Here is a 72089-nt window from a genome sequence, read left to right as displayed (position 1 = left end):
GCTATGTCCTTTTTAGGCAGTGGCTTAATTTGTCCCAGTTTCCAGGCCTCAGGGAAAACACTTGTGATTAATGAATCGTTGAAAATGTCTGTTATAGAGGGCAGTAGTTGGTCAATAATAAGTTTTACCATCTGGATAGTGATACCATCATGTCCAGTAGATGCTGATCTAATCCGCATTATGGCTTTCTTGACAGTACTGCAAGTGACGTGCTGTAGATAGAATTTCTCTTTGCTACAGTCGTTCAACCCTATGAAGTAATCAATGATTCTCTGTTTTTTTTTGCGGTACAATTTTGGTTGTAGGTAACGTGAAGAATCGGTTTAGTTCTTCAGCTGGGAGCATGTGATTTTCTGCAACTTTTATTTTGCCTAAACCGAGACTACGAAGATTTTTCCACAGGATAGCTGGTCTACATCTATTGTCAGCTAATGTACGGGCATGTCTGAGCTTAGCGTTTCTCACCGCTTGACTGACTTTGTTTCATTTCTGCTTGTATACAGCATGATTTTCAGATGTAGGGTGTATCTTGTATGCTCGATGTGCAGCATCTCTGAGATTCATGAGCTGTTTTAGTTCATCAGTCAGCCAGGGTGCAGGTTGCCTTTTTATTTTTCTGGTCTTTATTGGAGCATATTTGCCATAGAGTCGAGTAATTTTGTTAGTGAAATCCTGGAGTTTGTCGTTTATGTCCATGAGGGGAGTAGAGGTCATCTCCCAAACTATTTCTTGTGCCTCAGTTTCGAGTTCAGGCAAATTTATGCGTTTGAAGTCTCTGTATGTAGACAGCTTTTGTTTCTTTCTAGGACTTTATAGTGAATACGTCATGGAAAGGATGTCATGGGCAGACATGCCAGGCGCAGATATTTGAGAGGTGCGGATTATTCTGTTCGGAGATTTCGTAGCGAATATATCAATGAAAGTGTGAATGGTGGTCATGTGATGAGTAGGTGCCAGCTCAAGTAGCGTCATATTTGGGGAAGAAAGCATCCTCTTAGATTTCCCAGTGGAAGGACTATTGCACAGAAAATTAATGTTAGTGTCACCTGGTGTAATTACATGTTCATATGACGATTCGAGACTAGAGAGGGCAGTTTCGAAGCAGGCGAACCCACCTACTTTAGGAGGTTTGTAAAGGACACATATTAAGCACTTTCTGTTAAGCGATTTGATCTCTATGAACATATATTCCAGATGTTTATCTACATTGTTGTCGGATGAGTGTAGTACTGTAGGTAACAAATCAGAGCGTATGTACGCCCATACTCCGCCCCCCCTCGTCTGTTTATCTGTCGTGCCTGAGAAAGATATAGCCATCTAGGTTTACGGAAGTTGTAGGAATGCTTGGTTTGAGCCAAATCTCTGACAAAAGTATTACGTGTATATCAGCAGTTTGAAATATATATTTGAAACTCGTCGAAGTGAGCAGGCTGTTCTGAGTTTATCTGCAGTCCATTGTGTTCAGCCCATGTTCCAAGAGCATCCTTTCTGTAGTTCATTTGTATCGTGTGATCCAAGTCGTCTGCGTCTATATAGATCTTGATGGTCGGAGCCGAAGTCCTTATTGCTAGGACCACGTCGTGTGTCTACGTTGAACAGAAGGGACTGAGGGTGTCTCTTTGTAACACTCCATCTGTCTGTGTAATATATTTCCTTGTCTGATATTAAGATGGTGTTTTTTCTTAGGATGCTGTCTGTCAAGAGCTTAGTTCCTTGTTTTGTTCCACCATATGTGGCTCTTGTTACGGTCCTATTGAGATTGTCAAACGCCTTTGTGAAATCGACGAATACTGTGTGGAATTTTCCTTTCGGGAGTCTTATTTTCTCTTCTATGTCGTCTATGAGGTTTTTGACTGCGTGTAAGGTGCTTTGGCCTTACCTTAATCCAAATTGTTTCTCTGGACTCTTGTCGCCGATTTCTTCTCTTAGTCTTATCTTCAATAGGATCTTCGGTATTTTGAGGTGGTTGTCATCTAGTGCGAATCCCCGGTACGACTTTTGATCATGTGGTTTTCCTTTCCTCTTGTACAGCATTCTGGTTGTCGCGGTTGTCCATCTCTCCGGGAGACGTCCTGTGTGCAGAAATAACTTCATCATGTCCGTGACTGCTGGAATTAAAACTTCCGGCGCTGCCTTGATGTATTCGTTGAATAACCCGTTCGGCCCAAGTGCCTTCTTGGTCTCCAGCGCTTATTCAATGTTTTTAATTTCCTCTGCCGTGAATCTTCTGATGTCTTCGTACTGTATTTTGTTTCATGAGCTTCGTTGACTATCTGTTGATTTAGGATGTTGGTGAAGTGGTCCTGCCCCAGACTGGCGGCTCTATTTTCCACATTGTCTGTGACTGTCGTGGCTTTAGAGCTGTATAGGGGTTTCCTTCTGCTTCTTCCACCATTATTCTAGCCTCGACTTCTGTAAAATCCTCTCGTTTTTTCCTTAGGAAGTTCCTGTATTCTTTTCTGAGTCTACTATATATGATCAGGTAGTCCTGTTTTTGTGTGCATTTGGCCATGTGGAGGGCTAATAAGACTCTCTTTCTCTCTGTGTAGCATTGTTGATCGAACCATTTCTTTACCTGTCTCTCGTTGGTTGTGGTGGTTGCGGTTTTATTTATGTCTTCTAGTGCTGTTGCTGCAGCATCTACGTGTTTTCCTCTATTTTGTTTTCAAAGACGGTAAACTTGTCTCCATTTTCGCGTATTTTACTCTCTTCTATCTTTCTGGAGGTTTTTCTCATGTGCTTTCTTTTCTGTTGTGATGCATTTAGGTTCATTAATTTTGAAGGTAGCTGTCACTGAGCAGTGTTTCTTTATTGGTGTCTTCGCGGCGGAATATATCACCTTGTGGTCCGTTATTTCAACATCGTTGCCTTTGCAAAGGATTATGTCATGGTGCTGCTACCACTGTGTGTGAATTATTTGTTGTTTTCTCTCTTGTTAATCAGTATGAATCGCTCTTCAGCCATCATCTGTAGTAGTTCCCTAATTCTGCAGTTGTGTTATCTAGTCTGCAGTTTAGGTCTCCCACTACAATAATAATTTTTCAAGTGGCTGTATTTTCGATAGTGGTCATTACGCTTGCTATGACGTCCTCAATCGGGGTCAGGGGTTCGATGTAGAGACCTGTGAAAGTCACTCTCTCAGTCTCCATTATTATGGTGTCTTCTTGTTCGTAGACGTAAGATGCTATTCCTATCATTGGTTTGTAGAAGCAAGATATTCCTTTGGTTGGACTTACTCTCGGTCCTGTTTTCGCAGGAATGGGTTTTGATTAGAAACTGGGGATTTCTATATTGTCCGTCGCGAATATCTTTGTCGGGATGAGTATGCCATGGCTTCTTGAAAGCTCGCTTTCCGTCAAATCTAAGGCGCTTCTTAGCACTTCTACGTTTTAAAGAAGTAGGTTCACTTCGAGTTCGGCACCTCGGCTTTCGGGGAGAAAAAACACGTATCTTGTAATTAGGGCCGCTTCAGACCATTTTTTTTTTGTTTTGGGTCTGCGATTTTGTGAAGCTCGTTTAGTGGTAAGACTACTTTGTAGGCTTTTAGTGTTCCTCAGGATTTTATTTCATCACATTCAATTATTTCCATCAGCTTCACTTTTCCGAGGTGTCGGATAAGTTTTTCCGGCGTCCTAAGAAGAGCCTGGAGTGCGCCGTCTGTGGAGTGCGCTTCTTGTTGGGATTGTTGCTGTGAGCCCACTGCTATTGAGGTCATCGTCTGTTGACTCTTTTTTTTCTTTTTCTTTTCTTTTCGGCGTTTCCTTCGCGCGACATCAATCCATGCTTGACTGTTTTCGTCGCCGGTTGTTTCGACGCAGTCTGCTTTCCTTTTGTCGTTCCTTGGTGTGGTCTCCTCGTCTTTCTTGTCGTTGTTTGTTACTCCTTGTGTAGTTGGCGGGTTGGAGACTTTTCGCGTTCTTTTGGTTTGTTTCCGCTTGGTACTGTCTCAGCTGTCGCTTTTTCTGTGGCACCTGGTCCTGCTAAGTGTGTAATTTCGGTTCTGATGTTTTCACCTGTTAAACTTCTTAGATTGTTGGTGAGATGTTCCATCATGGCTTCCGTATTTTTTGTTAGTTTTTGTGAAATTTTTTCTTCTCATTAGTCGTCGTCTTCTCTTTCCAACTCGTTTGTTTTCGCGGGTTGTTGAGTATGACGTCATATCTTCTTGCTGTCTTCGCTGAATGGGTTACCCTGGTGGTCGCTAGGTGTTGGCACTGCTAGGTTTCTGCCCGACGGTTGGTGTGTGTGTGTGGCAACTTAGTGTCGCCTCTTGTTTGCTGTGAGTGCTCCGCTGTGTGGCATGTGTCGCTGTCGTCTGATTTCCGTACGCTGTTTCTTGCTTCGGGTCACTAGAAGCCGCTAGTTGTCCTTTTGAGTAACTGTTGATTTCCTCTATATCATTTTTTTTTTAATTTAGACGTCAAGTTCCTTAGGAACATATTTAGAAGCAAATCTCCAGGGTCATGGAAAGTGTCAGTACATGAAATTACAACATAAAAGTCATAACAGATAAAAATAAATGTTTATGAACATTTATTTTTTTGCGGAGCTAGTAAATGCAACAAAGCGATGACTAAATTCGGATTTTGCTCCTTCGCAGACTTAAAGAACAGGGAGGAGACTTGTAACGACTTTCCTCTGGGAGTCGGGAGGCTGTCGAGACCCCCAGATGAAGTTGAAAAGTACGATCACAGCTGCTTTTCTCTTAGGTTCATGAAATGTATTCGCAGTTGTGAAAGTAGACAGTCATCAACTGTATAATGCAATGACAATAACGAAAATTTGTCGTGGACCCGAACTCGAACCTCCAATTTAAAGCTTTTTCGAGAGCGGTCGCCTTAGATTTGGCTATCCATGCACGACTCACGGCCAAACCCAAAGTGCCATATGCCGTTAACCATGCCTCTACAATCTACACTCATTATGTATATTCCAGTACAGGGGACACATTCAAATCGAAAGTCGATTGCCCAGTTTCTACGGAGAAATATGATATTGCAGTGTCTGGACTGTCCAGAAGTACACTCCTGGAAATGGAAAAAAGAACACATTGACACCGGTGTGTCAGACCCACCATACTTGCTCCGGACACTGCGAGAGGGCTGTACAAGCAATGATCACACGCACGGCACAACGGACACACAAGGAACCGCGATGTTGGCCGTCGAATGGCGCTAGCTGCGCAGCATTTGTGCACCGCCGCCGTCAGTGTCAGCCAGTTTGCCGTGACATACGGAGCTCCATCGCAATCCTTAACACTGGTAGCATGCCGCGACAGAGTGGACGTGAACCATATGTGCAGTTGACGGACTTTGAGCGAGGGCGTATAGTGGGCATGTGGGAGGCCGTGTGGACGTACCGCCGAATTGCTCAACACGTGGGGCGTGAGGTCTCCACAGTACATCGATGTTGTCGCCAGTGGTCGGCGGAAGGTGCACGTGCCCGTCGACCTGGGACCGGACCGCAGCGACGCACGGATGCACGCCAAGACCGTAGGATCCTACGCAGTGCCGTAGGGGACCGCACCGCCACTTCCCAGCAAATTAGGGACACTGTTGCTCCTGGGGTATCGGCGAGGACCATTCGCAACCGTCTCCATGATGCTGGGCTACGGTCCCGCACACCGTTAGGCCGTCTTCCGCTCACGCCCCAACATCGTGCAGCCCGCCTCCAGTGGTGTCGCGACAGGCGTGAATGGAGGGACGAATGGAGACGTGTCGTCTTCAGCGATGAGAGTCGCTTCTGCCTTGATGCCAATGATGGTCGTATGCGTGTTTGGCGCCGTGCAGGTGAGCGCCACAATCAGGACTGCATACGACCGAGGCACACAGGGCCAACACCCGGCATCATGGTGTGGGGAGCGATCTCCTACACTGGCCGTACACCTCTGGTGATCGTCGAGAGGACACTGAATAGTGCACGGTACATCCAAACCGTAATCGAACCCATCGTCTACCATTCCTAGACCGGCAAGGGAACTTGCTGTTCCAACAGGACAATGCACGTCCGCATGTATCCCGTGCCACCAAACGTGCTCTAGAAGGTGTAAGTCAACTACCCTGGCCAGCAAGATCTCCGGATCTGTCCCCCATTGAGCATGTTTGGGACTGGATGAAGCGTCGTCTCATGCGGTCTGCACGTCCAGCACGAACGCTGGTCTAACTGAGGCGCCAGGTGGAAATGGCATGGCAAGCCGTTCCACAGGACTGCATCCAGCATCTCTACGATCGTCTCCATGGGAGAATAGCAGCCTGCATTGCAGCGAAAGGTGGATATACACTGTACTAGTGCCGACATTGTGCATGCTCTGTTGCCTGTGTCTATGTACCTGTGGTTCTGTCAGTGTGATCATGTGATGTATCTGACCCCAGGAATGTGTCAATAAAGTTTCCCCTTCCTGGGACAATGAATTCACGGTGTTCTTATTTCAATTTCCTGGAGTGTATAAAGCAAAATTCCTTCGGAGATGTATGCATGTCTTTTCTGGGCAAGCCTCATACAAGTACAGTGTGGCAAGTGGATCATGTGGTCCATGTTTAAAGCCAAGATCCCTGCTCCGCGCGAGGCTCAACGTTCCACCGCTGCCCCGTATGGTCGTCGCTTAAGCTTACGGTTTTGAGGACTGACAATATTCAACAATCTCTAACTCGTGAACGCCGGTTTCGCCGAACACCTGCCCAGTGCGCAGCGACAGAACCGCCTGAGGTATCCGCCAGTTGGCACGGCAAAGCAGCAAGCGTTGCTGTAGCATGTCACGGACGCGGTGAGCATCTAGGTCCTCAACAGTTACTTGTCACAGTATCACATTTGGTAGCGCCTAGGTCAACCTGTTAACGACATTTCTTGCCTTTCTCCCTCCTCTTTTCACTTCGTGGGTGATGGTAAACGGTAGACTGAGGGTCAGTTAGCTTTTGAGCTGCCTTTTCTACATTTGTTTCTTATATGTCTTTCCAGCGTTGTAGCAATCTAGATTTCTGTTGCTTCACGCTGTTTGCTTCTGCAGGTACACTTGCAGGTTCGTATGTTGGCGTTTATTTCTGCTAAGGTAACGGCAGCTTCGTCATCTTATTGTTGTTTAGGTGTTAATATTACCCAATGCGCCATTCGGTCTGCTGATCATGTAGATGAACTGGTCTTCTAAAAGCAGCAAGTTAATTAAGGACCCACACAGACAGGGTCCCACTTGCCTCGGTAATGCGGGGTTCCCACTGATATGATTTGATACGCTATGCGACTCGAAAGCGGTACGACACCGACACATACATCTACCGTTCGCCCGGGACAAGAGAACTTGCTGCGCTGCTCCAAGGACCTGTACCGTACGATACAAATTTCGAGTCATAAGAAGTAGGGAAGCTAGAACATCTGAAAAGGTATATGCAAAGGCTCTATCTAGATACAGTAGGACTCAATTAATGAAGTGGAAATAAGACAGGATTTCTTGTCAGTTGAGTATAGGGTAATATAAACAGAAGCAGAAAATGGTATAACGGCAGTAGGATTCGTTATGAATAGAAAGGTAGGGCGAAGTGTTTGTTACAATAAAACTTCAGTGATAGAGTTAACATTGTCATAATCGATAGAAAAGAACGATAGTTCAGGTATACATTTTGACGTGAAGCAAATCTAATTGCCATCAGGGACTAGAATTCAGATGTAGGGGAAGGAGAAGAAAAAAGGGTTACAGCAGACTATGGGCTTGGGACAAGGAATGAGAGAGGAGAAAGACTAATTGAGTTCTGTAATAAATTTCCGCTAGTAGAAGCCAATATTCTATTTAAGAATCGCAAGAGAAGGAGGTACACTTGGAAAAGACCGGATGATACGGAAATATTTCAGTTAGATTACACCATGCTCGCCGGCCAGTGTGGCCGAGCGGTTCTAGGCGCTTAGAGTCTGGAACTGCGCGACCGTTACGGTCGAAATGTCCTTAGGTTAGTTAGGTGTAAGTAGTTCTAAGTTCTAGGGGACTGATGACCACAGATGTTAAGTCCCATAGTGCTCAGAGCCATTTGAACCAAGCCATTACATCATGCTCAGACATTAGGCTGAAGAGTAGGCTGAAGTGCAAGAGATTAGTCAGAAAGTATCAATACGCAAAGAAGTGGGATACAGAAATATTAAGGGATGACGAGACATGCTTGAAGTTCTTTAAGGCTGTAGAAACATCAGTATGGAATAGCTCAGTAGGCAGTCCAGTTGAAGACGAATGGACATGTCTAAAAAGGGCAATCACAGAAATTGGAAAGAAAAACATAGGTAAAAAGAAGGTAACTGCGAAGTAATCATGGGTAGTGGAAGAAATACTTCAGTCGATCAATGAAAGAAGGAAGTACAAAAATGTTCAGGGAAATTGAGTAATGCAGAAATATAAATCGCTGGAGAATGAAATAAATAGGAAGTGCAGGGAAGCTAAAACGGAATGACTGCATGAAAAATGCGAAGAAATCGAAAAAAGAAATGATTGTCGGAAGGACTGATTCAGCGTACAGGACAGCCGAAACAACCTTCGGTGACATTAAAAGAAAGGGTGGTAAAATTAAGAGTCCAACCAAAACTCCACTGGTAAATGCAGAGGAGAGGGTGGATAGATGGAAAGAGTATATTGAAGGCCTTTATGCAGAGGAAGATTTTTCGAATTTGATAGAAAAAGAAAAAGGTCTCGTATTAGAGGAGATAGGGATCCAGTATTAGAATCGGATTTTAAGAGAGCTTTGGAGGACATAAGACCAAATAAGGCAGAAGGGTAGATAACGTTCCATCAGAATTTGTAATATCATTGGGAGACATAGCAACGAAACGACTATTCATGTTGGGTCCTAGTATGAATGAATCTGGCGACATACCGTCCCACTTTCGGAAAAATATCATCCACACAGTTCCGAAGACCGCGAGAGCTGACATGTGCGAGAATTGTCTTACAATCAGCTAAATATCTCACGCATTCAAGTTTTCACAAGAATAATATACAGAGGAATGGAAAAGAAAATTTATGATGTGCTAGATGACGATCATTTTGGGTTTAGAAAAGGTAAAGGCAGCACAGAGGCAATTCTGACGCTGCGGTTGATAATAGAAGCAAGACTGAAGAAAAATCAAGACACGTTCGTACGATCTGTCGACCTGGAAAAAACGTTCGACAGTGCAAAATGGTGCAAGATGTTCGTAATTCTGAAAAAAATAGAAGAAATCTATAGGGAGGGACGCGTAATATACAATATGTACAAGAGCGAAGAGGGAAAAACGAGTGTGGACCATCAAGAACAAAGCGCTCCGGTTAAAAAGGGTGTAAGGCAATGAGGTAGTCTTTCCCCCTACTGTTCAATCCGTACATCGAAGAAGCAATGATGGGATTACAAGAAGGATTCAAGAGTGGATTTAAAAATCAAGCTGAAAGGATATCAATGATGAGACTCGCTGATGAGATTGCTATCCTGACTGAAAGCGAAGAAGAATTTTTTGATCTGCTGAAGGGCATGAATAGTCGAATGATACTGATTATGGACTGGGAGTAAATCGTAGAAAGACGAAAGTATTGAGAAGTAGCGGAAAAGAGAAAAGCGGGAAACTTAACATCAGAACTGATGGTCACGAAGTACCTGAAGCTAAGGAATACTGCTACCTAGGCAGCAAAATAATCAATGACGGACGGAACAAAGTGGACATCAAAAGCAAACTACCACTGGAAAAAGAGATTTCCTGGCCAGGAGAAATCTGCTAGTATCAAACTAGGCCTTAATTTGAGGAAGAAATATCTGAGAAAGTACATCTGCAGCACAGTATGGTTAGGCAGTGAAACATGGACTGTGGGGAAACCGGAACAGAAGAGAATCGAAACATTTAAGATGTGGTGCTACAGATGAATGTTGAATATTAGGTGGACGGATATGGTGAGGAACGAGGAGGTTCTGCACAGAATCGGAGAGGAAAGGAATATGTGTAAAACCACCGACAAGGAGAAAGGACAGGATGACTGGACATCCGTCAAGACATCAGGAAATGACTTCCATGGTACTAGATGAAGCCATAGAAAGTAAAGACTATAGAGAAAGGGAGAGACTGAAATACTGCCAGCAAATAATTGATGACGAAGGTTCCAATTGCTGCTCTGAGATGAAGAGGTTGCCACAGGAGAGGAATGCGCGGAGGTACATATCAGACCAGTCAGAATACCCATGATGAAAAAAAGTAGCTCGAAAAATTTTGCTACTTCAGTCTCTCCACTTACTTCCTCAGTCAAACTTTAATTTTTGCGTAAAAAGGTAGAAACCAGGATTTTTTGATTCCCTTGTGGTCTTCCTTTCTTTCATCCAATACCATGGAAAATACAGGATGGAATGTAACTATATTCATGTACATCTACATGTTTATTTTGCTGTTCACAATAAAGTGGCTGGCAATGGGTTCAATAACCCACCTTCATGCTGGCTCTCTGCCGTTCCACTATCGAACGGCGCGAGGGAAAAGCGAGCACTTAAATCATTCTGTGTGATCCCTGATTTCTCTTCTTTTATTGTGATAATCGTTTCTCGTGGGTAGGTGCCAACATAATGTTTCCGCAATCGGAGGAGAAAACTGGTGACTGAAATTTCATGAGAAGATGCAATCGCAACGAAAAACGCCTTTGTTGTAATGATTGCCACTCCAATTCAGGTATCATGTCTATGGCACTATCTTCCCTATTTGGCAGTAATACAAAACGAGCTGCCCTTCTTTGAACTTCTTCGATGTGATCCGTCAGTTCCACATGATGGCAACCCCACACCGCACAGCAGTACTCCAGGACAGGGTGAACAAGCATGGTGTAAGCAGTCTCCTTAGTAGACCTGTTTCATCATCTAAGTGTTCTGCCAATGAATCGCAGTCTTTGGTTTGCTCTACCTACAACATTATCTATGTGACTGTTCCGATTTAGATTATTTTTAACTGTTATCTCCAAGTATTTAGCGGAATTTACAGCCTTCTCATTTGAGTGAGTTATCGTGTAATCGAAATTTAGCGGATTTCTTTCAACACTCTTGTGAATAACTTCACAATTCTATTTATTCGGGGTCAATTTCCAGTTTTCGCACCATCAGACATTTTATCTAAATCATTTTGCAATTCGTTTCGGTAATGTGATGACTTTACAAGCCGGTAAATGTCACCATCTACTGCAGACAATCTAAGACGGCTGCACAGATTGTCTCCCGTGTCGTGAATATAGATAAGGAACAACAGAGAGCCCATAACTCGTCTTTGTGGATCGCCGTATATTAATTCTGTTTTCCTCGATGACTTTCCGTCTGTTACTACGGACTGTGACCTTTCTGACAGGGAATCACGAATACAGTCGCACAACTGAGGCGATATTCCATAGGCACGGAGTTTGGTTAGAAGACGCTTGTGAGGAACTGTGTCGGAAGCCTTCTGGAAATCAAAAAATATGGAATCAATTTGACATCTCCTTTTCTTCAAGGAAATTCATAATGCTGGAACACAGTATATGTTCCAAAACCCTACTGCAAATCGACGTTAGTGACATGGGCCTGTAATTCAGCAGATTATTCCCATTTTCTTTTCTGGGTATTGGTGTGACTCGAACTATTTTCCAGTCTTCAGGTATGGATCATTCTATGAGCGAGTGGCTGTATATAATTGCTAAATTATGGAACTATTGTATCAGCACACTCTGATAGGAATCTGACTGCTATACAATCTGGACCGGAGGCCTTGCCTTTATTAAGTGATTCAACCTGCATTCCTACATAGAGGATATCTTACGCTGTTTCTCTAGGGAGTTGTTCTTGATTGGAAATCAGGAATATTTACTTCGGATTCTTTGGTGATGGAGTGTCGGGAAACTGTGTTTAATAACTCTGCTTTCGTGGAACTTTCATCAGTGACTACACTTTTGTTATCGGGTATTGGAGGTATACATTGTGTCTTGGCACTGTTGCGCTTTATGTATAAACAGAATCTCTCTAAGTTTTCTGACAGCTTCCGAGACAGAGTCTGGTTGTGGAAATTATTAAAAGCATCTCGCATTGAAGTACGCGCTATATTTCGAACTTCTGCAAAACTTTGCCAACCTTGGGATTTTGCATTCTTTTATATATGTCTTGCTTTTTTTCGTTGCTTCTGCAACAGCGATTTGACCCGTCTTCTGTACCATGGGGGATCAGTACCATCACTTATTAATTTATGTGATATATATCTCTCAATTGCTGTCGATGATATCTCTTAGAAATCATTCTACATCTTTTCTACGCTTACATTATGAGATCCGGAGTAGTGGAGACTCTTAAAAAGACATTAAAAACATTTTTATGAGCTATTTTTAAGTAGATGTACTTTGCGTTGCTTTTGATGGTTGCGGGTGTTACGGTATTGAGACTTACAGCAACTGCCTTGTGGTTGCTAATCTCTATATCCGTTATGATACTCCCTATTTCTCCAGGTAAGCTTTCGCAACCATTTACGCTTCGAGTGGGCTCATGAACTAATTGTTCAAAATATTTTCCGAGAAATTATTCAGTATAATTTCGGATGACGTTTTATGTCTACCGCCGGCTATAAACGTATAATTTTTCCAGCAGACCGAGTGTAGACTGAAGTCACCACCGACTGTAACTTCATGAGTGGGTTACCTATTTGAAATGAGACTCAAGTTTTCTTTGATCTGTCCAGTAACTATATCTTCTGAGTCGGGGGATCTGTAAAACGATCCAGTTGATAGATTAGTCCGATTATCAAGTATAACCTCTACCCATACTGTTTAGCACAAACTGTCTACTTCAATTTCACTATAAGGTAAATTACTTCTGACAGCAATTAATACTACACCACCAGCTGTATTTATCTATCCTTTCTGAGCAATCTTAGGTTGTTTGCAAAAATTTCGACTGAGCATATTTTTGGCATTCGCAGCTTTCCATGCCTATAACCATTTGAGCTTTAGTGTTTTCTATTAGGGCTTGGAGCTCTGGTTCTTTCCCAACACACCTACGGCAAGTACCTTACTATGCTTTGCCTGGCCTTTCTGTGGTTTCCTGAGACCTTCTAACCTAAAAAACCGCACAGTCCCTTCCACACAGCCCCGGCTACCCGTGTAGCCGCCTCCTGTGTGTAGTGGACTCTTGACCTATTAAGCGGAACCTGGAAACCCACCACTCAATGGCGCAAATCAAGGAATCTGCTGCCTACACGGTCACCGAACCGCCTTCGCCTCTGATTCAGACCCTCCACTCGGCTCTGCACCAAAGGACAACAGTTGGGTCTACCCACGATGCTGCAGATGGATCGCTCCATCTTAATCTTGTGAGCAATACTGGCAGTCTTTACCATTTCCACTAACCGCCTGAAATCAGAGACAATCTCCTCCGATCCAGAGTGACACCTCTTACTCTTCATGGGATTCCGAAGCATCCTTCTCACATCCAGAATGACTCCTCCCAATATGCACATGGAATGCACACTGAATTGGCAACCATTTTCCTAAAGGGAACCTTAGGCGCCTAATGTTTGAGCTCTTAACTATCAGTAAACCCACCCTCTGTGAATGTCCAGACCTTGCGGGCCGAGAAGCTTCCTCTGGAACAGGGTGGACGACTGCATCCAGCCTAGAGACTTCGTCAGCCACAGATAACACCCAAAACGCGTTCGCCAAATGCACCGAGGAGGTAATGCGATTGGCCCCTTGGAAATTCCTTCACTGCCTGCTAGACTTTGGAATGATCTCCCACTCGACCCTGGGTGAGGGGTCAACCTCAGTGCAGACAGTACCCGGGGTGGCCACAGCAGTGGACCCATCAGGGGACTTGTTGGACCCGCTCGACATCGACATTCCCCGCATCCCCGCGTCCGATCCCCCACAGTGATGCTCCTTGACAGCAGGCTCATGCTGTGTGATGGAAGCCAACAATGCCTGGAGCTATGAGCGAAGGGTCACCAACTCAGCTCGGATTTGTACACTGAAATCACAGTTCCTATCCATTACAGAAGACACTCCTCTCTGAAGCTCGTAAAAATATGTAACAAACGATCTGTGCACTCGGCTTCTTAGCAGCAGGAGCTAAAGGTGCTCTCTCACTTACGGTCCAACTGACACCGAGCTACACTAAACAAAACAAACAAAAGTCAGTAACAACAGTGGTACTGTACGCTACACTGTTATTAAAATAGTAGGTCGACGATATAAAGCAAGTTCGTAGTAAAAATATTTCTGTTAGTGATAAATCAGATATATGTACAGTCTTCAACAATCATTTTCTGAGCATTGCTGGTGAATTAAATAAAAATTTAGTTTCTACAGGGAATCGTACAACTTTCTTGGCAAATGCCTTTCCGAGATTAATTTCTGAAATGCTCCTATGTGATACAGACAAGAGAGAGATTGGGTCAATAATTAAATCACTGAAGACTAAGAACTCTCATAGTTATGATGGAATGTCTAGCAGAAGATTAAAGTACTGTGCTGCACATTTAGCCCCGTATTTAGCCATTCTTGTAATTTTGCCTTCAGGAATGGTCGGTTTCCTGAACGATTAAAGTACTCAGTAGTAAAGCCGCATTGTAAAAATGGAGAAGGGGATAATGCAGAAACTTTTTGACCTGTTTCTATGCCATCAGTGTTTGTAAAAGTTATTGTAAAGGCTTTGTATTTAAACATAATTGGTCTTTTATATCATACGATTTGCTATAGAGGTCGTTTAACAACTCAAAATGCTATATTCTCTTTTCTCTGTGAGGTACTGGATGGGTTAAACAAAAGGTTTCGAACACTTGGTATGTTTTTTGATTTAACTAAGCATTCGATTGAGTTAATTACAAAATTTTGCTCCAGAAGTTGGATCATTACTGAATACAGGGATTAGCTCACAATTGGTTCACCTCTTACCTTAGCAACAATGCTGCACAATGTTGCTAATGGCTGTGATGTGGTGTCTGAGGGGGGTACTGTCAAGTGGGTGGGGGGGGGGGGGGGGAGAGGCGGCAGGGACCAGTGTGGCGACCACTCCTGTTGCTTATTTATAGGAATGATACGCCCTCAAGTATTACTGGTAACTCTGAAATATTTCTGTTTGCTGATGATACTAGCTTGGCAGTAAAGAAACTTGTGTACAAGAATGGCTCGGTTTCAAATGGTGTAGTACATGGCCAAAGTTCATTTCTTGTAGAAACTAAACTAACGCAAAATCACAGGAAGACTCAGTTTTTACAGTTTCTAACACACAACTAAACCTTATGTTTTAATTTCACAGAACGGGCATACTATTCGAACGGCACCTGAAGTGAGTGATTGTTCGACACCAAAATTAGTCTACTTTTGTTATTTTCATTTGCTTAGGTCGTATGGTATTATATTTTGGGGTAAGTCTTCCCATTCTAAAAGGATATTTTTGGCTCAACGCCAAGGGGTCCGGGGTCGATTACCGTCTGGGGCAGGAGATTTTCTCCGCTCAGGGACTGAGTGTTGTGTTGTCCTCATCATCATTTTATCCCATCTCCGACGATGTGGCATCGAATGCAATAAGTACTTGCTTTCGGCGACCGAGCTTCTCCACATGGCGGACTCCCTGCCCACGATGCCGTACGCTGATTTCCGTTTTGGCTCAGAAACGGCCTGTCCAGGCAATAAGTGGTGTAAGTCCACGAACCTCTTGTCGACCCCTGTTCACGAGTATGACCATATTGACATTGGCCTGCAAATATATTTATATATTCCTTCCTGTTATTTCTTGTTAGCAACATTAGCTTATTCCCAAAAATATGTAGCTTTCACTCTGTTAATATTCGGCAAAAATCAAAACTGCATTTGGATGAGACTTGCTTAACTCTTGCGTAGATAGGTGTGCAGTATACAGTTGCATCAGTTTTCAATAAGCTACCACTCGAATTTAAAAATCTTAGCAGTAAACCACGCGCTTCAAATCAAAACTGAAGAGTTTCATCATGGCTCACTGCTTCTGCTCCGTCGAGGAGTTCCTTGAAAAATTAAGCTGCTATTTTTATCTTTTATTACTTTTATGTTGTAATTTCTTGTACTGACACGTTCCATGACCCTGGAGATTCGCTCCTCAATCTGTTCCCAAGGAACTTGACGTGTAAACTCAAAACGACAACTAGTGGCTTCTAGTGACCCGAAGCAAGAAACAGCGTACGGAAATCAGACGCCAGCGACTCACAGCAAACAAGAGGAGGAGGAGGAGATTAGTGTTTAACGTCCCGTCGACAATGAGGTCATTAGAGACGGAGCGCAAGCTCGGATTAGGGAAGGATGGGGAAGGAAATCGGTCGTGCCCTTTCGAAGGAACCATCCCGGCATTTGCCTGAAGTGATCTAGGGAAATCACGGAAAACCTAAATCAGGGTGGCCGGACATGGGATTGAACCGTCGTCCTCCGGAATGCGAGTCCAATGTGCTAACCACAGCGCCACCTCGCTCGGTAGCAAAAGAGAGGCGACACCAAGTAGCCACACACACACACACACACACACACACACACGCCAATCGTCGGGCAGCAACCTAGCAGTGACGACACCTAGTGACCACCAGGGCAACCCATTCAGAAAAGACAGCTCAACAACCCGCGAAAACAAACAAGTTGGAAAGAGAAAACGAAGACAAACTGGAAGAAAAAATCTCACAAAAACTAACACAAAATATGGAAGCCATGATGGAACATCTCACCAACAATCTAAGAAGTTTAACAGATGAAAACATCAGAACCGAAATTACACACTTAGCAGGGCCAGGTGCCACAGAAAAAGCGACAGCTGAGACAGTACGAAGCGGAACCAAACCAAAAGAACCTCGAAAAGTCCCCAACCTGCCAACTACACAAGGAGTAACAAACAACGACAAGAAAGACGAGGAGACCACACCAAGGAACGACAAAAGAAAAGCACACCCCGGCGAAACAACCGGCGAAGAAAACAATCAAGCATGGATTGATGTCGCGCGAAGGAACCGCCGGAAACAAAAAGAAAAAAAGGAATCAACAGACGATGACCTCAATAGCAGTGGGCACGCAGCAACAACAGCAACAAGAAGCGCACTCCACAGACGGCGCACTCCAGGCTCTTCTTAGGACGCCGGAAAAACTTATCCGACACCTCTGAAAACTGAAGGCGATGGAAATAATTGAATGTGAGGAAAAAAAATCCTGAGGAACACTAAAAGCCTACAAAGTAGTCTTACCATTAAACGAGCTTCACAAAATCGCAGACCCAAAACAAAAAAAATGGTCTGAAGCGGCCCTAATTACAAGATACGTGTTATTTCCCCCCGAAAGCCGAGGTGCCAAATTCGAAGTGAACCTACTTCTTTAAAACGTAGAAGTGCTAAGAAGCGCCTTCGATTTGATTGAAAGCGAGCTTTCAAGAAGCCATGACATACTCGTCCCGACAAAGACATTCGCGGCGGACAATATAGAAATCCCCAGTTTCTACTCAAAACACATTCCTGCGAAAAAAGGGACGAGAGTAAGACCTACAAAAGGAATATCCTGCTTCTGCAAACCAACGATAGCAGTAGGATCTTACGTCTATGAACAAGAAGACACCACAATAATGGAGACTGAGAGAGTGACTTTCACAGGTCTCTACATCGAACCCCTGACCCCGATTGAGGACGTCATAGCAAGCGTGATGACCACTCTAGAAAAGACAGCCCACAGAAAATTTATTATTATAGTGGGATACCTAAACTGCATACTAGATAAGCACAAGTGCAGAATTACGGAGCTACTAAAGATGATGGCTGAAGAGCTATGCACACTAGTTAACAAGAGAGAAAAGCATCATATAATTCACACACAGTGGTAGCAGCACCATAGACGTAATCCTTTACAAAGGCAACGATCTTGAAATAATGGACCGCAAGGTGATATATTCCACCGCGAAGACACCAATAAAGAAACACTGCTCAGTGACAGCTACCTTCAAAATTAATTAACCTAAATGCATCACAACAGAATAGAAAGCACATGAAAAAAAATTCCAGAAAGATAGAAGAGAGTAAAATACGCGAAAATGGAGACAAGTTTACCGTCTTTGAAAACAAAATACAGGAAAACACGTAGATGCTGCAGCAACAGCACTAGAAGACATAAATAAAACCGCAACCACCACAACCAACGAGAGACAGGTAAAGAAATGGTTCGATCAACAATGCTACACAGAGAGAATGAGAGTCTTATTAGCCCTACACATGGCCAAATGCACACAAAAACAGGACTACCTGATCATATATAGTAGACTCAGAAAAGAATACAAGAACTTCCTAAGGAAAAAACGAGACGATTTCACAGAACTCGAGGCTAGAATAATGGTGGAAGAAGCAGAAGGAAACCCCTATACAGCTCTAAAGCCACGACAATCACACACAATGTGGAAAATAGAGCCGCCAGTCTGGGGCTGGACCACTTCACCAACATCCTAAATCAACAGATAGTCAACGAAGCTCATGAAACAAAATACAGTACGAAGACATCAGAAGATTCACGGCAGAGGAAATTAAAAACATTGAATAAGCGCTGGAGACCAAGAAGGCACTTGGGCCGAACGGGTTATTCAACGAATACATCAAGGCAGCGCCGGAAGTTTTAATTCCAGCAGTCACGGACATGATGAAGTTATTTCTGCACACAGGACGTCTCCCGGAGAGATGGACAACCGCGACAACCAGAATGCTGTACAAGAGGAAAGGAAAACCACATGATCAAAAGTCGTACCGGGGATTTGCACTAGATGACAACCACCTCAAAATACCGAAGATCCTATTGAAGATAAGACTAAGAGAAGAAATCGGCTACAAGAGTCCAGAGAAACAATTTGGATTAAGCTAAGGCCAAAGCCCCTTACACGCAGTCAAAAACCTCATAGACGACATAGAAGAGAAAATAAGACTCCCGAAAGGAAAATTCCACACAGTATTCGTCGATTTCACAAAGGCGTTTGACAATCTCAATAGGACCGTAACAAGAGCCACATATGGTGGAACAAAACAAGGAACTAAGCTCTTGACAGACAGCATCCTAAGAAAAAACACCATCTTAATATCAGACAAGGAAATATATTACACAGACAGATGGAGTGTTACAAAGAGACACCCTCAGTCCCTTCTGTTCAACGTAGCCACACACGACTTGGTCCTAGCAATAAGGACTTCGGCTCCGACCCTCAAGATCTATATATATATATATATATACAGACGACTTGATGGTAGGATCACACGATACAAATGAACTACAGAAAGCAATAAATGCTCTTGGAACATGGGCTAAACACAACGGACTGCAGATAAACGCAGAAAAGTCTGTACACATGTTGTTGTTGTGGTCTTCAGTCCTGAGACTGGTTTGATGCAGCCCTCCATGCCACTCTATCCTGTGCAAGCTTCTTCATCTCCCAGTACCTTCTGCAGCCTACATCCCTCTGAATCTGCTTAGTGTATTCATCTCTTGGTCTCCCTCTACGATTTTTATCCTCCACGCTGCCCTTCAGTACCGAACTGGTGATCCCTTAATGCCGCAGAACATGTCCTACCAACTGATCCCTTCATCCAGTCAAGTTGTGCCACAACTCCTCTTCTCCCCAATTCCGTTCAATACCTCTTCATTAGTTATGTGATCCACACATCTAATCTTCAGCATTCTTCTGTAGCACCACATTTCAAAAGCTTCTATTCTCTTCTTGTCTAATTTGTCGTCCATGTTTCACTTCCATACATGGCTACACTCCATATAAAACGACTTCCTGACACTTAAATCTATACTCAATGTAAGCAAATTTCTCTTGTTCAGAAACGCTTTCCTTGCCATTCCCAGTCTACATTTTATATCCTCTCTACTTCGACCATCATCAGTTATTTTGCTCCCAAAATAGCAAAACTCATTTATTACTTTAAATTTCTCATTTCCTAATCTAATTCCCTCAGCATCACCCGATATATTCGACTACATTCCACTATCCTCGTTTTGCTTTTGTTGATGTTCATCTTATACCATCCTTTCAAGACAGTGTCCATTCCGTTCAAGTGCTCTTCCAAGTCGTCTGCTGTCTCTGACAGAATTACAATGTCATCGGCAAATCTCAAAGTTTTTATTTCTTCTCCAAGGATTTTAATACCTACTCCGAACATTTCTTTTGTTTCCTTTACTGCTTACTCAATATACAGATTGAATAGCATCGGGGAGAGGCTACTACCCTGTCTCACTCCCTTCCCAACCACTGCTTCCGTTCCATGTCCCTCGACTCTTATAACTGCCATCTGGTTTCTGTAGAAATTGTAAATAGCCTTTCCATCCCTGTATTTTACCTCTTCCACCATCAGAATTTGAAAGAGAGTATTCCACTCAACACTGTCAAAAGCTTTCTCTAAGTCTACAAATGCTAGAAACGTAGGTTTGGCTTTCCTTTATCTAGCTTCTAAGATAAGTCGTAGGGTCAATATTGCCTCACGTGTTCGAATATTTCTACGGAATCCAAACTGATCTTCTCCGAGGTCGGCTTCTACTAGTTTTTCCATTTGTCTGTAAAGAATTCGCGTTAGTATTTTGCAGCTGTGACTTATTAAACTGATAGTTCGGTAATTTTCACATCTGTCAACACCTGATTTCTTTAGGATTGGAATTATTACACTCCTGGATATTCAAATAAGAACACAGTGAATTCATTGTCCCAGGAAGGGGAAACTTTATTGACACATTCCTGGGGTCAGATACATCACATGATCACACTGACAGAACCACGGGCACATAGACACAGGCAACAGAGCATGCACAATGTCGGCACTAGTACAGTGAATATCCACCTTTCGCTGCAATGCAGGCTGCTATTCTCCCATGGAGACGATCGTAGAGATGCTGGATGTAGTCCTGTGGAACGGCTTGCCATGTCATTTCCACCTGGCGCCTCAGTTGGACCAGCGTTCGTGCTGGACGTGCAGACCGCGTGAGACGACGCTTCATCCAGTCCCAAAAAATGCTCAATGGTGGACAGATCCGGAGATCTTGCTGGCCAGGGTAGTTGACTTACACATTCTAGAGCACGTTGGGTGGCACGGGATACATGCGGACGTGCATTGTCCTGTTGGAACAGCAAGTTCCCTTGCCGGTCTAGGAATGGTAGAACGATGGGTTCGATGACGGTTTGGATGTACCGTGCACTATTCAGTGTCCCCTCGACGATCACCAGAGGTGTACGGCGAGTGTAGGAGATCGCTCCCCACACCATGATGCCGGGTGTTGGCCCTGTGTGCCTCGGTCGTATGCAGTCCTGACTGTGGCGCTCACCTGCACGGCGCGAAACACGCAAACGACCATCACTGGCACCAAGGCAGAAGCGACTCTCATCGCTGAAGACGACACGTCTCCATTCGTCCCTCCATTCACGCCTGTCGCGACACCACTGGAGGCGGGCTGCACGATGTTGGGGCGTGAGCGGAAGACGGCCTAACGGTGTGCGGGACCGTAGCCCAGCTTCATTGAGACGGTTGCGAATGGTCCTCGCCGATACCCCAGGAGCAACAGTGTCCCTAATTTGCTGGGAAGTGGCGGTGCGGTCCCCTACGGCACTGCGTAGGATCCTACGGTCTTGGCGTGCATCCGTGCGTCGCTGCGGTCCGGTCCCAGGTCGACGGGCACATGCACCTTCCGCCGACACTGGCGACAACATCGATGTACTGTGGAGACCTCACGCCCTACGTGTTGAGCAATTCGGCGGTACGTCCACCCGGCCTCCCGCATGCCCACTATACGCCCTCGCTCAAAGTCCGTCAACTGCACATACGGATCACGTCCACGCTGTCGCGGCATGCTACCAGTGTTAAAGATTGCGATGGAGTTCCGTATGCCACGGCAAACTGGCTGACACTGACGGCGGCGGTGCACAAATGCTGCGCAGCTAGCGCCATTCGACGGCCAACACCGCGGTTCCTGGTGTGTCCGCTGTGCCGTGCGTGTGATCATTGCTTGTACAGCCCTCTCGCAGTGTCCGGAGCAAGTATGGTGGGTCTGACACACCGGTATCAATGTGTTCTTTTTTTCCATTTGCAGGAGTGTATATTCTTAATGAAGTCTGAGGGTATTTCGCCTGTTTCATACATCTTGCTCACTAGATGGTAGAGTTTTGTCAGGACTGGCTCTCCTAAGGCCGTCAGTAGCTCCAATGGAATGTTCTCCGGGGGCCTTGTTTCGACTCAGGTCTTTCAGTGCTCTGTGAAACTCATACAGAATCCACACCACACAACGAGCAGCAGCCGCAAACTAAGCTATCTACGACATCAAGTCATTAAGCAAACTATCCCTGGACATAGCCTTGGCCCTCTTCGAAGCCAAAATCGTTCCTATTCTAACATATGGAACAGAGATAACATGGGAAAAGCTAAGCTATGGAGACCTACTACGAATGGAAAAAGCCAAAGCGTAATTCCTAAAGGCAGCCTCGAAATTTCCAAGTACACCAAGTCAAGATTAGCGTACGAACTCGCGAGAGAAACATTTCTTTTAGAGGACCTGAAATGGAAATTCAACAGAGCATGGACCGGCACAAACCAGGAGCTAGACACTTCATAAATTCCGTGGCGGTCCACGGCTACCATCACATAATCTGCAGGACGAAGACATACCATGACACAGACTCGATATGCATATGTGAACTCTGTGGAAAACGTTGTGACCGATACCACATACTAACGCGTAAAATCCGTGTGAAATCATTCATAGACCTCTGTGTTAAATAATGTAAATATGCACAACTTGTAAGTCATGTAGTTTATTATTACAATATTTTTCTTCCTGCAGAAACTCTTCGGTAAAAAAAATTATCTTTTCACATCGCAGACAGATAACGAACTCATTTTCTTGTTATTTGGCCCATGGTTATTGCGGTACCTCGCAAATAGGGAAACTATCGGACATGCTTTGCAACGTTTACGCTGAAGAATGTAGTCGGTGGCCAGTTTGAGTTTGGTGGGTTTTATGTCACGCATTCCTGCAAATTGTTTTCAATTGTGGAAGCAGAGCTATATCTCATAACATTCTCGAGAAAACACATGAGATGTAATGGAGGTTGCCGTGACGAGGTTGGCAGCTACCCGCCACACCTGAGACTATCGTCGCCTTCTATGACCTACTTTTCAGAGTGCGGAGTTGACTCATGTTTCTGTTTTTCATGTGCTGCCGATCCAAACCAAAGATGGAAATGAAAACCTTACTGTTTGAAAAGAGACGGGCAGTCAGCTCATGATGCTGACTCAGTGTTTTTCAGTCTATGTTTCCTGATTTCAGTAAATATTGTGACAGGCATAAAAGAGAACTGAAAGCTAAATTCTTCTTACTTTTGAATGAGCAGCTGGACAGAACCGAGATGGACATGCCAGGATTTTCCTTAACATCATGACTTTCTTCCCTTTCCATAAACACATTGTCTACCCCTTCATAGAGTTCACCACTCGTTGCTACATTCCCGATGGTGACAGATCACATTGTTTCTTTTATAAAAAAAAAGAATAAAGCGCCCTTTGATTGTGTTACCGTATCTTTTTTCTGCAATATATATTTCGGCTTTTAAGTCATTATCCAGTACAATGTTAACAGTTCTTGGACCATTAACGGCCATATCCGTTAAGGCACTCAAAGCAGGTAAATAAGTCTTGTTTACCCACTTCCAACAGTCTTGACAGATACGTGTTAATGGTGTAAGAACTTTTAGCATTGTATTCGATAACGGGATAAAAGTCGAAATCTAGACGTTACAGAAGATAGTTACAGCATACACAATATTGCCTGATTGTGGCTCAGCTCCATCGAAAACTTTCTTTGACGAATAGCAAGTCGAAAAATTGTGTCCTGCTTCGTCACAGCGGGTGATATTTTCTTGCTCTAAACTGCCTGGACTTGTTCTACAGAATTTGTGGAGTTTCTGTACTTGCTGTGAGTCCTGAGAAACCACAGGCGAACGATGTTTGAAATTTGTAGCATTGTAAGGGTAGACCGAATATTTCATTTTCTTTGGCTTTAAATAATGATAAACCACAAAAGCTTCCTGTTCAGAGGAGATCATGATTGCATTTGAAACTGAAATAGGAACGTGATTCGCGCAGTTGTGTTGGCTCTCGTATTGCTAGTCGCATCGCCCATAGTATCACCTATTGTATCCTACCAGTGAGAAGGCTAGCGCCGCACCGATGTGAACACTCTTGACCTCTTAGCAACAAATAATACTGGGTTAATAACGAGCATCAAAACGGATGCAGGGATCAGTGAACACAGAGTTGTCGTAGCGAGTCTGAATATTGTAACCCCCAAATCGTCCAAAAATAAACGAAAAATATACCTATTCAAAAAATCAAATAAAAGTTCACTTGACGCCTTCTTGAGAGACAATCTCCACTTCTTCCAAATTAATAATATAAGTGTAGACCAGATGTGGCTTTAATTCAAAGACATAGTATCAGCAGCAATTGAGAGATTTATATCAAAAAAATAAACAGACGACAGAGTTGATCCTCCTTGGTACACAAAACGGGTCTGAACACTGTTGCAGAAAAAACGAAACGAACATGCCAAATTAAAACTGACGCAAATTCCCCTAGATTTGCGATCTTTTATAGAAGCACTAAATTTAGCTCGGACTTCAGTGTGAGGCCTCTATAACAGTTTCCACAGCGAAACTTTGTCTCCTAACCTTGCAGAAAATCCAAAGAGATTCTGGTCGTATGTGAAGTATGTTAGCGGCAAGAAACAATCAATGCCTTCTCTGCGCGATAGCAATGGAGATACTATCGAAGACAGTGCTTTCACAGCGGAGTTACTAAACACAGCCTTCTGAAGTGCCTTCACGAAAGAAGAAGAAGTAAATATTTCAGAATTGGAATCACGAACAGCTGCCATTATGAGTAACGTTGAAGTAAATATCCTCGGAGTAGTGAAGCAATTTAAATCACAATCAGCTTAAATCACTTAAAATAAGAAAAATCTTCTGATCCAGCCTGTATACCAATTAGGTTCCTTTCAGAATGTGCTGACGCATTACCTCCTCCATACTTACCAATCGTATACAACCGTTCGCTCCACGAAAGATGCATACCCAAAGATGGCGATGTTGCACAGATCACATCAATATTCAAGAAGGGAAGTAGGAGTAATTACAGACCCACATCATTAACGCTGATATGCAGCAAAATTTTGGAACATATTATGTGTTCGAAGATTATGTCACCTCGAAGGAAACGGTCTACTGACACACAGTCAACATGGGTTAGAAAACATCGTTCTTGTGAAACACAACTAGCTATTTATTCGAATGAAGTATTGAGTTTAAGACCTATTATGTATTTCTGGATTTCCGGGAGGGTTTTGACACTGTACCACACAAGCGACTTGTAGTGAAATTGCGAGCTTATGGAATATCGTCTCAGTTATGTGACTGGATTTGTGACGTACTGTCAGAGAGCTCACAGTTCGTAGTATTTGATGGAAAGTCATCGAATAAAACAGAAGTGATTTCTGGCGTTCCCCAAGGTAGTGTTATAGGCCCTTTGCTTATCTATATAAACGATATGGGAGACGATCAGAGCAGTCGTCTTATGTTGTCTGAAGATGACGCTGTTGTTTATCGACAGAAGATCAAAACAAATTGCAGAACGATTTAGAAAAGATATCTGAATGGTGCAAAAATTGTTCAAATGTTCAAATGTATGTGAAATCTTATGGGACTTAACTTCTAAGGTCGTCAGTCCCTAAGCTTACACATTACTTAACCAAAATTATCCAAAGGGCAAACACGTACACCCATGCCCGAGAGAGGACTCGAACCTCCGCCGGGACCCGCCGCACAGTCCATACCTGCAGCGCCTTAAACCGCTCGGCTAATACCGCGCGGCCGCGAAAATTTTCTGTTCACCCTGAATAACGAAAAGTGTGAGGTCATAAACACGAATGCTAAAACGAATTCGTTAAACTTCGGTTACACGATAAATCAGTCAAATCTACAGGCCTTAAATTCAACTAAATACCTAGGAATTACATTTACGAACAACTTAAATTGGAAGGAACACATAGAAAATATTGAGGGAAAGGCTAGCCAAAGACTGCGTTTTATTGGCAGGACACTTAGATCTACCAAGGAGACTGCCTACACTACGCTTGTCCGTCCTCTTTTAGAATAATGCTGCGCGGTGTGGGATCCTTACCAGATATGAATGACGGAGTACATCAAAAAGGTTCAAATAAGGGCAGAACGTTTTGTATTATCGCGAAATATGGAAGAGATTGTCACTGAAATGATATAGGATTACGCCTGGACATCATTAAAACAAAGGCGTTTTTCGTTGCGACGGAATCTTCTCACGAAATTCCAATCACCAACTTTCTCCTTCGAATGCGAATATATTTTGTTGACACCGACCTACATAGGGCGGAACGATCACCACGATAAAATAAGGGAAATCAGAGCTCGTACGGAAAGATATAGGTGTTCGTTCTTTCCGCGCGCTGTACGAGACAGGAGTAATAGAAAATTGTGAAGGTGTTTCGATGAACCCTCCGCCAGGCATTTAAATGTGATTTCCAGAGTTTCCATGTAGATGTAGGTCTAGAATGTCGCGTAGAGCGATCTTTGTTGCAACGTGTCGAATCGCAAATTATATCACATTGAGAATCGCGCATTAAGTCTTACACAAGTGGGATACAGCAAATGCGCCAGAAGTTTTTCCCCTAACGACTGTTCAGCTTCAACAGCCATCCATCTCAGAACGTGACGCACTTTGAGGTGGGTGCTCCTTAATGGAGCAGTGTATGTAGAAATCTCATTGCCCACTGGTTGTTGCTCTCCAGCACTGAACTAGTTAGTGCTTGGCTGCATTGTGGCCCGTCCGTTTAATGTTACACTCCGCCACAGCCCACAGCAAACCAGTCATCCAACACGGTTTTGCCAACGGCAGTTGACGCCGATGGAGGAATGCTTCTTATAAACTGAGGTACCGACGGTACTCCCTTGACAAAGTAGCTCATTACATGTCATTTCAGTAGCTAGAAATGATTTCAGTCAAATTTAACTTTGTGGGTCAGTATTCTTATCTTGTCCCAAGTAATAGCTGCCTCTTGAACTGTAGCATTTTGGATGAACCTTCATTGTTACCTTTTAAATGAAACGTTACAAAGAACTTGCACATTTGTTCGCTGGTTCTAAATATACAGGCTGTTACAAAAAGGTACGGCCAATCTTTCTGGAAACTTTCCTCACACACAAAAAAAGGAAATGTGTTAAGTTGGCATGTGTCCGGAAATGCTTACTTTCCATGTTAGAGCTCATTTTATTACTTCTCTTCATATCACATTAATCATGGAATGGAAACACACAGCAACGGAACGTACCAGCGTGACTTCAAACACTTTGTTACAGGAAATGTTCAAACTGTCCTCCGTTAGCGAGGATACATGCATCCACCCTCCATCGCATGGCATCCCTGATGCGCTGATGCAGCCCTGGAGAATGGCGTATTGTATCACAGCCGTCCACAATACAAGCACGAAGAGTCTCTACATTTGGTACCGGGGTTTCGCAGACAAGAGCTTTCAAATGCCCTCATAAAAGAAAGTCAATAGGGTTGAGGCCAGGAGAGCGTGGAGGCCATGTAATTGGTCCGCCTCTACCAATCCATCGGTCACCGAATTTGTTGTTGAGAAGCGTACGAACACTTGGACTGAAATGTGCAGGAGCTCCATCGCGCATGAACCACATGTTGTGTCGTACTTGGAAGGGCACATTTTCTAGCAGCACAGGTAGAATATCCCGTATGAAATCATAATAACGTGCTCCATTGAGCGTAGGTGGAAGAACATGGGGCCCAATCAAGACATCACCAACAATGCCTGTCAAAATGTTCACAGAAAATCTGTGTTGATGACGTGATTGCACAATTGCGTGCGGGTTCTCGTCAGCTAACACATGTTGATTGTGAAATTTTACAATTTGATCACGTTGGAATGAAGAGAACATTTGCACTGAAATGAGGATTGACACATTCGCAGAAGTGTTCCCGTTGAGGCCAATCAGCTGCTGATAGTGCCTGCACACGCTGTACATGCTACGGAAACAATTGGTTCTCCCGCAGCACTCTCCATACAGTGACGTGCTTAACGTTACCTTCTATAGCACCAACTTCTCTGAGGCTGACGTTAGGGGTATCGTCAACTGCACGAAGAATTGCCTCGTCCATTCTAGGTGTCCTAGTCGTTCTAGGTCTTCCCCAATCGCGAGTCATAGGCTCGAATGTTCCATGCTCCCTAAAAAGCCGATCAATTACATCGAACGTCTTCCTGTCGAGACACCTTCGTTCTGGAAATCTGTCTCGATACAAACGTACCGCGCCACGGCTATTGCCCCGAGCTAATCCATACATCAAACGGGCATCTGCCAACTCCGCATTTGTAAACACTGCACTGACTGCAAAACCACGTTCGTGATGACCAGGAGCGATTCAGGATTCACACTCATGGCAGTGGAAAGGACCTTGGGCTGTCCTGACCGACCCTGACTCTGGCCCTCATCCTGACCGGGTTGCTCCCAATATGAAGTCTGTGGTCTAGGATGAGATCTGCGTGCTGTGTGTTGAGGGAGAATACACTGTTGATGCTACATACTGAGGCTAGTGCTGTAGAGCAATGATTAGCATGTCAACACAAGCACCGAAGTCATTGTTACCTTCCTTCAATTGGGCCAACTGGTGGTGTATCTATGAAGTACAGTACGTACAGACGAAACTAAAATGAACTCTAACATGGAAAGTAAGCGTTTCCGGACACATGTCCTCATAACATCTTTTCTTTATTTGTGTGTGAGGAATGTTTCCTGAAAGATTGGCCGTACCTTTTTGTAACACCCTGTATATACATATTTAGTAGAACCACTGAGCATTGTTCCATGCAGTTTGCATTCCAAATAAAGAATTGCATGGTAACAGTACATTGCACACACGTAGTTAGCGTAGTTGGCATTGTTTGTTCTAATTGCTGTAATATGTATTTCTGGTTCTCTGATAACGAAGCGTAATTGTACTGTATATGCGCTGTCGTGAATGAGTGCATTTCTTTCATCCTGACTGTTCTGTTTTGCACAAGCATATCTTACTACGTTGTACGAAATACAGCGCTGTGAGACTACTGAGCAAGTACCTGTCCTCACTTAGCAGTGAGTAAGATTTTCTCTAATATTCTTTACAAAAGAGCTACAGTAATATTCAGTGTGTCAATTAACTTTGGGTGAGCTGCTTTGTGTATGACAACTTTGCCTTGCTATGTGATGTGTAACTACCACTGAGAGTCCGGGCCACAACCTGTCCCATCTGGAAGGAACGAAACCATATTGTTGGAAGAAATAAGAGTTCACTGCGTTTTGGTGCTTGGCAGTGTATTATGATTCTGGCGACTCACAAGTAGTGACACACTTCTCTACGCCTCTGTATCAGGATAGTTTAGTGTGATTAACACAGTCACTGAAACTTCCTGGAAGATTAAAACTGTGTGCCCGACCGAGACTGGAACTTGGGACCTTTGCATTTCGCGGGCAAGTGCTCTACCAACTGAGCTACGGAAGCACGACTCACGCCCGCTATTCACAGCTGTACTTCTGCCAGTATCTCGTCTCTTACCTTCCAAACTTTACAGACTGAAAATTTCATTCTGGAAATATCCCCCAGGCTGTGGCTAAACCATGTCTCCGCTATATCCTTTCTTTCAGGAGTGCTAGTTCTGCAAGGTTCGCAGGAGAGCTTGTGTAAAGTTTGGAAGGTAGGAGACGAGATACTGGCAGAAGTAAAGCTGTGAGAAAGGGGCGTGAGTCGTGCTTCGGTAGCTCAGTTGGTAGAGCACTTGCCTGCAAAAGGCAAAGGCTCCGAGTTCGAGTCTTGGTCGGGCACACAGTTTTAATCTGCCAGGAAGTTTCATATCAGCGCACACTCCGCTGCAGGGTGAAAATTTTATTCTGGAAACACAGTCACTAATTTCCGTTCGGCGCGAAATCAAGGAATCCTTTTTGTGCAAAAGTATCGCAGTAGTTTTATGTTGTATCTTGAACCATGCAACACCTATTCTATTACATTGTGACTGACGAAGTAGTCAATTCACTTGGGGACTTCCTCAAAATCGCAGCACCTACCTTCGACGGAATTGCTTACTGATACGTAATGAAATACGAAAGTAATTTCCCTTAACAACTCCCTTCGAAATTACTCAAGATATAATAAACAGTTAGACTAGATAAGAAAAGCAGAACAATTCCTTATTTCAATTTAATTGTGTTCTTTCTTTATGATCGTATTAGTATTTAGGGTTAAAGACTGATAGTGTCCACATTTTGCAGTCTGCCTTCGGCTTTTCTGAACATCATTTAATGCACTGGCAGATAAAGGCAATTCGTAAACGCTGGCAAGAACGAATCGACTGGTTGCCCGTGTAGCAACGTTTCAAGTTTCTCTTCCGTCTGCAAAGTCGCTCTTTTTCTATCGGTTTTCTGTGTGCATGTGTGTGTGTGTGTGTGTGTGTGTGTGTGTGTGTGTGTGTGTGTGTGTGTGTGTGTGTGTGCCAGATGTGAATCTTAAACACTAAATACTAACATGATTTTATGAGGTATATTTCTCAGTCTATTTTTCTGTAACGAGTGCGTGTATAATTCTTCTGATGCAAATGAGGGAGGACTAAGCTTGATAAATTTATTATTGTCATACAATACAAATAGAAAGTCCCAACCTGTGTTCAAATTTCGAGTTTTCGAGGCTTGTTCGATTCGTAGGTGTAGCAGCTTTTCGCTTACGTGAAGTGATTGTGACATAAATTTCTGTGCGTCGTAAGCACTATAAATAGGTACAACAGTAGAAGAAGCAAATCATGTCTGTATGAAGGTGTAATATTTATTTTTCAAGACACCGTGGCATAGTATGATACTCTCACTATCTTCAAACTTTGGTACTTTATGTTTAATAATCGTTTGATATTCTAAATGTCAAGTGCTACAGTAAAGTTTTGAGACATATCGGTGTAATGCGTTATTTAAAATTGGAACAGAAAGGTTAAATAACTGAACTGAGAAGAACTGAAAAGTAATGTGATACGATAGACAAGCGTAGTGGTTTATAAAACGCAGTATTGTTCGCAATTAAATCATTGCAGAATAACCAGACACAACTACTGTGTCACATAATACAGATACAAGGGCTTTCAAATGTTAAATCCGAATGAGAAAAACTATTTATTTTGAAGTAGTTCTGAGATGCTGAACGATGCTGTGAAAGTAAAATTAGGTTTTGTGTAGACCAGAAATACCTATTAGAATATATATGTACTTGTATATGGTCTTACACTATGATTTATTTGTTCTTTCTAAAGAACTTTGTTGTTCAGATTACAAACTGTCTAGATTTTTATCGCCACTAGTGACAACGGAAGTGTGAGAACACGAGTTATCTTAATACAAAGATTTTAGCAGAGTTAAATGAATACAATTAATTTATATCAGTCTATGCTCTCTTCAGTATAGAGATAAGCCCGACTGTCAACACATCTGACACCTGCGTCGAAGACTGCAACTAAATTGATAACAGTACTTGAGTTGTTGTTTGCGCCCGCCTTTTATCTGTTAACTGGCTTCCTCAGAATCTCAGTAGTTACGTGTGAGGCTCAGGAACATAACGTGTTGCACTGTGCTGTAATAATGGAACGACAAAAGTTTGTTCGACTAGAAGTTTTTGCCGTAAGTTATATTGAGTTATCTACGTTAATGTGCTTGACCCAGTATTTGAGTCAGTGAGTATGCGTGGGAGAAGGTTCGATGCATTAGTAGTAGTAGTAGTAATTCTGTCAGGCCGCATGTCACTTTAACAAAGATACTGAACATGTCAAGATATTACAATTTCATGACAAGAAAAAAAGGCATATACAGATATTTACATACCCACAGGACAAAGATAGGAAAGACAGAAGGTCGAGTCCATATAGTGGAAATTTGCCTGAAGTAATTTTGGCAAACTACGAAAAACATGAATTAGAATAGCCAGATGAAGACTGGAACTTCCATCCTTCCGAATACAGGTCGGCCTATTTAAAACAGCGTAACATTCAGTACCCTCTCATTACTTACGTGGTCTACCCACCTAATCTTCAGCATTATTCCGTAGTATCACATTTCTAAAGCTTCTGTTGTCTTCTTGCCTAAACTGTTTATCGTGCATGTTTCTCTTTGATAAATCCCTAAACTCAACACAAATACTTTCAGAACAGTCTTCCTAACAACGCAATCTATATTCAGTGTTAACAAATTCCTCTTCTGCTAAAACGTTTTATTTGCTATTGCCAGTCTACATTTTCTAAGCTCTCTAGTTCGACGTCATCATCTGTTTTGCTATCCAAATAATAAAACTCGTCTACTGCTTTAAGTGTCTCGTTTCCTAATCTAATTACTTCAACATGACTTGATTCAATTCGACTTGTTTTGCTTTTGTTGACGTTCGTCTTATATCCTCGTTTCAAGACCTTGTCCAGTCTTTTCAGTTGCTCTTCCAAGTCTTTTGCTATCTCTGACAGAACTACAATATCATCGGAAAACATTAACTTTAATTCTTACATCAGATTTTACTTTGGTCTCCTTTACTATTTGCTTAGTGTATAGTTTCAGTAACATCGGAGACAGGCTAAAACCCTGGCTCCCTTCTCAATCACTGCTTCCCTCTCATTTCCCTCGACCCTTTCAACTGCGATCTAGTTTTTTTACAAGTTGTAAACAGCCTTTCACGCCCAGTATTTTACCCCTCCTAACTGAAGAATTTCATAGACGGTAATCCAGTCAACACTGTCAAATGCTTTCTCTAAGTATACAAATGCTATAGACATAGGTTCGTCTTTCCTTAATCTATCTCCTAAAAAATTGTAACTTATTTCTGAAAAATATCGACGGATGTATACCAATGCCTTGTTGATGCGGCCGATGTTCATTGGTGGATTCTTGTCGTTGCGATCTCAAGTAATTCAGATATAAAATAATTTTTTGTAATGCTTGGACGGTTGTCTCGTAGTATTCCAGCTGTGTTCCTACTGAAGATAGTTGTGCCTTGTGATTCAACCTCTTTGATCCCTAATCAGTTTGAAGTCGCCCTAAGGTTGTTTTCTTGTGCGTGACTTGAAAGATATTCCCTTGTCAGTTTTATAAATAAGCGAGAGCTAATACCCGTATTTTATTTCCTCAATTTGTTATAATTGGAAATATCGCAGCCATGTGTTATATTCTACTAAATACAGTAAGTGCGCATGGAGAAAGGTTACTCTCTGTATTCAATTAAAATTACGCTAGATGTGATCTTTGATAGGATGCCGCAGTGCGGAAAGTTTCATTCACCATTTCATTTTGACCATACCCTTTGGACTATGGCTCAGCGTGATCCCTAGACGTTAACTCTCTTCGTGGCTGTAGCTAGGTTTAGTCCATGAATTAGGTTTGCTCCAGTTTTTCTCCAGTTGCATCTTCAAACTTCTTTATAATTCGTTTGATTGTGTCAACGTATTCCCTGGAATTGACGATCAAACTCACGTCATCTGCATAAGCTTGGCAAACTGTTCTTATGTTATTATGTTAAGTGTCTCAAGACTTTCAGGGAACTATGGAATTTTTTCAATAAATGTTCTACTGCTCTGGCGAGCAGCGACATTGTTTGGTCGGCACTGAAGCTGTCAGCTTCCCATTAATCTTCAGCCTCTATCCTATTTCAGCTATGCATTTTTAGCAGCTTTGTAAGCGGTTCACTAAAACCTATTTTACCCATAGTTTGAAATAAAACCTGGTGATAAACCCTGCCAAATCCTTTCTTAAAATCTAGAAAAGCTGTTGCTATTGTTGTCATGCACATTCAACCTCGTTTTGTATATCCATGTTAAATGTACTATACCTCTGTATTTGTCTAGAATATTTGCCATTGGCCATCTTGTAATGGGTTCGTTTGGTACGGTCCAATTACTTTACCTGTTACTTGCTTTACTCTGTTGTTTATAACGTTTGTTAAATTTTTTAAGTCGGCGTTGAGCAACGTAAGAGGACGGAAATGTTCCTCCTATTACTCTGGGCAGTCTTTCATATGATAATGATTCCCTCGTAAATTGCCGGAGGAAGATGATATTTACTAAGATTTCATCGTACATTTCGGTGAGTTCCTCAACTACCATATCCAAAAACTGTTCACCGAGCGAGGTGGCCCAGTAGTTAGCACAATGAACTTGCATTCGGAAGGAAAACCGGCCCGAGCGGCCGAGCGGTTCTAGGCGCTTCATTCTGGAATCGTGCGACCTCTACGATCGCATGTTCGAATCCTGCCTCGGGCATAGATGTGTGTGATGTCTTTATGTTAGTTAGGTTTAAGTAGTTCTACGTTCTAGGGGACTGATGACCTCCATTGTTAAATCCCATAGTGCTCAGAGCCGTTTGAACCATTTTTGAACCATTCGGGAGGACAACGGTTCAAACACGCGTCCAGCCCTCCAGATTTAGGTTTTCCGTGATTTCTCTAAGTCGCTCAAGACAAATTCCGCGATTGTTCCTTTAAAAGGGCACAGCTGATATCCTTCCTCATCCATGACACAATCCGAGATTGTGCTCCGTCTCTCATAACCTAGGTGTCCACAGGACATTAAACTTAGTCTTCCTTCCTTCCTTCTAAAACTGTTCAAAACATTCGATAGGCAATCGTTATAATCCAGCAGCTTCCCTCTTCGGAGCGTTTATGATGATACGTTTGACATCCTGATTTGTTATCCTAGCGATTAGTCCATCCTTATCTTTTGATTCAGAACTTGAAGTGATACTGTTCAAAAAGTAATCTGTCGATGTCTCTTCTACATTCGATGCTGAGTAGAGATCCTTATAATATTTCACAACGTATTCCTTGATCGTGCTTTGTTGAAAATATTCATTTCCACCATAATCTAGAAGCTTAGGTATCAATTTTTGCTTGATCCTTTTGGTTTCTCTTATTATGTGATAGACGGATGCAATTTCATGATTGATGTCATTGATATCTGGAGCCCGTACTTTAATAACAGGTAAACTTTCGCGAACTGCTGCTGTTATTTGATATTTAATAACTTTTTTTAAGGGGGGCGGCGTAGAGCATCGCACACTTCTTGTCAAATTGTTAAGTAAGATTTCGACACTATTTATCCTTCAGTATGATTTTTTCTGTGCAAACTGGATGATACATTTCTTTATTTGCGTCTTTGCCCAGTCCGTCCACTGTAACACTCTTTGTCGATGCCTGTTCGTCTATCGAAACATATGCTCCCAAATGTCTTGAATTTCCTGCCTTAAGATATTATCGCCATGTAGCGACACACTCAACTGCCGTACGCCACGCCCTAGAAAATTTTGTGTCTGGTGTACGTAACGGTTACATGACAAGTGCAATGGTCGGTAAAGATGAGCGGTCTCAGAATCTCGTAGATTATTTAACATAGCTTTGGAGAAGTAAATTCTGTCTAGTCTGCTGGCAGACTGGCTACTGACGTACGTGTAGCATGTAACATTAAGGTCTGTGTACATCCAGGTGCCTTAAAGCTGTAAGCCATCTGTTAAAGTTTTTAACTCTGGGCAGGATTTATAGCTCATGATTTGATCTTATTTCCTTATCACTTAATAGAAGTCTCCGACTGTTACACTATGTGATCAAACATATCCGGACACTTGGTTGAAAATTACAAGTTCGTGGTTCACTCTATCGGTAATGCTGGAATTCAACGTGGTGTTGACCACCCTTATCCTTCATGGCAGCTTCCACTCTCGCAGGCATTCGTTCAGTCAGGTACTGGAATGTTTCTTGGGGAATGGCAGCCCATTCTTCACGGAGTGCTGTACTTACGAGAGGTATCGATGGCGGTCGGTGAGGCGTTCCAAAACATCCCAAAGGTGTTCTATAGGATTCAGGTCAGGACTCTATGGAGGCCAGTCCATTACAGCGATGTTATAGCCTTGTAACCACTCCGCCACAGGCCGCGCATTATCAACAGGTGCTCGATTGTGTTGAAAGATGCAGCCGCCATCCCCGAATTGCTCTTCAACAATAGGATGCAAGAAGATGCTTAGAACATCAGTGTAGGACTGTACTGTGATAGTGCCACACAAAACAACAATGGATGCAAGCCCCCTCCATGAAAACAGGACCACGCCATAACACCACCGCCTCCGAATTTTACTGTTAGTACTACACACGTTGGCAGACGACGTACACAGGGCATTCACTGTACCCACACCCAGCCATCGGATCGCCACATCGTGTACCTTGATTCGTCACTCCACACAACGTTTCTTCACTGTTGAATCGTCCAATGTTTACTCTCCTTACACTAAGTGAGATGTCGTTTGGCGTTTACCGGCGTGTTGTGTGGCTTATGAGCAGCCGCTCGACCATGAAATCCAAGTTTTCACACGTCCTGCCTAACTATCGTAGTACTTCAAAAATGGTTCAAATGTCTCTAAGGAGTATGGAATTTAACATCTGAGATAGTCAGTCCCCTAGACTTAAAACTATTAAACCTAACGACATCACACACATCCATGCCCGAGGCAGGATCCGAACCTGCTACCGTAGCAGCAGCGTGGTTCCGGACTGAAGCACCTAGAACCGCTCGGCCACCTCGGCCGCCGTGTCATAGTACTTGCAATGGATCCTGATGCAGTCTGGAATTCCTGTGTGACAGATGTCTGCCTGCTACACATTACGACCCTCTTCAACTGTCGGCGGTCTCTATCAGTCAACAGACGATGTCGGCCTCTACGCTTTTGTGCTCTACATGTCCCTTCACGTTTCCAATTCACAATTACATCGGAAACTGTGGACCTAGGGATGTTTAGGAGTGTGAAAATCTCGGGTACAGGTGTGTGGAACAAGTGACACTCAATGCCTGACCACGTTCGAAGTCTGTGAGTTCCGCAGATTACGCCATACTGCTCTCTCACGATGTCTAATGACTACTGAGGTCGCTGATATGGAGCAGCACAATCAACCTAATATGAAAAAAGTAGGTTTAGGGAAGTGTCCGGATACTTTTGAACACATAGTATATATGTCGACATACATCAGTAAAGACTCTGATTTCGTGACGAAGTAACTCACTTCTCTCTCTTCTACCATCTGTACTCGTTGGGGCACATATGGTGAGAAGGCGCACATCCCCATGGCAGGGCAGCAATGCCTCTTCCTGACTCTACGTACGCTTGAACCACACATTGTATACCAACCTTTCTGTAAAGACTCGGCGTTCCAGATACTTCACCAATACTGAGTATCTCATCAAATCCAAATATGTCAGAAATATTTCGTGCTATCACTTCTTGGCTAAGAACTACGTCTACATCCATAGAATATAAACAAAGGGTTACCCATTTCAATTTTACGTCTGACTGAATTCGATTGATGTTGACAGTCGCTGTTTCCATTAAAAACTTATTTTTCAGTTTTGATTTTCCTTGTTATGCCCGAATTTAATTTCTGAACCAGAGTCATTCCCAGTATGTTCACTTTCTGTTCCTCCATTCTCGTCATCTTCGTATTCTCTTTCCGCATTTTTCCTACTTTTTCTACTTGTCACATTTCGACTGTATTTGACTTTCTCGCGTGGTATCTTCGCAACAACTTGAGGTTCTGTAGCCTTCTGGTTGTTGTTCCTTACCTCCGCGCAATTTCCCGAGAGTTTTTTGTATTCTGTGGCAAACTATACTTCCCTGTTTACATGTTTCAGTAGCTGCTTGGGTTTCTCTCAGCTGTTCTTGTGTTATTTCCTGATGTGTTGTTTCCTGCATTGGTTGATGTTAACAATCCTGCTGTGGACGGCTCAAGGGGCTCCCCATGTATGATTGTTGGGATTGGGGAACAACCGTTTCCTCATGATTCCCCGTTCCCATCGCGGATCAACCCTGTATCCATGTAATGTTGTCGGACTTCTGTTTCCTAGGTATCTGTGCCGATTCTGGGTACCATCGATTCTACAGTTCGTTGGTAGATTTGTGGAGTTTTGTGGCACCAGGTGTGTACACACAATTCATGTAATTCGCTGTAGATAACTGACCGAGCGAGGTGGCGCCGTGGTCAGCACATTGGACTCGTATTCCGGAGGATGACGGTTCTAACACGCGTCCGGCCATCCTGTTTTAGGTTTTCTATGATTTCCCTAAATCGCTCCAGTCAAATCTCGGCATGGCCCCTTTGAAATAGCATGGCCGAATACCTCCCCCATCCTTCCCTAATCCGATGGGACCAATAACCTCGCTGTTTGGTCCCCTTTCCCAAACCAACCAACCGACTAACCGCAATGATAGCGCTCGATAGCGGCGCAGACGGAACTATCGGATTCACATCAGGCGAATGACATTAAAGTAATTTCACTATCATACTCCTCGACCACTGTAGCATAATTCTGACTTCGAGACACGGACAGTTATACAGTTGAAAGATGACGTCGGTGTCAGGACAGACCTCAACTATGAAGGGATGCAGGTGGCCTGCAGCTGACATGGTGTTTTCTATAACTACCACAGGTCCCTTCTAGCGAAGGAGAATGTTTCCCATACCTTAATACTACCTCCACCAGCCTGCTTCCGTGGCGCGGTGCACGTTTCGAGAAGACGTTAGCCTGTATAACGGAGCTTGAGAAGACGACCATCGACCTGGTGAGGCAAAAACGTGATTCGTCCAACGAGCCGACACGTTTCCAGTAACACAATGTCCGATCTCAATGATCCCGTGTCCACTGGAGCCGTAACTAACGAAGCCGTTGAACCAACTTGTGAACCCGCAGCGTCGTCTGCTGCAGAGCCCCTTGTTCAACAGTGTGCGCTGAATGCTGAGCTCTGAAATACATGTGTGCCCAATAGCACTGCGCTCTTTCGCCAGTGGTTCTACAGATCGCCGTCTATCCTACATTACACAGCAGACAAGCCTCCAAACCCCACACTCTGTGAAGAGCAGTGGACGTCTAACCACTAAACTTCTAATGGTAACATCACTGCCCTTCTACCACTTTCCGTAGACGCTCAAGACAGGAACACGTGAGCATTCGACCAGCATCGCCGTTTTAGAGATATTCGTTCACAGATTCTGCGTAGTAAAAATCTGTCCTTTGGCCAAGTCGCTTATTTCAGTGGATTTCTCCATTTGCAGCGCTTATCTTTGCTAAGGTAATTCCCCATCCGTCTTTGTTCCACTCAAATGGCTTTCTGTTGAGTCACGTGCCGACAACGCCGCCAGGTGGCATCCAGCCTTTGCAGTGGCCAGTGGTCATAACGTTTTGGCTGGTAAGTGCATGTCAACGGTACTGACAGAATCATCACGATGACGGAATTCAAATTTGCCCTGGGTTTCAGCAATATTCTGTCTACCGCAACAGAACCGTGCAATTTAGCAAAAACAAACTATTTCTCACTATTTATTAGAATGAACTCAGTATTAGCACCATGCAGCCAGTCATGAATTTCCAAAGCCGTATTTTGTACATGACTTGTATTCTTATCAAAGTACTTCTCCCGGTCGAATAGATAAATATGATTTATAGTTACGAAGCGGTACCTCTGCTTCATGAGCAATGCACAGAGAAGATGAACAAAAAGTGCCACCACTTACAAGTTAGGTGGCTGCACAAGGAACGCTGTGTACACGTATAGTAACACTGCTTACGTAACCAGGTCGCTACATCAGGCACCGCACCGCACGTCAACACAGGCTCAGCAATGGGCCGCGAGTGAGACACCTCGGCTATCAGTGGCCACTCTGCTGACCAATCCAAACTTTCATACGCCGCTCAGTGTCTACATCTCTCAATGCTCTCACATTGATAACCGCAGCATGGCAATGAGAATACATGAAATTAGGATCAGTGTCATTATCGTCGTTCTCACCCATCAGCGCTAGGGATACTGGTTTAATTTTTATATTGTCTGTTCCAACAGACATGCATGCCTGAAAGAACAGACACAGTAAAAATTAAATAAAATACTACAAAAGTTTTATTATTATTCTCATTATAAATTTCTTGTGTTACAGTTTTACCAAACGCCAAGTCTGTGTTATCTACACCGGCCGGAGGGACCGAGTGGTTCTAGGCGCTACAATCTGGAACCGCGCGACCGCTACGGTCGCAGGTTCGAATCCTGCCTCGGGCATGGATGTGTGTGGTGTCTTTACTTTAGTTAGGTTTAATTAGTTCTACGTTATAGGGGCTGTTGACCACAGAAGTTAAGTCCGCTAGTGCACAGAGCCATTTTTTGTTTTATCTACGTAAATCTTCACGATATAGAATGTAACATGCGTTTAAACAGATTACTAAAACAAAAGTTAAAATGCAATTCGCCTTGGGCAGCTCATTGTAGAATCTCATTCCTTGGTAGAAAATGCTGTCTCTACCAATCGGCACTCGCACGGGAAATGGACCACATTCCAAATTGCAAATGAAGGAAGAAAGATTGTTGTTTAACGTACGGTGGACAACGAGGCCATTAGTGACGGACCACAAGCTCTGATTGTTTCAAGGATATGGAAGGATATCGGCCGTGTCCTTCCGGAATTTCCCGGAAGTTATTTAGGCAAATGAAGGAAAACCTAAATCAGGATGGTCAAATGCGGATTGTAACCGCCTTCCCCCCGAATGTGAGTCCAGTGTGCAAACCACTGCACCACCTCGCTCGGTGAAAATTAAAATGCTTCTTTATCCGTCTGGAAACGCCGTAGCTCCTGTTGGAAAAAGGTTGCATGATATAATGATTTGATCTCACATTTCTTTTGTTCCAATATTTTTGTGTAGCTTCTTCTTGTTTTCTATGCGAAACAATCACTGCTACTTTATGCGGTGTATCTGCTTGTTCTGCATTTCCTCCATCAGGTCCTCTGTGATATTCACCGTTCAACCATTTTCCAGTATGCAGTATTTGCACATATGCTGTATACGCTGAGGTGAAACAAAGTCATGCGATATCGACATGCGCACATACGCATGGCGGTAGTACCGCGTACGCGAGGTAAAAAACGGCAATGTAGTGGTGAAGCTGTCATGTGTTGATTCATGTGAAAAGGTTTCCAACGTGATTGGGACCGCACGACGGGAATTAATAGACTTTCAACGCCGAACGGTAGTTGGAGCTAGACGCATGGGACATTCCATTTCGGAAATCGTTAGGGAATTCAATATTCAGAGTTCCACAGTGGCAAGAGTGTGCCGAGAATTCAACACTTGAGACAATACCTTTCACCACGTGCAACGCAGTGTCCGACTTCACTTAACGACCAATAGCAACGGAATTTGCGTAGAGTTATCAGTGCTAACAAAAAAGCTGCACTACGTGAAATAACCGCAGAAAAAAGAAGTGGGGCCTACGATGAACGTGTCCGTTAGGACAATGCGGAGACCAATCGGTGTGGCCGTGCGGTTCTTGGCGCTTCAGTCTGGAACCGCGTGACCACTACGGTCGCAGGTTCGAATCCTGCCTCGGGCATGGATGTCTGTGATGTCCTTGGGTTGGTTAGGTTTAAGTAGTTCTAAGTTCTATGGGACTGATGACCACAGATGTTAAGTCCCATAGTGCTCAGAGTCATTTCAACCAATTTTTTTGTCAATGCGGAGAAATTTGGTGTTAATGGGCTACGTCAGTAGACGACCGATGTTAGCGCCTTTGTTAACAGCACGACATCGCCTGCTGCACCTCTCCTGAGCTCATGACCATATCAGTTGGACCCTATAAGACTGGAGAACCGTGGTCTCCTAGGATGAGTTCCGATTTCAGCTGGTTAGAGCTGATGGTAGGATTCGAGTGTGGCGCTGATCCCACGAAGCCATGGATAAAAGTTGTTAAGCAGGCACCGTACAAGCTGGTAATGGCTCCACAATGGTGTGAGCTGTGTTCACATGGAATGATCAGGTCTTTGACTGAGAGTGATTATACTCGGAGACCATCTGCAGTTATTAACGCACTTCATGTACCCAAAAAACGATGGAATTTTTATGGGTCACAAAGCGCCATGCCAGAACATAATGGCCACTCAGATCGCCCGACGTGGCTCTCATCGAATATTTACGCGGCATAATCAAGAAGTCAGTTCGTGCACAAAATCCTGTACCGACAACACTTTCGCACTTATGGACGGCTATAGAGGCGCAAGGCTCAGTTTTTCTACACGGGACTTCCAACTTGTTGAGTACATGCTCATTGCGTTGCATCAGTATGGCAGACAAAAGGAGGTCCGGAACGATATCAGGAGGCATGCCATGACGTCTGTCACCTCAGTATATTCGTCATTTTCTGACCTTCACTGCTGAACTCGATAGGAAGTTTGTGTAACTTTGTTTCGCTGATTACCCGTCGGCTCATCTACGATTAAGATTTTATCATCGTGAGATCATGAGAAGATTAACTTTAACGTAGAGATAATAAGAATTGAAATCAAATTAACTTTTTGAGGGTTCTATCCAATCTGTGACTCTGTCTTCCGTATCGCGAACATATTTTCTGCTTCTAAGCTATGTAACTTTCGCCATATGTACACTTGCCAGTAGGAAATGCAGAGGTGGAAAATCGCACTCAATGCGGAACAGAACATTTGAGAATGAAGTGCAACACGTAATTTTTCCGGATAACATTGAAAGCACAAGGAAGAAAAGTGACTTCTTGAAATATAGCTCTTCAGTCCGGAACCCCGCAGCTGCTGTGGTCGTAGGTTCGAATCCTGCCTCGGGCTTGGATGTGTGTGATGTCCTTAGGTTAGTTAGGTTTAAGTAGTTCTAAGTCTAGGGGACTGATAACTTCAGATGTTAAGTCCAAACAGTGCTTAGAGCCATTTGAACCATTTGAAATATTGCTCACAATTTTGTAGCTGAATGATCAATCCGTTTGCAAAGGGCAAAGATTAACTTCTATGTTAGACTGTAAATACTGGGATTATATTTCTGAAAAAGCTTCTATAGTTAATTAGTTAATGCTTGAGTGATAGTAACAAATGAAATGCTTTATGATTTTTCGAAACGGAGTATTGCTTTATCCTGACCTGTATCGCTGTAATGATATTACAATTATTCAAATGGTTCAAGTGGCTCTGATTCCTATGGGACTTATCATCTGAGGCCATCAGTCCCGTAGAACTTACAACTACTTAAACATTACTAACCTAAGTACATCACGCACACCCATGCCCGAGGCAGGATTCGAACCTACGACCGTAGCGGTCGTGCGGTTCCAGACTGAAGCGCCTAGAACCGCTCGGCCACACCGGCGGGCTATTATAATTATTCTGTAACAGACAACGGCGGTACACGGTTCAAACTGAGATACCCGACCACATCACTTTGAGTCCAACCTTTTTGTTCATGGGCGATGTTTCATCGTCAACGGGCTATTCGTGACAGTGCCATTGTTCTTGTGGAAGTAAAGAATTTGACAGTGTTGGAGGCTGTAGCATGGTAATACCTTCCTGATTACACTATGAAAAGACGAATATTGCAGATAAAAAGTCGGATTGTGGGAACTTGAAGCTGACGGGCAACGACACCAGAACACGATATGGAACTTGTGAATACACCACTGCAGAAACTTTTTAACACGGTGCAGTTGAACCATACTTTTGCGTTTCCGAGGTCGGTCGACACAGTTCAGACCGAATTTCAGAAGTCTTCACTATAGAGCAAATGTGCGGCTGCCAATGTGAAGTTCTATGATGATTATAGACTCTACCGATTAACATTTTCTGAGTGAAATATACATCACGACTGGGCAGATGTAATATTTCCTGACGAATCAATGTTTTCCACAGAGAATGAAATGTCCATCACATGTACCTAGGCCGCAGGCTGTCTGTTTCGACCCCCAGTACCCCCGTGTTACATATCTCAGTGGCCGTTGTCTGTGATACCTTCGGGCTGGATTAGTTCAAGTGCAGCTGGTTATTATACTCACGTAATTGGTAATGTTATACTTCCATCTGTTCCCTAACTACACTTCTTGACAAAAAAGGTAAAACAACGAGAAGCGAAGAAAGAAAAGAACTGAAACTTCATGGACTGAGAGGGTATGTTATGTTATACCAGTGATTACAAAATCGAAACAAAATTACAAAGAGCTTGGCCGTATGAGAACAATTATCATTATGACGATGCACCACCTCAGTCCTGGATGCATGCACTGATTCAGTTGGGAAGGGTGTCATAAAGCTACTTCATCGCCCTGAGGCAAGCTGGCCCGCTCACAACTGTTGTAACTGGTTCCTGATGTCTGGATACCGGCACTGATGTCCGAATTGGTCTCACACATGCTATGTCGGTAACATTTCTGGCGATCTTGCTAGTGACAAGCTTAGTACCTCGGCTTCACACAGATGATTCATGGAGACACATGCTGTATGTGGATGAACATTATCCTGTTGAAAAATGACACCACCATACTGTCACGTGAGAGGTAACACGTCAGGATGCAGGATATCTGTGACGTATTGTTTTTCCATCAGAGTTCCCTCGGTCACTACCAACCGTGACCTGAAGTAATACCCGCTCTGCCTCTTCAAAACATTGGAAGGACGAGATTTTTCCCCAGGTCACCGTCATACCCGTCGACGATGGTCATCGGATTATCACAGAACCGCAATTCATTGATGAACACAGTGCGATGTCATTCTTGAGAAGTCCATGGTTCTCAGTCGCGACACCACTCTACAAGCATTTCTTTGCGTTGTGGACTTAACGTCGACCTATGCATTTCGCGGTAGGCTGCTGCTAGTTTCTGACCAATGTTTCAAGCTAACACAGTATGTTCCAGGGAGTTCATAACTTGGTTCTGGGATGGCAGGTGCACACGTGAAGAGCTTATGTTTTGCTTCTACATCTACATCTACATAAATACTCCGAATCCACCATACGGTGCGTGGCAGAGCGTACCTTGTACCACAACTAGCATCTCCTCTCCCTGTTCCACTCCCAAAGAGGGAAAAAATGACTGCCTATATGCCTCTTTACGAGCCCTAATCTCTCTTACCTTATCTTTGTGGTCTTTCAACGAAATATAAGTTGGCGGCGGTAATACTGAACTGCAGTCAGCCTCAAATGCTGGTTCTCTAAATTTCCTCAGTAGCGATTTACGAAAAGAACGGCTCCAGAGATTCCCACCCGAGTTCCTCAAGCATTCCCGTAACATTCGCCTGATGATCACACCTACCAGTAACAAATCTAGCAGCCCGTCTCTGAACGGCTTCTATGTCCTCCCTCAATCCGACCTGATATGGATTCCAAACGCTCGAGCAGTACTCAAGAATCGGTCGTATTAGTGTTTTATAAGCGGTCTCCTTTACAGATGAACCAAATCTTCCCAAAACTCTACCAATGAACCGAAGACGACTATACGCCTTCCCCACAACTGCCATTGCATGCTTGTCCCACTTCATATCGCTCTTCATTGTTACGTCCAAATATTTAATCGATGTGACTGTGTTAAGCGCTACACTACTAATGGAGTATTCAAACATTACGAGATTCTTTTTCCTATTCATCTGCATTAATTTACATTTATCTATATTTAGAGTTAGGTGCCATTCTTTACACCAATCACAAATCCTGTCCAAGTCATCTTGTATCCTCCTACAGTCACTCAACGACGACACCTTCCCGTACACCACAGCATCATCAGCAAACAGCAGCACATTGCTATCCACCCTATCCAAAAGACCATTTATGTAGATAGAAAACAACAGCGGACCTACCACACATCCAGATGATACCCTCACCTCTGTTGAACACTCACCATCGAGGACAACGTACTGGGTTCTGTTACTACAGAAGTCTTCGAACCACTCACATATTTGAGAACAATCCCATATGCTCGTACCTTAGTCAGGAGTCTACAGCGGTGCACAAAGTCAAACGCTTGCCGGAAGTCAAGGAATATGGCATCCGTCTGTGCTTGCTGCACAGTATGGAGAGACTCCATTGCGGTGGGCAGACACGGACGACCGGTACCTTGGCGACGAGTATGCGTGCCCTCACGTTTCTATGTAGTCCTTATTGGGCCACTGTCACATCCCTGTGCCCCAAAAATCTGGATGTTGCACAGCCAAATGGACACCCACCCTGAGCCGCTTTTAAGACTGATATACTTTCTCACACGGATACGTGGCTTCTTCGCGTCCTACAGAGTGATCATTCAACATTTCATCATCTTCACGACCCTTATACATCCTACCAGGATCCATTTAACCTGAACAGCACTAATGTACTCTGGCGGCCATTATATCCATGACAGAGAATTGTAACTCTAACCGATTACATAGGTGTTTAGGTACGCAAAGTTACAATGACATGCGACCATGTCTTCTGGTTACTTCACTCTTCTTCTCAGGCAGTGTATATCCTAAGGGATGCCTCTGTTTACAGTAGCATGTCTCCAGCGAACATATCATCTGAGACTTCGAGAGTGATTTACAGAACGGAATGGAAATTATTTTCTCGACTGGCCTCCAACACCAGACCTCAGCGAACTGAGAATGGATAGGAGGAGACAGACCTTGCAAGAAAATTTGTCTGAGCCAACCCCAAGAACACGTAGTGATCCGTGTCATCTGCCAGTTCTCTAGTTTTGCTATACGGAGCAGGGAGACTTTTCATTTTTTAGGTGTAGGATTCGGGGTTTCTTTGTCGTTCATCGTGTTTAGAAAATTGGTTGCTGTAGGAGTGGATATATTTTAATAGACACAGAAGGTACATTTGCTGGTCGTGAGTTGCGATAAGACAGCGATAAGGGTGCGGTCCATTGCCATGTTGGTAATTTTGTAGAGCCACAATGGAATGAAATAAAGTCCTGCTCATGCACACAGTCGTAGACAATCCTAGGAAGTTGTCTCTTGGTAAAGGAGGCATTCTTTTCAGGATAGAATTGATAGGATTAGTAGACGATCGACTAAAGAAATCATTCAACAGGACTGGGCATCTCACGAAAGTATGTGTCTGGCGGACATTATTGTGAGCCCTTTTTACTGTATCAGTCTCATAGAATGTTCCATTTTTGAGGTCTAGAGCCGGTCGAGTCCCAGCACCATTCGGACATAGAACGTTTCTCGTTGTCGGCCTGTAAATAGTTTACAAGACGTGGCAGGCACATTCACTAAACCGGTTGCCGTTGTGCAACGCTGATAACGTTAAGCGCACAGGAAGTTAGCATCCGATATGGGGCAGGAGCGATAATTGCTTCTGGGAGTGCAAGCAAAATCTTCATTCGCTACCTCACTAGTATGGTAAGTGTGACAACCAGTCACATTACGAGAATCGCAATTCAAGATTTGAGCAGCAGAAGCACTACCTGTTCTTACAGTAGCTACAGTCAACCAACCATTAACTTGACTAAAAGTGTCTTTACTACTAATGATACACTAAAATGCATGACCACGACTTTATTTACACTGATTAACCAGACAATTACGCTAACTTACCTAACAAGCTGTATGTCCACCTATGGCACGGGTAACAAGGCGATGCATTGCGGCGTGGAAGCCGTGATGCCTTAGCAAGTCGCTGCAGGAAGCTGGCACCACAGCTGCACTCTTTTTTTTTCTTTTGGGGGGGGGGGGGTCATCAGTCTACTGACTGGTTTGATGCGGCCCGCCACGAATTCCCCCCCTGTGCTAACCTCTTCATCTCAGAGTAGCACTTGTAACCTACGCCCTCAATTATTTGCATGACGTATTCCAGTCTCTGTCTTCCTCTACAGTTATTGCCCTCTACAGCTCCCTCTAGTACCATGGAAGTCATTCCCTCATGTCTTAGCAGATGTCCTATCATCCTGTCCCTTCTCCTTATCAGTGTTTTCCACATATTCCTTTCCTCTACGATTCTGCGTAGAACCTCCTCATTCCTTACCTTATCAGTCCACTTAATTTTCAACATTCGTCTATAGCACCACATCTCAAAGGCTTCGATTCTCTTCTGTTCCGGTTTCCCCACAGTCCATGTTTCACTACCATACAATGCTGTACTCCAGACGTACATCCTCAGAAATTTCTTCCTCAAATTAAGGCCGGTATTTGATATTACTAGACGTCTCTTGTCCAGAAATGCCTTTTTTGCCATAGCGAGTCTGCTTTTGATGTCCTCCTTGCTCCGTCCGTCATTGGTTATTTTACTGCCTAGGGAGCAGAATTCCTTAACTTCATTGACTTCGTGACCATCAATCCTGATGTTAAGTTTCTCGCTGTTCTCATTTCTACTACTTCTCATTACCTTCTTCTTTCTCCGATTTACTCTCAAACCATACTGTGTACTCATTAGACTGTTCATTCCGTTCAGCAGATCATTTAATTCTTCTTCACTTTCACTCAGGATAGCAATGTCATCAGCGAATCGTATCATTGATATCCTTTCACCTTGTATTTTAATTCCACTCCTGAACCTTTCTTTTATTTCCATCATTGCTCCCTCGATGTACAGATTGAAGAGTAGGGGCGAAAGGCTTCAGCCTTGTCTTACACCCTTCTTAATACGAGCACTTCGTTCTTGATCGTCATTATTCCCTCTTGGTTGTTGTACATATTGTATATGACCCGTCTCTCCCTATAGCTTACCCCTACTTTTTTCAGAATCTCGAACAGCTTGCACCATTTTATATTGTCGAACGCTTTTTCCATATCGACGAATCTTATGAACGTGTCTTGATTTTTCTTCAGCCTTGCTTCCATTATTAGCCGTAACGTCAGAATTGCCTCTCTCGTGCCTTTACTTTTCCTAAAGCCAAACTGATCGTCACCTAGCGCATTCTCAAATTTCTTTTCCATTCTTCTGTATATTATTCTTGTAAGCAGCTTCGATGCGTGAGCTGTTAAGCTGATTGTGCGATAATTCTCGCACTTGTCAGCTCTTGCCGTCTTCGGAATTGTGTGGATGATGCATTTCCGAAAGTCAGATGGTATGTCGCCAGACTCATATATTCTACACACCAACGTGAATAGTCGTTTTGTTGCCACTTCCCCTAATGATGTTAGAAATTCTGCTATCCCTTCTGCCTTATTTGACCGTAAGTCCTTCAAAGCTCTTTTAAATTCCGATTCTAATACTGGATCCCCTATCTCTTCTAAATCGACTCCTCATTCTTCTTCTATCACAAAAGACAAATCTTCACCCTGATAGAATCTTTCAATGTATTCTTTCCACCTGTGTGCTCTCTCCTCTGCATTTAACAGTGGAATTCCCGTTGCACTCTTAATGTTACCACCGTTGCTTTTAATGTCACCAAAGGTTGTTTTGAATTTCCTGTATGCTGAGTCTGTCCTTCCGACAATCATCTCTTTTTCGATGTCTTCACATTTTTCCTGCAGCCATTTCGTCTTAGCTTCCCTGCAATTCCTATTTATGTCATTCCTCAGCAACTTGTATTTCTGTATTCCTGTTTTTCCCAGAACACGTTTGTACTTCCTCCTTTCATCAATCAACTGAAGTATTTCTTCTGTTACCCATGGTTTCTTCGCAGCTACCTTCTTTGTACCTATGTTTTCCTTCCCAACTTCTGTGATAGCCCTTTTTAGAGATGTCCATTCAACTGTCCTGCCTACTGCGCTATTCCTTATTGCTGTATCTATAGCGTTAGAGAACTTCAAACGTATCTCGTCATTCCTTAGAACGTCCGTATCCTACTTCTTAGCGTATTGATTCTTCCTGACTAATGTCTTGGACTTCAACCTACTCTTCATCACTACTATATTGTGATCTGAATCTATATCTGCTCCTGGGTACGCCTTACAATCCAGTATCTGATTTCGGAATGTCTGTCTGACCATGATGTAATCTAATTGAAATCTTCCCGTATCTCCCGGCCCTTTCCAAGTATACCTCCTCCTCTTGTGATTCTTGAACAGAGTATTCGCTATTACTAGCTGAAACTTTTTACAGAACTCAATTAGTCTTTCTCCTCTTTCATTCCTTGTCCCAAGCCCATATTCTCCTGTAACCTTTCTTCTACTCCTTCCCCTACAACTGCATTCCAGTCGCCCATGACTATCAGATTTTCGTCCCCCTTTACATACTGCATTACCCTTTCAATATCCTCATACACTTTCTCTATCTGTTCATCTTCAGATTGCGACGTCGGCATGTATACCTGAACTATCGTTGTCGGTGTTGGTCTGCTGTCGATTCTGATTGGAACAACCCGGTCACTGAACTGTTCACAGTAACACACCCTCTGCCCTACCTTCCTATTCATAACGAATCCTACACCTGTTATACTATTTTCTGCTGCTGTTGATATTACCCGATACTCATCTGACCAGAAATCCTTGTCTTCCTTCCACTTCACTGATCCCTACTATATCTAGATTGAGCCTTTGCATTTCGCTTTTCAGATTTTCTAGTTTCCCTACCACGTTCAAGCTTCTGACGTTCCACGCCCCTACTCGTAGAACATTATCCTTTCGTTGATTATTCAATCTTTTTCTCATGGTAACCTCCCCCTTGGCAGTCCCCTCCCGGAGATCCGAATGGGGGACTATTCCGGAATCTTTTGCCAGTGGAGAGATCATCATGACACTTTTTCAACTACAGGCCACATGTGCTGTGGATACATGTTACGCGCCTTTAATGCAGTGGTTTCCATTGCCTTCTGCATCCTCATGTCGTTGATCATTTCTGATTCTTCCGCCTTTAGGGGCAATTTCCCACCCCTAGGACAAGATAGTGCCCTGAACCTCTATCCGCTCCTCCGCCCTCTTTGAAAAATCCGTTGGCAGAGTGAGGCTGACTTCTTGTGCCGAAAGTCTTCGGCCGCCAATGCTGATTATTTCTCAAAATTTAGGCAGTGGCGGGGATCGAACCCAGAACCGAAAACGTTTTGATTATGAATTAAAGACGCTACCCCTAGACCACGAGTACTCACAAGTCATCTAATTCCCATAAATTCCGAGAAGGATAGCGATGAGCTCTGTGTCACATAAAAGGTATGTTCGATATGGATCAGATCTGCAGTGTCTGCAATGTCAGCAAGTGCCCTTCGTTATGATGTCCATTCCTCTTCAACTGAACTGCCTCTTGGAGCTATTCTTTATCTCAGTACCTACAGCCTTAGACAACTTCAAGCGTATCTCTTCATTCCTCAGACCTCGGTATCCCATTTCTTTGGGCATTGATTCTTCCTGTCTATTGTCACAAACTGGAGCCTAATCTTCATGACCACTACATTGTGATCTGTCTATATCTGCTCCTGCGTATACGTATCTGGTTTCGAAATCTCTGCTGATCATGATGTAATCTAACTAAAATCTTCCCGTATCTCCCGGCATTTTCCATGTATACCTCATCCTCTTGTGATTCTTGAACAGTGTATTCGCTGTTAGTAGCTGAAATTTATTGCAGAACTCGATCAGTCTTACTCCTCTCTCGTTGCTTGTACCGAGCCATTGTGTTCCCGCAACTCTTTCATCTACTCCTTCCCCACAACCGCATTCCAGTCCCGAGTGACCGTTACATTTTCATGTCCGTTTACGTACTGAGTTTATCTTTTTTGGGAGCCGGGGGGGGGGGGGGGGGGGACATCAGTATTCTGACTGGTTTGGTGCTGCCGTCCACGAATTCCTCTACTGTGTTTACCTCTTCATCTCAGACTAGCACTTGCACCTTACGTCCTCAGTTATTTCTTGGATGTATTCCAATATCTGTCTTCGTCTACTATTTTATTCCTCTACAACTCCCTCTAGTAACATGGAAGTAATTCCGTGATGTCTTAACAGATGTCCTATAATCCTGTCCCTTCTCGTTGTCAGTGTCTCCCACATATTCCTTTCCTCTCTGATTCTACGTAAAACTTCCTCATGCCTTACCTTGTCAATCCACTTAATTTTCTACATTCGCCTGTAGCACCACCTCCCAATACTTCGATTCTCTTCTGTTACAGTTTTCCCAGAGTTTATGTTTCACAATCATGTAATGCTGTGCTCCATCAGTACATTCTCAGAAATTTCTTCCTCAAATTAAGACCTATGTTTGATACTAGTAGACTTCTCTTGGCCAGGAATGCCCTTTTGGCTAGTGCTAGTCTGCTTCTGATGTCCTCCTTGCTCCGTGTATCACTGATTATTTCGCTGCCTGGCAGCAGAATTCTCTAACTTCATACACTTTGTGAGCATGACTCCTCATAAATTTTTCGTTGTTCTCATTTCCGCTACTTCTAATTGCCTTCGTTTTCCTTCGATTTAACCTCAATCCGTATTCTGTACTCATTAGACTGATCATTACATTCAGCAGATACTGTAATTCTTCTTCACTTTCACTCGGGATAGCAATGCCATCAGAGAAGCTTCACCTTCAATTGTAATACCACTCCTGAACCTTTCTTTTACTTTCTTCATTGCTTCTTCTACACACACATTGAAAATAGGGGTGGATGACTACATCCGTGTCTAACACCCTTTTAATCCGAGCACTTCGTTCTTGGTCGTCCACTGTTATTATTCCCTCTTGACACTTGTACATATTGTTTATTATCCGTCTCGCCCTGTAGCTTTCTAAGAATTTAACATCTTGCACTATTTTACATTATCAAACGCTTCTCTGGTAAACAAACCTTATGAACATGTCTTGATTTTTCTTTACTCTTGCTTCCGTTATCAGCCGCAATGTCAGAATTAGCTCTCTGGTGCCTTTCTCTTTCCTAAAGCCAAACTGATCGTCATCTAGCACATCCTCAATATTCTTTTCCATTCTTCTGTATATTATTCTTGTGAGCAACTTGGATGCATGAGCCGTTAAGCTGAGTGTGCGATAATTTTCGCATCTGTCAGCTCTTGCACACTTCGGAATTGCGTGGATGATATTTTACCGAAAGACAGTTGGTATGGCGCCTGACTCATACATTCTACACATCAACGTGAGTAGTTTTGTTGCCACTTCCCCCAATTATATTAGAAATTCTGATGGAATGTTATCTACCCTTCTGCCTTCTTTGATATTAAGTCCTTCAATGCTCTCTTAAATTATGATTCTAATTCTGGAGCCCTCATCTCTTCTAAATCGACTCCTGTTTCTTCTTCTGTCACATCTAACAAATCTTCCGCCTCATACAGGCCTTCAGTGTAATTTTTTCACCTATCCACTCTCTCTTCCGCATTCAACAGTGGAATTCCTGTTGCACTCTTAATGTTACCACCCTTGCTTTTAGTTTCACCAAAGGTTGTTTTGACTTTCACGTATGCTGAGACATTCCTTCCAACAATAATTGTTCTTTGATTTCTTCACATTTTTCATGCAGCCATTCCATCTTAAGTACTCTGCACTTTCTATTTATGTCTTTCCTCAGTGACTTCTATTTCTATACTTCGGAATTTCCCTGAACATATTTGTACTTCCTTCTTTCAACGATCAACTCAAGTTTTTCTCCTGATACCAGTGGTTTCTTCGCAGTTACGTTCTTTGTACCTATGTTTTCCTTCCAACTTCTGCATTGCCCTTTTTAGAGATTTCCATTCCTCTTCAACTGTACTGCCTACTAAGCTATTCCTTATTGCTGTATGTATAGCCTTAGAAAACTTCAAGCGTATCTCGTAATTCCTTCATACTTCCGTGTCCCACTTCCTTACGTACCGATTCTTTCTCACTAATGTCTTAAACTTCAGCCTGAATTACCCATTAAATATCCTCATATACTTTCTGTGTTTCCTCATTTTCAACTTACGACTTCGGAATGTGTATCTGAACCGTCGTTGTCGGTGTTCGTCTGCTGTTGATACGATGAGATCAACATTATTACTAATGTGTTCATACTAACACACTCTCTGCCCTACCTTCCTATTCATAACGAATACTACTCTCGTAATATCATCTTCAACTTCAGTTGCATCTAGATTAGGTCTTTGCAATTCCCGTTTCATATTTTCTACCTCGTAGAACATTTTCCTTTCGTTGGTGTTCAACCTTTTCCTATCTCTTGGCAGTCCTGTCTAGGACATCCGAATGGAGGACTATTCCGGAATCTTTTGTCAATGGAGAGATCATTAAAACACTTTTTCAACTACAGGCCGCATGTCCTACGGAAACACATTATGTTTCCTGAAAGCAGTTGTCTCCATTTCCTTCTGCATCCTCATGCCGTTGATCATTGCTGATTCTTCCGCCTTTAGAGGCAGTTTCCCACCGTAAGGGCAAGAGAGTGCTCTGAACCGCTGTCCGCTTCTTCGCCCTCTTTACAAGACCATTGGTAGAGTGTGAGTGTCTTCTTATGCCGGAAGTCTTCGTCCGCCAAAGCTGATCATTTATAATCAAAATTTGAGCAGTGGCGACTGCGAAATTGGGATTTTTCTTTTATTTTGTCAAAGGAACCTTCCTGGCGCTCAAAGGGATTGGTGGGGGCAAAGTGAGTAGGAGTCGCAACCCGAGGCCTAGTCACCATTTCTCGTTCTCACCACCCAGGAACCAAGGACAGCGTACGGAATGTAGAATGGAGGTACAAAGAACATCAATACTTTTTCATTTATTTTTACGTTTCTTAATTGTTATCAAACGCACAGAGAATAGCAGGAAACCGACGTCGCGATGAGGAGGGCGCGGCAAGTTGCCGGCTCGGTGAGACTAACGACGTTTAGTGTTTCACGGGAGAACATCCCGAAACCTGAGCGGTTTTAAGAGTGGAAAACTCGTGGGTCAACTCCTCGTCCGCAGTTGGTGGTCTAGTGGCTAGCGTCACTGTCTCTGGATCACGGGGTCCCGGGTTCGATTCTCGGCGGGGTTGGGGTTTTCTCTGTCCGGGAACTGGGTGTTTGTGTTGTCCTCGCCATTTCATCATCATTATCATCATTTGTGACAGCGGATAGATTGTATTGGGGAAAAAAGGGACTGTGTAAAAATTGGGGCTTTGTACGGCCTTTGATGACCGCCCATTTGAGCTTCCCACAAACTAAACATCATCACCATCAACTCCTCATTGCCGAAACATACCAGCTCTGTTGCAATACATCGAAAATTGGAGGAAAATTGTCTGTATTTAGGATTGCGGACAACTGGACAGTGGCGTTAATTTACGAAATGCTAACAATCAAAGACTTTTCTCGCCGTCAGCAAACAAGTAGTGAGTTGCGTATCCACAAATCCACGGAAAGAGGAGCAGGTGAGGAGGTAGGTGATCTACTGGTACCTAGGGCCTGCATCTGTCGTACCCACGAACTAGACACTAGACACCTATCGCTGATCCGCACGCCAGGCGATGCTCGTCTGTGTCCAGAACATCGCAGGCGAGGCCTGCAAGGTGAATCCCGTGAAGGTACGACCGACATACTTATTTCTCACTGTCAGAAAGGTACCACGCAGACTGGACCCCAGTGACCAGATAAGAGCAGATATTGATCGCCAGACGGCACGCCAGTCAACCTGAGGATACTTCCCCTATATCCGATTCGGTAACCTGTGCTGCTGAAGAAAGCCATTGATCGCCTTTGTGGATGTCAAGCGCATTGGCGATATTACAGTATGGACGTAGCTCAGTTCGGGGAAGAAAAGGTGGAAGTAAAGAGAGGTCCGAAAGGTGCATAGGGGCTGAGAGAGAACGTGCTGCAAGGGCCTCCAGCAACAGGCTGGTAAGGTCTGTAGAAAACAGCGCCACAGCACCATTTCACAGCTGACGAAAAGGGCTATTACTCCGTCAGGGACATAATAGAGACCTAAACAGCCCATGTAATGTTGGGCGGTGAGGATCTCGTACCTTGAACAGCAAGCCGTGGCAAACATATGGACGAATGCTGCTTGCATGCCGTGGGCCACGAATGGTGGAACAGGAAGTTTCTGTGCCACGTGGGGAATACGTGACGCCAAATATACATTTACATATTGCATCAGTTGAAGAAGACACAGTGCTAGTAAACGTTGAGTAGGCGTCGGAAGCTAAAGGGAATCGTGCGCTTCAAGTCACTTGCGAATTCGGGTCCTAAACTTCAGATAGTAGCAGCTACACGTATTGGAGCAGCGCCGTCCGCAGGGCATTGCGCTTGATTTTAAGACGTTAAGACATCTACCAGAAGCTTCGCCGTTGGTGGTAACTTAAGCAATCACTCCCTGAATCAGCTCCACTACGAAGAAAGTAGACGAGATTGTCTCAATGAGCAGTACAGCTGATTACATGGCCTCCGAGAGACGTCCCCGACAGGCGTTGGCAGAGGCCGATGAGCAACGGTTCCATGCTGAAAACATACAACAGTGCAGAGCACCTGCAGCCTTGACGCACCGAACGACGGATGTAGACGGGAGGTGTGAGGCTGCCTTCATAGAGTACACGGGATGTAGCTCCACAAAGGAGACGCATCGCGATGTTGACGGTATTATAATCCGGAGCGCCCTTCCCAAGTAGTCGTGATCGACCCGATCGATAGACTCACTGAAGTTAAGAGCTGCTAAAAGCCCACGCACGCAACGATCATGAAGAAGAATCAGTCCCGACAGCGATAGAGAACAGTGCGGATGTTGTTGTCGCCACCTAAAGAAGTTTGATCAAGGGAAACCCCGGGCCGTCCGTTTAAGCCGCGCAGCCAATAGCAGGGTAAAGATCTTCGTGACGCTGTTGAATAACGGCAAGGGTGGTAACCGCATATATCCGGATGTACCCTAAGACTTGTGGGTGGCAATACTGATAAGGAAACCGTCTGAGATCTGCAACAGAGGTGACGTAAAGTCCCAACAAACTTCCGACCCCAATGCCGCCGGTACAAATTCAGTGAGAGGCCGTCAGGGCCGCTTGGATAGCATCATGGATTTTCGTTGGCAAACAGATTCATCATTGCATCATCAGGAACCGACCCAAAAGAGACTTGGGAGTGCGCCGTTATGGTGGGATGGTGGTGATGAGTACAGCGCAGAGTACAGCATAACCTAAGGTTCAGGGAGCGTAGAACCTAAACAACGTTGGGTATCTAATCGCCACCGTAAGAACATTATTCAAAGTCCACCGATGGTGGCGCCATTCTGCTATCACACGGTACACAGACAGACGCCCCTGTGTTAACCCATCATGTGTGCCCATTCTGACCAAACCTCAAAGCGCCTTCAAAATGACATCGAGACAGGGACGTGAGCTGTGCCTTCCCAAAATTCACCATCACCTGACGCTCCAGCTCATAAGGCATCATAGTAAAGTCCCAGAGAATAGCTAAGTAGAAATCCTCAAGTAGAAATCCTGGGTTCGTCGCTGCCACACCGCAGCCTCGCTTCCATAACCAAACAAGACCTTGCAGACGGCAGGCTTTGCGTAGATGACCCACCACGCCAGGACAGACGACATGCTATCCACGTGGCCTCAATGAGCTGCCACCACTCGAATGAAGTAAGATAAAGCACGTTCAATTTCCACAGTCCTGGTCGCGTCACATCCTTTGGTGACAGAAACTCGTGGTACAGATACATGGATCATGGTCAGAGAATGCAACAGGCCAGATACCAGTATTAAATATAAACTCGTCGAGACTAGTGGAAGAATGACTAGAGAAACGTGTAAACCCTTGACGATCACAATGAAAATGCTCTCAAGGGTCCACAAGGTAGAGGTGCTTGAGAATTGCCGATAGCGCCACGTATAGATAGTGATGCAGCAGCTGGTCTTTTGGTGTGGTTAAAGTCACCTCGCATGATCAATGCAACCTGCTGACCCAGGAAGAGAGTCAGCGGCGACCCGAACCAGATGGTGCATAGTTTTTGTGATCCTGACGCCACTAAACGTGAGGGCTATACCTCTTGCATGAGGGAGATAGGCAACTGTACCAGCATGAATGCTGTCACGTAAGAGGATCGCCTCCCCACTACCAGTACCGGAAGCATGGGACATGTGTGCCGTAAGTCCATGGGGCGCTCAAAAGATTGCAACATTCATCTCCTGAAGGAGGATGTTGACGTCCGCAGCATAAAGCATTTCACAGAGTAAGGTCAGATTGTGAAGTGCGTTGATTGATACTAACATTGACCGTGGCTATGAGATAAGTCTGGTACGCTGCCATCACCAGGAGGACAGGTGATGCAAACATGAGGGAAGCACAGGGAGCCACCTGTTAGGACTTCGCGGAAGGGCGCATAATTGTGACATGGAGGGAGGCGGCTCCATCAAGGGGTTGCATCGCTATGTATACCTTCACACACCAGGCGATGCTCGTTCGAGTCCATAACATCACAGACGAAAAAGAAAGGGATCCATGCAAGGTGAATCTCGTGAAGGTATACTTGCTCCCCATTGAAAGTCCGCCCACGAGACAGGCGTCTCACCAGGCCGTTTCGGTTTAACACTATCAGGGGTGCGCCCAAGGGTAGCGTCAGATAAGGAAGGGAGACAAGTGCATCAGACGCAGGTGGGTGAAAGTCGTTCGTTATCCGTAGGTAGATGCTGACGGGAAGTAGAGAAGGAGAGACGTAGTGTCGTCTGGTGGCGTCAGAGGGCAACCCCTCACCAGTAGGAGAGTCGTCATCCTGTGCACACGAGTTTGTGACACTTTCACGGAGTGACACTTGTATGGAGGGCAAATGTGTTGACATTTGCACGCAACCTGGGACACTGTAGACAGTGGACAGAAGTAGGATACTCCAACCTGTCCGCCGCTACCTGCAACGTATTCTTGGGAAAGCCAAAGCTCATTTCCCTGACCCCGCGCCGAATTTTCTGAATAAAAATCTACTCATAGTCTTCTTGAGGAGGTGCAGTGGTAGGGCTATCTGATTGTAAGCCGGTGCCTATTTCCTTGGAGCTTGTTGATCGTACTCTCAAAATGGTTCAAATGCCTCTGAGTACTATAGGGCTTAACCTCTGAGGACATCAGTCCCCCAGATCTTAAAACTACTTAAACCTAACTAACCTAAGGACATCGCGCACATCCATGCCCTAGGCAGGATTCGAACCTGCGACCATAGTGGTCTCGTGGTTCCAGACTGACCGGATGGTCACCCATCCAAGTGCTAGCCCAGCACGACAGCGCTTAACTTCGGTGATCTGACGGGAACCAGTATTACCACTGCGGCAAGGCCGTTGGCTTAAAAAAGTATAACACATGTAAAAATTCAATAAATAAATTACATACATATGTGTGGCCTTTAGTGATGAGAGCTAGTGTCTTTAACTATCATTAATAAAAAGTTTGTCAAAGTATTATTAGTTTTAAAAAAATTTTATAACAGTATACGTTTGCTGTAATAACTTCGGTAGTTTTATTTATATATATGGTGAAATCGTCTAACATGCACCTCAGCGGTTGCGATCATTATGACGTGGTTTATTTTGATATTTGTCAAAACTGTTAATAATTGTTTAATTCTAAAGTTTATCTATGTAGCTCTAATCTGACGTATTGCGTATGCGCCTTCTTTACTGTTGGCTTCTTAATCCACATGCTGTTCAAACGGCTAACAGCCTCCCCACAACTTCAGACTCCTGGACAAGCAACCGATTCTGTCGCAGACCGCCCACTTGCCGACGATCGCAACTTTTAGTCGACTGAATAGCTCTCTGGAAAATCCATCACGTTAAAAATCTAAGCACGTATACGTGAAGATCAATAAAACAGCTTTGACGGCTGTGTGCGGTTACGAACATGCAGGCAATTGCGACTGGTACACAGAACACAGACTAATAGCAAATTAAGGGAAGACGAAAGTAATGAGGAGTAGCAGAAATAATATAAGCTATAAACACGACATCAAAATTGAGGACCGTGTAGCAGACAACGTGAATTAAATCTGATACCTCGGAAGGAAAAAAGGAAGATATGCATGACGGACGAAGCAACTAGAACATAAGAAGTTGACTAACAAAGGTAAAGAGAGAGTTTCTCCCTAAACGAAGTTGACAAGTATCAATAATTGACCTTGATTCAAGGAAGAATTTTTCCGAGAATGCATGTCTGATGCACAACATTCGACAGACGAGAACCATCGAATGTAGGGAAACCGGCAGGGAAAAAAATGGAAGAGTTTGAGATGTAGTGCTTCAGAAAAATTGTGAAAATTATGTTTACTAATAGGATAACAAAAGCAGAGGCTCCATACAGACTAGTGGAAGAAAAGAACATGCGCAAAAAACTGGCTGGGAGAAGGTACAACATAGCATGACTCGCGTTAAGACATCAGGAAATAACTTCCACGACGCTAGGAGTAGGTATAGTAAACGTTAAAAAGCGTGGAGAAAGATGGAAGCCAGAGTATATAGAGCAAATTATTCAAGACACTGGATGTGTTACCATGAGATAAGACGTTGACACAAGCGAAATAAACAGCCAAAAGTCTGGTGACTTCTCCTGTCCTACTTGTCACACAAGTGTATTTATTAACTCCCCACACCATTTTTTACACAACACACATCAAAAAAGTTTTGCATCACCCCTCATCCCAGAACTCCTGAAGATGGACGTTGACTGTGGATATTGTATCACAGGCACAATCCCTTTGACTGTTAAGAGATGTCATTAAACCACTACAAAGATGTAAACAACCATGCATGAGCAGCGCCTATTAGATGGGGAGGGTCCGACAGCCGATCAGATCCAGTAATTCCAACAGGAAGGAGGTACACGGGCTAGTGTTGTCTGTAGTTCAACCAAGTCAAGACTTTCAGTATCGTGGTTTCACAGCTACCGCATTTTTACTTCGTGCACGGAAAGACTCTAAACGGGGGCAGTGTCCAGGCGTCGCGGAGTGAACCAAAGCGATAATGTTCGGACATGGAGGAGATACAGAGAGACAGGAACGGTCGGTGACAAGCCTCGCTCAGGCCACCCAAGGGGTACTACTGCAGCGGATGACTACTACCTACTTATTATGGCTCGAATGAACCCTGACAGAAACGCTACCGTGTTGAATAATGCTTTTGGTGCAGCCACAGGACGTCGTGTTACAACTCAAGCTGTGCGCCATAAGCTGCATGATGCGCAACTTCACTCCAGACCTCCACGGCGAGGTCCATCTCTGCAACCACAACACCATGCAGTGCGATACAGATGGGCGCAACAACATGCCGAATTGACGGAGACGTGTTTGGAGGCGACCTGGTCGGGCTGAACGCCTTAGACACACTGTCCAGCGAATGCAACAAGATGGATGTTCCCTGACGTTTTCGGGTGGCATTATGTGCGGACGACGTACGCTGCTGGTGGTCATGGAAGGTGCTGGAACGGCTGTACGATACCTGATAGTGCTACCAAATCGGCAGAATATTGACGAGGCATTCGTCTTCATGGACAACAATTCATGTGCCATCTTGTGAATGACTTCCTTGAGGATAACGACATCGCTCTACTAGACTGGTCAGCATGTTCTCCAGACAAGAACCCTATCGAACATGCCTGGGATAGATTGAAAAGGGCTGATTTTGGACGACGTGACCCACCAACCTCTCTGGGACAATATGGGCCAACAGTGCCTTGATGAACTTGTGGACAGAATGCCACGACGAATACAGGCATTCATCTACGCAAGAAGACGTGCTACTGACTGTTAGAGGTGCCGGTGTGTACAGCAGTCTGGGTCACCACCTCTGAAGGTCTCGCTGTATGGTGGTACACAGTGCAATGTGTGGGATTCAAGAGCAATAAAAAGGGCGGAAATGATGTTCATCTCTGTACATGTTCCGAAACTCTCTGAACCGAGGTGATGCAGAACTTTTTTAATGTGTGTGCAAACAATTTTCCGTTCGTTCGATGAATTCTAGAGACCAGTGAATATCTAGGCGCTCATTCCGGAACCGCGCGACTGCTACAGTCGCAGGTTCGAATCCTGCCTCGGGCATATGTGCGTGTGATGTCCTTAGGTTAGTTAGGTTTAAGTATTCTAAGTTCTAGGGGACTGATGACCACAGATGTTAAGTCCCACAGTGCTCAGAGCCATTTGAACCATTTTTTTGAAGCAGTGAATAATGATTTATTTTTGTTAGCATAAACAGTAAAACAGTATAATGTGTTCTGGCTGTAGGCAGATCTTACTACGGTTTCCACGGCCTTCTACTATTCTTCTCATTTACACATAGTTTACATTTGCTTTAATTTCATCTATCTTCGTGTATAATCTCCTTACGTCCTTTCGCTCTTCTCCCGCACGTTAATCATTCCAACGCTTTAACCATGAACCAGTCCTACCGCAACGCATGGCCAATCCATTTCTTCTTCCTTTCTCTTATAAATTCCATTAGCCCTCTTTTCCCCCCCTACTCTCCCCAGTAAGTCTTCATTTGCTCTTGTAGCTACCTAAATCTTTCCAGCGTCCTCTACATCTACATGTCAAATGCTGCCAACCTCTTTTCTTTTTCTCTACTCATTGTCCACATGTCCAGTTTACAGCTCGATATACTGCCACTTCCAGATGAAATACTTCTGTAGTTTTCTCCTGTGTTTTCTTTCTGCCATTACAGATAATAATTTCCTCTTTCTGTTGACGCTTTAGCTACGGCAGTTCGAGCTTTGGGCTTCCGGTGGCACCTTATATCTTCCATTACGTTGATTCTTAGTTATTTGGCTAATTTTGTCTTACAGTGATATTGGTTATCGTGCTTCGTTTGCCAGTCACCATGCACTTTTGTTTTTCCGAAATTTCCTGCTGTCGCTAAAGAGATTCTCTGTCGTAAACAGATGTTGGCGCTGGCGGCCCTTCCAGATCTCGCCTGCTGCCAACTGGTTGCCCCCATAGTCAGTTGTGCGGCCGAGGGCCGCCTGCCCGACCCAACGGACTGCGGCTACTACGTGGACTGCACAAAGAACAGCGACGGCACCTACACGTCGACCATCAACCCGTGCCCCGCCGGCACCTACTACGATTCCTGCCAGGGCGACTGCAGCAAAACTCAGCAACCATCCGTCTGTTCCTTTACCTGTGATAATGATGGCATTGCCGGGTTTCCACCTGAAAATCCGTCCGTGTACTTTGTGTGTAACACCGTTGGTAGTGTACCGACCTTAACTATTGCTAAGTGTCCTAGTGGCACTGCAATCGGTGCTGACATGACCACTTGCATAGGTATTGCCCCCGACTGTCCAGTCAATAATGAGTCGCCTGGGCCCTCCACATGCAACGGAACTTATTATTACGGACATGCTAATAACTGTTCCGTTTACTACTACTGCAGTGGCCCAGGTGAGTCACCAGAGCCGACGTACTGCAACGCTGACGAATACTTCATTAGTTACAACCACAGCTGCACTAAGTTTCAGTGCACGTCGCAGGGTTTTTTTGCAGATCCAGCCGATTGTGCCTCGTTCTATTACTGCGTTAGCGATGCTTCGGAAGCGACGCAGCTTACGTGTCCCAGTGATAGTCATTTCGACAGCTCGGTTGGAGGGTGTGTGCAGGGAGAGTGCACCACAGTCTGCCCCGGAAGCAGCTCGCACTTCACGTGCCCGTCCATCGGCTTTTTCGCAGATCCGTTGAACTGCAACTGGTACTACTACTGCGACAGCACCCTGCAAGCATCGCACAGCAAGTGTCCAGACGGAAGTCACTTCGAGAGCACCGTGGGTAGCTGCTTGATGGGCGAGTGTCCTAGCAGGCTGGTCGGTAGGGACTGGGAAGTTGGAGTGCGACCTCTGAGCTCTGTTTCTAGCCTACCATTACGACGTGAGGAAACCCAGATTCCATTCTGGAATTCTCGCAAGGAGACATTGCAGATGCCAAGTCCATAGACATTACGTAGTGCCTGCAGGATAGTTCTCATTACAAATGGAGTAACAATAGTTTTTGTGACAGCTACTTAAGATGTTACCATTACGATATGTTTGTCAAATTTATCGCACTGGAGCAACCAAATCACCCTGTGCTCTATTTCTCAAGCCAGGCTTCTTCTGAAGATCCCATTTACAAGCTGGCCTTTCTAATGTATGTATAAGTTCATATTAATTACCATTAATTTTTATTTGCCACATCTATACTCTCTGTTACCTCCGCACGTCCTTTCATTGCCACTACTAGTAGTTCAGTATCGATAACACTCTAGTGATGAAGTTGTTGATACCTACACATTGGTAGTCACATATGTAACAGTGCTCTGAATTACAAACAAGACGAAGGCTGTGTTTTCTTGTAACGATGTGCTTTTCTGTAAATCAATAAAAGCTAATTTATCTGAATTATATTCATTAACTGTAAAACCCGTACCTGAGTATTAAATTTGTAATGACAATCAGACACAGCACTAGAAATGTAATTAAAACAGTTTTTCTTTCCACAAAAAGTATCTAGCTTGAACTACAGATAGATAGCAGGTCTTACCTTTTAAGAAACCTATTCCCAAACAGTTAACGTTTTTTCGTCATATATTAAGATAAAGAAAACAAAATAATCTCAAGGACATCTCCCTCAGCTATTATTTAGAGACAATTGGTGCTTTTCATTACCATGCAATGCATGTTGTAGTTGACGATGTTCACTGCTTCGCATTTTGCACAGGAGTCATGTCAAGCTACTGACTGATTAGTGTGTAAAGGCACAAATCTATAACGGGCAGGCATTAGAGGCAATGATTGCAAGTGGTAGCCACAGTCCATGTACTGGCACCAACCATCAGACACTAAGATACCTCACACAGAGTCTCACACCAACGTCTGCCACGTTATGTTACTCTCCATCCATATTCAGTAAACTTAGCTCTATGTTTTACACTGAACCCAATAGGTCAGGTCTCGCAGTATAATTTGCTAACAACTTCCATTCCTGTCGTACAATGACCTCCTTTCCAATGCTAAAACCGCACTATTGTCAAGTTTATAAAAGTATTCCTCTCCTGACTACTGTTTACTTTACCGATAACAATATATATCGAAAATTTTGTGCTACATTAAGTCATAAATCTTCTGAGTTCGTTACAGTGGCTCATCAGTTGTGCAAATGCCGTTCTGATCAACGAACAAACTATTGAAGGAGTCTCTATCCCATATCTGCTTGGAGAAATCTAAACGTAGTGTCGTTTCCCAGCGAAATCCGTTGTGTTCAGGTCCACTCATACTGGTACATATATGACCCATTTACCACTGTTCATTGATTTGTACGCCAAATAAAATCACAAAATACAAAATTAAATCTGTTTTGTTTCATTTGCATTTTATTTTTAATAACTGTTAAACTTATCATGAAATTTGCTTTTATATTTGAGCAGCTAATACCCGGCATGCATTGCAGTGTCACTCACAGGAAGAAAGTGTTTGTAATTAAATTTTGTTTATTGACGTGCTTTTGCATACACAATACTTTTTTCCATCCGGTGCGTACATAATAAATTTTTGCTCATTTTGAACGGATAATGTTGATCGATTTGTTCATCAGTGTTCCCCGTTACATAAATTTGAAGGAATTTGCGATCTGCGCGTTCGTCAGTGCGAGAGATAATCCTGTACAATGAAATATTTCTCTTGTACTTTGAATGTAGTCATTCGATTCTCGTATGCAATATTGCGAACATTGATCGATGTCATTTGTTCTTGTCAATTGTTCTTGCGCATGTTCGCCGAGAAATATTTTGGTGGGCTCTCGTCATCTGATACGTACATTGTTAATGGCTAGTGTGGTGAATGTAATAGTGGCAGTTTCAGTTTACCTCTCGCACAACACATTCCTGGCGTTTCGTTCTCAAATCGAAGGATATTACAATACATACATAATTTATCTGTTTTCTCAGTACCCACTCTTAAATGAGTATAATCGTAATTAGCATCATAATCTACATCTACATGGATACTCTGTAAATAACGTTTAAGTGCCTGACAGAGGGTTCATCGAACCACCTTCACAATTCTCTAATATTGAAGGCTGCTCCTCTGAAAAGAGCGTCTCTTGATAATCCTTTAATTGGAATAGCTCTGGTTACCCTTTTCTGCAAGATACATGAACCACAGCATGCGTGTTTGTTCCTGAAACTATTAGCCTATCACTCTATAGGTAAACGCTTCTCAGTTATTGTTTGTTGTTGTTATGGTTTTCAGTTCAGAGACTGGTTTGATGCAGCTCTCCATGCTACTCTATCCTGTGCAAGCTTCTTCATCTCCCAGTACCTACTGCAGCCTACATCCTTCTAAATCTGCTTAGTGTATTCATCTCTTGGTCTCCATCTACGATTTTACCCTCCACGCTGCCCTCCAATACTAAATTGGTGATCTCTTAATGCCTCAGAATATGCCCTACCAACCGATCCCTTCTTCTGGTCAGTTGCGCCACAAATTTCTCTTGTCTCCAATTCTATTTAATACCTCCTCATTAGTTATGTGATCTAGCAATCTAATCTTCGGCATTCTTCTGTAGCACTACATTTCGAAAGCTTCTATTCTCTTCTTGTCTAAACTATTTAACGTCACATTTCACTTCCACACATGGCTACATTCCATACAAATACTTTCAGAAAAGACTTCCTGCCACATAAAACTATACTCGATGTTAACAAATTTCTTTTCTTCAGAAAATCTTTCCTTGCCATTGCCAGTTTACATTTTAAATCCTCTCTACTTCAACCATCATCAGTTATTTAGCTCCCTAAATAGCAAAACTTATTTACTCCTTTAAGTGTCTCATTTCCTACTCTAATTCCTGCAGCGTCATCCAGTTCAATTCGACTACATTCCATTATCCTCATTTTGCTTTTGTTGATGTTCATCTTATATCTTCCTTTCAAGATACTGTCTATTCTGTTCAGCTGCATTTCCAGGTCTTTTGCTGTCTCTGACGGAATTACAATGTCATCCGCGAACCTCAAAATTTTTCTTCTCCATGGATTTTAATTCCTACTCCGAGTTTTTCTTTTGTTTCCTTCACTGCCTGCTCAATATACAGATTGAATAACATTGGGGTAGGCTATAAACCTGTCTCACTCCGTTCCCAACCACTGCTTCCCTTTCATGCCCCTCGACTCTTATAACTGCCATCTGGTTTCTGTACAAGTTGCAAATAGCCTTTCACTCAATGTATTCAGAATTTGAAAGAGAGTATTCCAGTCACCATAGTCAAAAGCTTTCTCTAAGTCTGCAAATGCTAGAAACGTAGGTTTGCCTTTCCTTAATCCATTTTCTATGATAAGTCGTAGGTTCAGTATTGCCTCACGTGTTCCAACATTTCTACGGAATCCAAACTGATCTTCACCGAGGTCGGCTTCTACCAGTTTTTCCATTCGTCTGTAAGGAATTCGTGTTGGTATTTTGCAGCCGTGGCTTATTAAACTGATAGTTCGGTAATTTTCACATCTGTCAACACTTGCTTTCCTTGGCATTAGAATTATTATGTTCTTCTTGAAGTCTGAGCGTATTTAGCCTGTGTCATACATCTTGCTCACCAGGTGGTAGAGTTTTGTTAAGCCTGGCTCTCCCAGTTTATTAACTGAGTACTTATTTGCCGTAACTGAGAGAGTTTATATGTTACGGCAAATAAGTACTCACTTAATAAACTGAAAATCACTCCAGTATTTAAGCATGAGCACACTGAAGCTACTTTGTATGTTCACTTACGGTAATTGCACAGGAAATGCTAGGGAGAGTACAGTCGATTATTCTGTGTGTAAACTAAAGAGGAGAAGTTCTCTTAGTGTGGGAACTGACCTTTCCCAAAAGATAGCCACAATAGTTGTACAGAATGACTAACAATCATTTTCCAAACTGGCAGCGCCAGGTGGTGTTCGGAGATTTACGAGATCTGTTCAAAACTTCCTGAACTTTGTTCACAAAATTTTTGCCTTTTACTTAATGTGCATTGTCTTCTTCGAAATACTCTCCTCCACAATTGATACGCCGCTTCCACTTTCGGAAGCAGTCTTGGTACGCCTCTTGCTGGCTCGCGCGATGCTTCATCTGAAAATTTCCTTATATATCGTCTATTGTACCTAATCTTCGTCCTTTCAACGGGGTTTTGAACTTTGAAAATACAAAAAGTAAGCCGGGGCCCAGGTCTGGAAAGTACGGGGAACGAGGCAGCACAGTGACATCGCTTTTGCAACAGTTACAACCAACAGGGATGAATGTACGGGTGCGTTATCGTGATGCATGAGCCATGAATTGCCTCACCACATTCCAGACCTCTTCCTTCTTACATTTTCTCGCAGGCTTCGCAACACGTCCCTATAGTCCCATCGATTAACAGTTCCTGCCTGCGGAATGAATTCATGATGAACTCCATCCTTCAGTGTCAAAGAAAACTATCAGCATGGCTTTGACATTTGTCCTGCCCTCACGATCTTTTCTTGGTCTTGTAGAACCTTTCCTGACCCATTGTGAAGACTGAACCTTGATCTCAACATCATAACCGCAGACCTACGTCTCAGTCACCAGTTATGATTCTCTTAAGGAACACCTCTTTCCCATTTGCGCAATCCAAAAGCTCTTCGCAGACGGCGAGGCGAATGTATTTCTGGTAATGGCTCATGAGCCGTGCGACGAACTTGGTTGCAACACGATGCATTCGAAGATGTTGTATCAAGATTTCATGACGGTATCCAAAGGAAATGTTACCTTCTTCTGCAACCTCTAGGACAGTCAGTCTTCGATTGGCAAGCATGATTTCGTTGACGTTCCTGAGATGAGCTTCGTCGGTAGGCAGGGAAGGGCATCGTGCACAAGGGTCATTTTTAAGTACCGTCTTGTCGTTTGTAAACCGTGAGAACCATTCTTAACACGGAGTACGGCTTAAGTACTTGTCACCGTAAGGGTCCCGCATCTTTTAGTGTGTATATGTAAAGCTTTTCTTGAGTTTCGCGCAAAATTTAATGCAGACGCATTGCTCCTCTAACTCTGCCATCTCGAAATTCTCGAACCATGTGACGCAACGTCCTACTTACTGTTCACTGAACAATAACTAATAGACATACAACAATGAAACTTCCGGCAGTTACATATTAAACACAGGTGTGTGCTGGGATGCCAACCGCATTTCGCTCCAACACTCCACTGGCGCGAAATTACGAATGTTCCGGAATTTTTGAACAGACCTCGGATATAGATTCTCTTCGTATGCGTAGTTTTATTAGTGACTAATATCTGTATTCCATTTACTGTTAACACATTTTGTCTAAAATAAATACTCCGATTGTGTCTGAGCATTGTGTCACCAGTAATTTACAAGGCGTGCTGCGTAAGGGTCGGTATGACTGAAATGGGGTGGAGTTGTTTCCTGCGACGTAATAGTCTAGAGAGAGGAGGGACTCGCTCGCTCTACAGACGCACAGCTGAGTGAAGTATTCTGGTGGCCTGCCTTCGCTTGCACTTCTACCTCCACCCTAGCTCACCGTTACTGCCACTAGACACATCCCCACACCACAACTTATCCCTCAAAACTGCTCTACTTTGCTGAGATATGGTACAGTCATTTAATATTTGGTCTTAACCCACTTCATTTAACAATCAACATTGATGTTGTACCACTGAAAAACTGTCTTTAATGTGTAATGCGATTTTTCCATCCCCTGCAATTCAGAAACTGTAAGTTATAGAGTAAAAGGGAATAGAAATTTTTTGTGGAAAACTCAATATAGCTTAGTTTTGTACTGAGAAACATTTTCGAGTTATTCAACAACAGCTTGAAAAAGTGACCTGTGAAGATTCCCCACTCCAACGCTCACACCCACAGGTGAGGATTTTTAGTATGTTGTTCACGACATTTCCGTCTACCACGACACAAAAATTTGCGGCTACACGAAATTTTCCATTATTCACCCTCTTTTCGTCTTCGATGATTGGGCTAAACTCGCCAAAGTTTCGTTGTTGGAAAGACTCACTCATTATCTGTTGTAAAATGGTTGTACTAATTCAGAAATCTTCTCCGTCACGTGGGCAATTCATCCAAGCTTCATCGCAGTTGGAGTTTCATCGCTGTTGGATGAATGGTACTGAAATGCCTATATATACATATGCAGAATAAGAAAAAATGCCGCACTGGGATGTCGGCATCCGAAACCTCATCCAGAGTCAACACAAAAGTTTATATAGCTAAATCATATCGGATGCATTTTGAAAACACATGTATGGAAACGACGAGCTGGCAACACTGTCACATCGTGCAGCGCACCAGAATGTACAGAGAAACGAGTGTCACCCAGCACTACCTAGTTCACTGAATTGTCTGTTGGACCAAGGACCAAACATCCACCATGGAGATATGGCCCGAATCCACGTCCACTTCCTTTTTCATTTTTTAGATATTGATCCCCTAGTTCTCGTCAGTTATCAATAGGACATCATTTGATCACATGACAATAGTCTACCTCATGACAGTCGGATCCATTAAACTGCACGTATGTGTCTATTAATTGCCCAGTCCACAACCATAACTTGTCCTGTCAAGTTCTTGTAGGGCGGCTTCCCGATGGAGTACGCAAACGATAAATACGTCGATATGACATTGGTACTGGGTGCATCCGATAACCAAGGTTCTGCTACGGTGCGTACGTATGCTGCACGGTGCCCTCAAAGATATTCGCCCTAATAAGAACTTGGAGAATTTCGTGGTAAACACAGTGCTCTCGTACATTTATTCACAACCGGTTTCGATCATTAATCATCTTCACAGTGGAAAAATGTAGTCACAACTTCACATGTCACACATGCTGTTGAACCAGAAAAGATGCCATAACTGACTTGCAAACATCAGAAAAACATACTTCTCCCCATAATACCGGCTTAAGCAAACACAGAACACTGTAAAATGAAACCATGACATATGAAGTTGTCACAATATTTTTCCACTTTGAAGATGATCAACGATCGAAACCGGTTGTGGATAAATATATTGGAAGGCGGTACTGTGTTTACCATGTATACTGATGACAGCGCAGCGTTGACTAAGTATATTGACGCAGTTGACAGTCACTTGAAAAAAAAAGTTTTTTGATCAAACATGTTTTTCGTCATATGGAGCAACGCCTTCGGGAAAGCGGGAATCTTCGTCCACGAGTAATAGACAGACACTCCTGGAAATGGAAAAAAGAACACATTGACACCGGTGTGTCAGACCCTCCATACTTGCTCCGGACACTGCGAGAGGGCTGTACAAGCAATGATCACACGCACGGCACAGCGGACACACCAGGAACCGCGGTGTTGGCCGTCGAATGGCGCTAGCTGCGCAGCATTTGTGCTCCGTCGCCGTCAGTGTCGGCCAATTTGCCGTGGCATACGGAGCTCCATCGCAGTCTTTAACACTGGTAGCATGCCGCGACAGCGTGGACGTGATCCGTATGTGCAGTTGACGGACTTTGAGCGAGGGCGTATAGTGGGCATGCGGGAGGCCGAGTGGACGTACCGCCGAATTGCTCAACACGTGGGGCGTGAGGTCTCCACAGTACATCGATGTTGTCGCCAGTGGTTGGCGGAAGGTGCACGTGCCCGTCGACCTGGGACCGGACCGCAGCGACGCACGGATGCACCCCAAGACCGTAGGATCCTACGCAGTGCTGTAGGGGACCGCACCGCCACTTCCCAGCAAATTAGGGACACTGTTGCTCCTGGGGTATCGGCGAGGACCATTCGCAACCGTCTCAATGAAGCTGGGCTACGGTCCCGCACACCGTTAGGCAGTCTTCCGCTCACGCCCCAACATCGTGCAGCCCGCCTCCAGTGGTGTCGCGACAGGTGTGAATGGAGGGACGAATGGAGAAGTGTCGTCTTCAGCGATGAGAGTCGTTTCTGCCTTGGTGCCAATGATGGTGGTTTGGGGAGCGATCTCCTACACTGGCCGTACACCTCTGGTGATCGTCGAGGGGACACTGAATAGTGCACGGTACATCCAATTCGTCATCGAACCCATCGTTCTACCCTTCCTAGACCGGCAAGGGAACTTAATGTTCCAACAGGACAATGCACGTCCGCATGTATCCCGTGCCGGCCAACGTGCTCTAGAAGGTGTAAGTCAACTACCCTGGCCAGCAAGATCTCCGGATCTGTCCCCCATTGAGCATGTTTGGGACTGGATGAAGCGTCGTCTCAGGCGGTCTGCACGTCCAGCACGAACGCTGGTCCAACTAAGGCGCCAGGTGGAAATGGCATGGCAAGCCGTTCCACAGGACTACATCCAGCATCTCTACGATCGTCTCCATGGGAGAATAGCAGCCTGCATTGCTGCGAAAGGTGGATATACACTGTACTAGTGCCGACATTGTGCATGCTCTGTTGCCTGTGTC

The 72089-nt window shown here is 43.9% G+C and overlaps 1 protein-coding gene across 1 annotated transcript; it reads left to right on the top strand.

Annotated features, from left to right (window-relative positions):
• The first annotated feature begins 31646 nt into the window (after positions 1-31646).
• Positions 31647-64074, top strand: LOC126355965 (uncharacterized). The gene is made up of 2 exons (XM_050006571.1): positions 31647-31733; positions 62584-64074. Exons 1-2 carry the CDS (start codon positions 31695-31697, stop codon positions 63628-63630), a joined length of 1086 nt encoding a protein of 361 aa, XP_049862528.1. The 5' UTR covers positions 31647-31694; the 3' UTR covers positions 63631-64074.
• The last annotated feature ends 8015 nt before the right edge of the window (positions 64075-72089 follow it).

This window comes from Schistocerca gregaria, chromosome 3, assembly GCF_023897955.1.
Source record: "Schistocerca gregaria isolate iqSchGreg1 chromosome 3, iqSchGreg1.2, whole genome shotgun sequence".
NCBI classification, from domain to species: Eukaryota; Metazoa; Arthropoda; class Insecta; order Orthoptera; family Acrididae; genus Schistocerca; species Schistocerca gregaria.
This window is presented reverse-complemented; position numbering and strand designations above follow the sequence as displayed.

Coding starts and splice junctions, on each gene's coding strand:
- LOC126355965 (XM_050006571.1), top strand. CDS start 31,695: ATGGAACGACAAAAGTTTGTTCGACTAGAAGTTTTTGCC. Junction 31,734..62,583: donor TTCGACTAGAAGTTTTTGCC/GTAAGTTATATT, acceptor TGTCGTAAACAG/ATGTTGGCGCTGGCGGCCCT.